This window comes from Trematomus bernacchii, unplaced genomic scaffold (assembly GCF_902827165.1).
Source record: "Trematomus bernacchii unplaced genomic scaffold, fTreBer1.1, whole genome shotgun sequence".
Taxonomy (NCBI): domain Eukaryota; kingdom Metazoa; phylum Chordata; class Actinopteri; order Perciformes; family Nototheniidae; genus Trematomus; species Trematomus bernacchii.
In genome coordinates, this window is record NW_022987942.1 from 4,015,326 (window position 1) to 4,087,137 (window position 71,812).

Genomic DNA, 71,812 nt, shown 5'->3' on the forward strand with positions numbered 1-71,812 from the left:
AAGTCTGAAGCCAATTTGTATGCAACTTAAGTTGGATCCGATAGTGAGCTTCCTAGCCAAAGCAGGAGTCGTCACTGGTGGGCGGACACCAGCTCACGGAGCATCTCACACTCATGACAAACATAACGTTCTTTCCTCAGGGCTGAAGCACGCTACAGCCATCCAATCTTGAGTTATATTAAGAAGCTCCAATGTACTTATTACACGAATGCCACACTGTGCCTGTCTCCTCTAAGCTGGGGAGGAATACAGTGTATATCAGTACAATCACACACCCACGGTGAGTTATATTAAACCAATGTGGTGAGTGTCAAATACAACTTTTCAGCAGCTTTGTGCCAACTGTTAATGCTGCCTGCACTTCGGAGGGGATCTTATATTAGCCTTCCATTTGGTAATGATGTCCATTATATTTCAATATTTCAATATACAGCAATACAATACAACCCACTCCACACTCACCAACTCTCTCAGAAATCAAATCCTGGATTTTGCACCGGACCTGGGGTGACAGAGCATTCTCCATAGATGCCCCCACCCTCTGGAACTCACTCCCACCACAAATCAGAGACTGTACTGACCCCCCCACCTTCAAAACACTAACCAAAAGTCACCTTTTTGGATTAGCTTTTAATGTGTGATCGACAACATGTACTTGTACATCTTATCATATTTTTTCTTACCTCTGTAAAGTGTCTTCAAGCACTTGATAAAGCGCTTGATAGATAAAATGTATTATTATTATTAATATAAAAAGTTTGCGATGGAAGGAAATGATGTGGCTCAATGGTTGAATGTGCTTTAGTTCATATGTGTATTGGAGTGGTGCATCACCAGCATAGCAGTTACATCATACTCTACAGTGAAATGAGAGCCAAGATATTGGATACACTGAGGGAGTCATTCAGAAAAGGATTGCATGGCTTTTGTGGCCGCTAATCCTGCACAAATAGGACCAAAATAAACCGTGTAATGCTCAACGCACCTCAAACAGTGAAATGCAGCTCTAACTGCGATGCCAAGCCAATGTAGTCTCGCTGCTCCTGTGCTAGGAATTTAAATGAGTTAATATGCATAAACACATTTGGTGCTATATTTGCCCATTTCCTTACAATGAGACTCATTGCAATAATAGTCAAATGACCAAATATCAACCCTAATAGTCAAATGCAATGAAATAATGACCGGCCTCAGAGGGTTGGTGGTAATTGAGCTGCATTAGCACAATTAGATGCTGGTAATGGCTAGTGATGTGCAAAAATAAACAAGTATTTCTAAATAAATCTTTTTAGTTTCCAGTATGTAACAGGTTAGCCTTTTAAACATCTAAGTGCACACTGTTACTTTAAATCTGTAACGTTTGTCTTCAAGTTTTTGTTGTTGTTGTTGACACAGATTTACACAATCCTGGTCTGTAAACCATTCTTGTTCAGTTTAAAAAATTGTTAAAAGTGTATATATTTCTTTCCTTTCCCTTCGCAAAAAAGGCTGAAAATGTCCCCTATATGCGTCACTAAGACATCACCATTAACAGAGCAGCAATAATAGGGGGAGAGGATGTAATTAGAGTGGTAGAATATGAATTATGACTCATAAATCATGTTGGTCGGCAAGCGATAGTGCATACTAGTTAAGTGCCAACAAACAATGGTCTAATTACCCGCCAATTACCTGGTTAATAATGCTTTTCCAGGGCCAGTCTGTTGACCTGTGGCTGAGATGACGCTGTCACGATCTGTCTGTGTTGTGTTTTGTCTTGTCTTTTTCTGGTTTCCTGTTTTGTTTTGAAATGTTTTCCTCGTGTCTTCTCTGTTCCTTCTTCCTGTGTTTGCCTTCCTGTCTTAGTTTCCCTGGTGTGTCTGATTGTTTGATTGTGTTCACCTGTTGCCCTTGTGTTTCTGCCTCCCTTACCCCAGCTGTGTCTCGTCTTGTGATTACCCCTCTCTGTATTTAGTCTTGTCTCTTCCTGTGTTCCCCTGTCGGTTCATTGTTTGTTTCTCCTGTCTCCCACCATGTTGGTCACGGTCAGTTTTCTATAGAACCTATGTGTTTCATGTAGTGATGACGAGATGAAGCCTCATGAAGCTTTGAAGCTTTCCAGCAAATCGGTTCGCTAAAAGGTTCATCTCATGAAGCTTCATCATGGGCTTCATGTGCTCACAAGACCCCCTGTTGGTGAACAGGTGTAAAACAGCCACATATTATTTGTAATCTTTGACATACTAAAAATACTGGAAATAATGATACAAAAAGGTAAAAGATGTCAAATGTATTTGTCATCCTGTATGAACAGAATTTTACACCAGTAAGTGTTTTAAAATGACTGTATATAATAATAAAAACAATGTGTCAATATAGTATCTTGTTGTTACATCTATACATAAATAAATGTAAATGTCTGCTGCCTTCTATAAAGACAAAAGAAGCAATATATGTTCGAAAACTGGAAAAGAACAAGGGTTTAACTTGCCAGAGGTCAAGCTCACTGCAACCACCTTCTGCATGTCAGCTATGGCCTTGCTCCTTTCTAGAGCATACTTGGCCTCCACCATAGCCTTAACAGCCTAAAAGAGGGGATGGTTAATTCACTGGTTAATTGTCAAATGCCATGAAAAAATAAACAATTTTGCTCTATACATGAAGTCTTACACACCTGTCGCTTGGGGATGACATAGTTTGGATCCAATAAGGCCACAAATGCCCTGAATCCCACATCCTCCACAACACTGAATGGCTGTGTATCCTTCACAATCAGGTTGACCAAGGCCTCATCCAGATCCTGTTTTCTGGTAGGCCTGGTACCTGGGGGGGGGGGGGTAAGCTGTGTTAAGAATGAGTATCTTGTAACTTTCTTTTATTTGCATGATAAAGTGAAGTTAACATGGTTAAATTATAGTATATTATAGTATATTATTCCAAAATATTAAATGACAAACCTTGAGCAGGTCCACCTGCATCACCTGCATGTCCCTCCTTCATCTCATGCATGGCACGATAATGCCTTAGCATGGATGAAGTATTGTTACTGTACCCCAGTTCCCTGGAGCACAATAAACACTTCACCTTTGAATGAAATAGAAAAAGTAAAAAAATGAACCATACAAAATCTAACATAATACATTGTTGTAATAAACCATGTATGCAAACCTTACCTTATTGTGTGAAATCTGATCAAAGTATTCCCACATAGGGGAAGTCTTTCTCTTCTTAGCTGGCTCCATTCTAACTTTGCAAGTAGCAAAAATATCGTACAACCAAAACTGGCAAAACGACAAGTGTTTTCCTCTCACAAGGATCACACATCTTGAATCGAATCCCATGGCTTTTTATCTGTCAGAAGCTCGCGCCAAGATCTGAATCGCTTCCTGAAGCAGTCACGTGGTATCGACAAACGAGGCTTCGTTTGTCATCGATGACGTCACTGGCCCCCAAATGATACAAGCCTCGACACAGGCTTCACAGAAAGCTTCGGCGATTACTCGACACACGCTCCGAAGCCTCGGCTTCATCTCGTCATCACTAGTTTCATGCCATGCTATTGTTAAGCTTTAAGAATAAAGCTCGTTTTTGTTTCAAGACCGTTTACCTTTTCTGATAGTCTGCATTTGGGTCCTACCCTTCCACGCATTCCTTACAGAATGAACCGACCAAATATGGACCCAGCGGATTTTGAAGATTTTAAGGTAGATCTGTTCGATCTAGACTTTACCCTTCAATGTTACTATGTCGAGTGGAGTGGAACCTCGTCAAGAAAGGACAAAGAGGCTATCCTCAAGAAGGCACAGATGGCGGTGTCTAACATGCCATGGCTGAGGAGCTCGTTGCCTGAATGGCTCAGAGTTTTTGCACGTAGCCCCGAGTGCCAGTCTCCATTCTCTGACCCTTTTTTGGGATCCCGTCTGGCGTTTGGAGGTCCACGGAGCCTCCAAAAGACCTCAAAGAAACGCAAGGTCAGGAAGCCAGCTCATAATCCAGTACCGGTCCACACAGCCATGGATCCGTGCACCAGTACTCGCCCACACAGCCATGCTTCCGTGTTCGATTACCTGGCTCACACAGTCAGGTTCCAGGCTTCTGTTCCATGCCCAGCAGCCAGGGTGCCTGCTCCAGTACCGGCCCACACAGTCATGGTTCCGTGCACCAGTACAGCCCCACACAGTCATGGTACCGTGCTCCAGTACCATCCCACACAGCCATGGTTCCGTGTTCCGGTTCCGTGCCCAGCAGCCAGGGTGCCTGCTCCAGTACCGGCCCACACAGCCATGGTTCCGGCCCCAGTTCTGGCCCCAGCAGCCATGGTTCCAGCCCCAGTTCTGGCCCCAGCAGCCATGGTTCCGGCCCCAGTTCCGGCCCCAGCAGCCATGGTTCCGGCCCCAGCAGCCATGGTTCCGGCCCCAGTTCCGGCCCCAGCAGCCATGGTTCCGGCCCCAGTTCCGGCCCCAGCAGCCATGGTTCCGGCTTCAGTTTCGGCTCCAGTACTGGCTCCCCGGCCGACGCCAGCCCCCCGTGTCCTGTCGGTGGTCCGGCCGACTCCAGCACCTCGTGTCCTGTCGGTGGTCCGGCCGACTCCAGCACCTCGTGTCCTGTCGGTGGTCCGGCCGACTCCAGCACCCCCGTCTCCTGTCGGTGGTCCGGCCGACTCCAGCACCTCGTGTCCTGTCGGTGGTCCGGCCGACTCCAGCACCTCGTGTCCTGTCGGTGGTCCGGCCGACTCCAGCACCCCGTGTCCTGTCGGTGGTCCGGCCGACTCCAGCACCCCATCTCCTGTCGGTGGTCCGGCCGACTCCAGCACCTCGTGTCCTGTCGGTGGTCCGGCCGACTCCAGCACCTCGTGTCCTGTCGGTGGTCCGGCCGACTCCAGCACCTCGTGTCCTGTCGGTGGTCCGGCCGACTCCAGCACCTCGTGTCCTGTCGGTGGTCCGGCCGCCTCCAGCACCTCGTGTCCTGTCGGTGGTCCGGCCGACTCCAGCACCTCGTGTCCTGTCGGTGGTCCGGCCGACTCCAGCACCCCGTGTCCTGTCGGTGGTCCGGCCGACTCCAGCACCTCGTGTCCTGTCGGTGGTCCGGCCGACTCCAGCACCTCGTGTCCTGTCGGTGGTCCGGCCGACTCCGGCCCCCCCGTGTTTTGTCAGTGGTTCGGCCCACTCCAGCCCCTCGTGTTCTGTCGGTGGTCCGGCCGACTCCAGCACCCCGTGTCCTGTTGGCTCTATGGCCGACGCCTACCCCATGTCCTGTGATGTTGGAGGTCCCGCCGACTACTCTTCTGCCGGGGGTCCTGCCAACCCTATGTCCTGTGATGTTGGAGGTCCCGCCGACTACTCTCCTGCCGGGGGTCCTGCCAACCCTATGTCCTGTGATGTTGGAGGTCCCGCCGACTACTCTCCTGCCGGGGGTCCTGCCAACCCTATGTCCTGTGATGTTGGAGGTCCCGCCGACTACTCTCCTGCCGGGGGTCCTGCCAACCCTATGTCCTGTGATGTTGGAGGTCCCGCCGACTACTCTCCTGCCGGGGGGTCCCTGCCAACCCTATGTCCTGTGATGTTGGAGGTCCCGCCGACTACTCTCCTGCCGGGGGTCCTGCCAACCCTATGTCCTGTGATGTTGGAGGTCCCGCCGACTACTCTCCTGCCGGGGGTCTTGCCAACTCCATGTCCTGTCCTGTTGGGGGTCCCGCCGACACCTGTCCTGCCAGGGGTCCTGCCAACCCTATGTCCTGTGATGTTGGAGGTCCGCCGACTACTCTCCTGCCGGGGGGTCTTGCCAACTCCATGTCCTGTCCTGTTGGGGGTCCCGCCGACACCTGTCCTGCCAGGGGTCCTGCCAAATCCATGTCCTGTCCTGTTGGGGGTCCCGCCGACACCTGTCCTGCCAGGGGTCCTGCCAACTCTGTGTCCTGTCCTGTTGGAGGTCCCGCCGACACCTGTTCCACCGGGGGTCCTGCCAACTCTGTGTCCTGTTCCGTTGGGGGTCCAGTCGACACCAGCCCATGTCATGTTCAGGACCCCGTCTACGCCTGTCCCATCGGCTCCGGTTCCTGTCCGGCCGATACTGGTTCCTGCTCGTCCTCCGGAGCTGTCCCGTCGGCGCCTTCCTGCCCGGCCTCCGGAGCTGTCCCGTCGGCGCCTTCCTGCCCGGCCTCCAGAGCTGTCCCGTCGGCGCCTTCCTGCCCGTCCTCCGGAGCTGTCCCGTCGGCGCCTTCCTGCCCGTCCTCCGGAGTTGTCCCGTCGGCGCCTTCCTGCCCGGCCTCCAGAGCTGTCCCGTCGGCGCCTTCCTGCCCGTCCTCCGGAGCTGTCCCGTCGGCGCCTTCCTGCCCGTCCTCCGGAGTTGTCCCGTCGGCGCCTTCCTGCCCGTCCTCCGGAGCTGTCTCGTCGCCGCCTTCTTGTTCGCCCTCGAGCCCGGCCTCCTGAGTTCTCCAGCCGCGGTCTTCGCCCTCGGGCTCGGCCTCCTGATTCTTCCAGCCGCTGCCTTCGCCCTCGAGCCCGGTCCCCTGAGAGCCGCTGCCTTTGCTCTCATGCCCGGCCCCCTGAGTTCGCCCGCTGTGGCCGTCGCCCCTTTTTGGACTCTGCCTTGCCCCCGGGCCGTCCGCCCGGGACCCCTTTTGGGCCCGTCCTCCGGACCCCCTCCACCCACCCTTTTTGAAGTGTTAGACTATGTTTTTTGGGACGTCTGGGATCCGTCCCTTGAGGAGGGGGTTATGTCACGATCTGTCTGTGTTGTGTTTTGTCTTGTCTTTTTCTGGTTTCCTGTTTTGTTTTGAAATGTTTTCCTCGTGTCTTCTCTGTTCCTTCTTCCTGTGTTTGCCTTCCTGTCTTAGTTTCCCTGGTGTGTCTGATTGTTTGATTGTGTTCACCTGTTGCCCTTGTGTTTCTGCCTCCCTTACCCCAGCTGTGTCTCGTCTTGTGATTACCCCTCTCTGTATTTAGTCTTGTCTCTTCCTGTGTTCCCCTGTCGGTTCATTGTTTGTTTCTCCTGTCTCCCACCATGTTGGTCACGGTCAGTTTTCTATAGAACCTATGTGTTTCATGCCATGCTATTGTTAAGCTTTAAGAATAAAGCTCGTTTTTGTTTCAAGACCGTTTACCTTTTCTGATAGTCTGCATTTGGGTCCTACCCTTCCACGCATTCCTTACAGACGCTTAGCATATTGGATCTGCAAACTAACATGGAGGAGAGCCACAGATGCCTGGGCTCTCTTAAAGAACAGAACCAATCCCTCTGCAATCATTGCATTGCTTTTTTTTTACGTCGTAGTTTAAAACATCTTATTTTTTACATCAGTACTTGCAAGCCATGGAAGTGCTCCTGAAACCTTAGTGATTTTAATCAAATAATGTTATATTTTAACTACAATTATGTAGGATATGTTACTATATACATTACAGATTACAATTTTGCAAAATGTATGATCATTTACAACTTCATGCATTATCATAGACAAAACCACCATCTACACCAGGGGTATTCAAATTCAACGAGGTCCAGTTAGAGAAAATCTCCCCATGCAAAGGTCCGGAACATCAAAATGTCTAAGTTGCTTTATGAATTAGTGTGATATATATTGAAGTAGCCTGTAGCTTTATCAACATCTGCATGTAATCAACAACTGACTGCCAATCAAATAAAGAAAGTACAATTCAAAAACAACAATATTTATTGTCAATTAACATTAAACTATACAGATATACAGTAACATACTGTGGATATGTGTAATGTTCCTCTCGGGCTGCATTTAAAAATAAAATAGAGAAAATAAATAAAATCACTTTTGAAAATATGTGCATCTTAAAAGTGCTTAATTTTAGATAAATAAAATAAAGTGTAGCAGCAGCTTGAGTTTCCCTTTTTCTTTGTTAACCGTTTCACATCATGACCTAACAGTTTCAGCCGATTATAGAACAATATCAGTCTTTACACATCATAACAATTGAACAGTTTTAAAGTTTCTCTTTCTTTCCCTCTTATATTGCAGTCCCTCACTCACTTTGTTTTGTTCAGTGCGAGAATTGAGCTGGAGCTTGTCCTGCCAGGAGTTTAAATCTGGGCTGAAATGGTGTCAGGGCCATTCTCATACACACATGCAGGTGCTCATTGGTTAGCCTGCCCTGGAACGATATTTAGTTTTAATTTTGATCCTGGTGGACTGATCATATTGGGCTCTGAGACTGCTTATTTTTTGTGACCTCAGTTCTGACTTGAGAGGAAATGTTTGTATAGTGGCATTTTGGCACTTTTAATGAGCGCCACGGTCTCTGAACAAATGAGACACACTGGTTCTGTGTTCCCAGTGGGCAGGATGAACATGAATGAGTCCACTCAGGGTTAAAAGCTCTGTTCTCACTGTCCACTTTCCTCTTCTTGGAGAGCGCCATGTGTAATTATTTGTCTCTCCCTGTCTGCCGCTAACACGCCTGTTCACTCTCCTCTCCGCTTCTCTCCCTGTATCGCTAATTATTCTCTTCACTCACTTTCCTCTCCGCTTCTCTCTGCCGCTCTCTCATCTCTTCTTCTGTGTTTCTCTCCCTGTATCGCTCACTCGTCTCTTTGGCCCCCTGTCGGCAGCGGTTAAAATAGAATCGCCCCGTCAAAATTGAAATCCCCTATTAATGTATTGATTATAGGTCCGGGTCCGTATAGGTCGGCGTCCGGATCCGGACCGCGGTCCGCCTGTTACTGAACTATGATCTACAATGTCAAAATATTGCTTAAATGTCAATACATCTATACGGTGGCCCTGAAGTGCAAGTCAAAACAACATTTCACAAAACACTACAGCATTTCATTAAACACAACGACATTTCAGAAAACACTTCAGCATTTCCAAAACACTACAGCATTTCAGAAAACGCTACAGCATTACAGCATACAAACACTTCAATATTTCAACTTTTACGGAAAGGGTATTCCTTTAGGGAGAACACTTCTTGTTTGTGATTGGACAGAGCCAGCCAGAGAAGCACTGCTGTGATTGGTTGTTTTTGCTGCCAGTCAAGAAATGACGCTTCGTGATTGGTCAGCACCCGACAGCGCAACATGTCCCAAACATCAGCCGTTAGCTGTTAGCACACAGAGCTCACAGCTCCTCATATCGGTTCAGAAACTGGACAAAAGATAAACAAGTACAAACCACAGACTGTCTATGTCATCGCGAATACAGCCGCTGCTTTATTTCTGTCTGTATGACGTTGTTGTGAGTGTGGACGGAGCAGCTACAGGTTAGTTTAGCCTAATCGATCCGATCTCCATTCAGAAAACACGCATTTTAAAAGGTTTTTTCGCCTGCCGTCTTGTCTGCAGACTTGTCAAAGCATTAATTCATGGTTTTTACTAACCGGTATCAGTATGTTGTTACTTCGGCATCATTTTGAAACGTGTATTACAATTAAATCACGGTAAAATATGTTCATTTTGTTGTAGTTGGTATCTACCATAGTATTTGCATGTATATAAGCCCCGCCCCCTCTCCAGCGTGTCTTGTTTGAATGACAGGAGTAAACACAGCTGACAGCCGCAGTGAAACTCGAGCGATTAGAGCGATGCGAATATTCGGGGCTTATCTCCATGTAAAGACTACAACAAAATGAACATATTTTACCGTGATTTAATTGTAATACACGTTTCAAAATGATGCCGAAGTAACAACATACTGGTTAGTAAAAACCATGAATTAATGCTTTGACAAGTGTGCAGACAAGACGGCAGGCGAAAAACCTTTTAAAATGCGTGTTTTCTGAATGGAGATCGGATCGATCAGGCTAAACTAACCTGGTCCACACTCACAACAACGTCATACAGACAGAAATAAAGCAGCGACTGTATTCGCCAGACAGTCTGTGTTTTGTACTTGTTTAACTTTTGTTAACAGATATGAGGGGCTGTGAGCTCTGAGTGTGTGCTAATAGCTAACGGCTGATGTTTTGGGACATGTTGCGTTGTCGGGTGCTGACCAATCACGAAGCGTCATTTCTTGACTGGCAACAAAAAAAAAAAAATCACAGCAGTGCTTCTCTGGCTGGCTCTGTCCAATCTCAAACAAGAAGTGTTCTCCCTAAAGGAATACCCTTTCCGTAAAAGTTTAAATGCTGTAGTGTTTTCTGAAATGCTGTAGTGTTTTATGAAAAGCTGTAGTGTTTTGTGAAATGTTGTTTTGACTTGCACTTCAGGGCCACCGTACATCTATAATCAATAATAGTAATAAAACACTCAGGGGACTTTCTTGCTGCATAGTGAGTACTTCTGCTTCTCACACTTTCAGAGAATGTTTGTAACAATGCCTTTGAACCAATAATAGAGTACATTTCAAATAGCATTTACATTTAACTTACAACAGGGAGGTTTAACTTTGTTTGATTGCAGCTACTTTTAATTAACCAGACACTGCTGTAAACTTAGGCAGACATCTCAAGAAGTTTGTCTAGGAGTGCTGAGGAAGGAGAGTTTGATACGATTGGTGGCTGGTTGTATTTCCCACAGGGTGATACTGTCAGTCAGTAGCACCAGGAAACGGGGTTAAACCAGGGTGCACTGTACTCCTAATGGTGTATTCTAACCAAAATTAGACAGCCAGCCAAACTTCCAAAATTATCTATATTATATTTATGTCAGGAAATAGCGTTAAAGCTCCTTGCACTTGTAGAACGTGATGATACAAAGGAGTAAAACTAGAATAAACATAAATATACATTGAATTACTTATACACAAATAGTAGATGTATGCTTGATTAAATGTTAAATATAAGTAAAAACTAAAATAACGAAATGATCCCAAAATATGCCAAATGTAACTTACATGCTACCAATATGCTAAATGTCTCACTTACTAATGATGTCATACATAGCGTGAGTGCGTAATAGCTAGCATTTTTACATCAATTGAATATGCATATAAAAACATCCTATCGACTTAAATATTCATCGGAACTGAAAGATATACTTGCAAACAAGAATTAACAATTTACAGGCAATGCGTACGATTGGCTGCATCGAAGGATTACAACGAATGATGAATAACCATGTGGATCTGCTGAGATCTCCTTTGCAACTGAGCATTGTGGTCTAATTCAGGGGTTCCCAACCCCCGGTCCGCGGACCGGTACCGGGCCGCGGAGGTGTTACTGCCGGGCCGCGAAATAGCTGTGAGTTTATCGTAATATTTGCAGAATTATAAATATATAAAAATATTTTATCATAATATTTTTTTCAAAAAGTGTTTAATTTTCGCACCTATGCCACCAGTCATATTATTTCATCCAGTAGCTAGTTAATCTTTCACCAGAAAACCGTTGAAAATGGCTTTTATGATGTTCCGAGGGATTCGGCGGCTCAGCCTAAGGTCTCAGCCTCTTGTGCGCACGAGCATGTTACCGGTGCGCCAAGTAGGAAGAGGAGCGCACAGGAGACAACCGTTTGATTGCAGACTGTTATGTTTATGTGGGGAAATGGTGGTGCATACATTATTTGAGATATATTTCAAACTCGGACTTCATTTTAAGGACATGTCGGCCAGGGGTGTAGAGGGAGCTATTTGTTTAATCACCGGATTGGCAAAACAGGAGAGTAAACCAGTCTGCCTTGATCTATGAATTAATGTCCGGGACTCTCACGGTATCTGCTGCCCGCAGCTGCTTTATAGAAGGAAACCCTCCTTAATGAAATGGCTGCAGCATCAGGAGGCAGCGGGACGTACTCGGTAAAGAGCTGTGCCTTTTTACGCACCGCCTTCTCTGTGTTTAACTTAATCAGAACAGTTTAAGAGTGACTGCAGGCTGCTACGTGTTAACCACACACACATCTACACACATCGAACTGCCCGATTACTCTCCCTTTTATTAGTTTTATGAAGGAGATGTCCAGTCAGTCACCAAGGCGCATGATGTGTGTGTGTATGTGCTCTGCTCAGCTCAGCTCTGTGTGTTCGGTGTGTTTGTGTCTGTCCGACACCGGCATATATGCGGCTGTTCCCAAAATAAATTAGTTTAATCTTAATCTCGATGTAGTGCTATGCTGTCGGGAGTGCACCGGAACGAACAACACTATCATAATATCTTCTGAAAACAAATGCCAGTGTCACACACACACACACACACACACACACACACACACACACACACACACACACACACACACACACACACACACACACACACACACACACACACACACACACACACACACACACACACACACACACACACACACACACACACACACACACACACACACACACACACACACACACACACACACCCTGGTGACCGGACATCTCCTTCATAATGCGCCTTCTCCTCGTTTTCCCAGCATTCACTGGATTATCCGGAAATCATACAGTACAAACAAAACCAAAATGTTGATTTATCTGTTTTCCCGTTTTGGTTTAAAAACTGAATAACGTCGGTTTTTTGGTTTTCCGAAAAACCAAAAAACAACACCGGTTCTTTTTTAAACTTTGTTAATATGTTTTGGATGCATATTGTTCTAGTATTTGTTCAGGCTGTTACATACAATTAGCCTCTGTTGCTACCTGCTGGTGGTGAGTAAATATTAAAATCAGTTAAAATTGACAACCGGTCCGCGATTTTTTTTTAATGTATCTACCGGTCCTTGGCACAATAAAGGTTGGGAACCCCTGGTCTAATTGACTTCCTGATTCCTGTCTACGGTATAATACCACATTCAACCACAGGGAGGTGCTAAAGAAACACAAGACAATCTGCCAGGAGGACGGGACACAGGGCTAACTGTGTACCCGAAGCCAGAGGATCAGGATCTCGACGTTGTCGAGATGGGCGAGTCGGGAGACGAGGAAACGCCGTTCCGGTTCTCCCTTCCGTGGGGCCAGACGACCCCAATCCCGGAGGAGGAGGACGACGAGGACGACGAGGACGCCTCGCTGTCCGGAGGTCCGACTCTCAGGTCTGCACGGATGGATTTCCCAGCAGTGATGACCCTGGCGGCGGAGCACGTAAGCCTACCGCTCCCCCCACCGCTGCCACCGAGGCCTGTAAGCCGCCTGAGACAGGGGTTTTACGGCCCGGTACATCCAGCGCAGCCGACCTTCGTTTCGCCCCAGCTCCCAGAAATATGGCAGTGTGTGGAGGCGACATGGCGGCAGCCATTTAAAACATAGGCCCCAGTAGCCGCTATGGCAGGCATCATCAAGGTGGAGGGCCGCTGGGACACGACATGTCCGGGTGTTCCCCCTCTTGATGATCTGCTTCCGCGGGCGGCTGGTTGGGCGGAGGGTAAACGACCCCTGCCCCGGGACCGAGACACCTTGGAATATCTAGACAAGATGTTCAAGCTCGGTACACAGATGGCGGCTGCGGCCAATAATCTTGGCGCAGATGAGAGTGATAAACTGCAGGCAGTACTATCATGGTGCTGTGCGGGTACAGAGACATTATGGCCGGCGTATTACTGTCAGAGAACGCACTACGCCTAGAGCAATGACTCCAGTTAATGCAGTTTACCGTAGTGGTAAGGGCTGCATTATGGCGGGGCCCGCACTCACTCGATAGCGCGCGGCGGTGCTTTCAGGGGCCTCGGTAAATAATCGGCCCTTTCTGTATCGACCCTCCATGGGCAAATCTTCCCTTCACGGGGAGTTTTGCGGCGGAACGGGTCGCCAGAGAGTATCACAGCTTCCTAGCTGCTGCCCCACAGCTGAGGGCTTGTCCATTAACACAATGTTATGGGGAATGGAAACTCAGCTGTGTACTAACAAAGTGGATGGACAGGCGAGAGGTGAATCTGTCCTCCCAGGAGGAGATGGGTTTCCTCTCAGCAGAGATTCAGGCTCTGGTGCAGAAACAGGCTGTGTCTGTTGTGCATCCTCAGCACAAGCAAAAGGGTCTTTATTCTATGTACTTCCTGGTTCTCAAGAAGACAGGGGAATTCAGACCTATTCTAGATCTCCGCGGCCTGAATCGCCACATTTCCTGCAGGAAATTCCGCATGTTAACTGTGAAACAGTTACTGGGGCTTGTGCAGCCAGGCGATTGGTTCACCACCATCGACCTGAAAGACGCGTACTTTCATGTAGAAATTGCTCCAGAGCACAGAAAGTATCTGCGTTTTGCCTTCCAGGGGGTAGCCTACGAGTACAACAGGCTGCCGTTCGGCTATTCCCTATCCCCACGCACATTCAGCAAATGTGTGGCCACAGCGCTTCAACCGCTGCACGCCCACGGCATGAGAGTTTTCTTTTACCTAGACGACCTCATAGTCATGGCTGGGTCACGGGAACAGGCAATGTTTTTGCACAGCACGATTGATCACACACCTAACCAAATTAGGCTTTGCGATCAATTGGAAAAAGAGCACCCCCATACCTCACCAACAGGCGTTGTATTTGGGAGTGGTGCTCGATGCAGACGCGCTGCGTGCCACCCTGTCAGAGAGCAGACGTGCGTCCCTTCTCAGGGCGGTGCACAGGCTGCGACAGGGGGCAACAGTGACAGCTTTAACTGTCATGCAGACTCTGGGTCTCATGGCGGCTGCTCACATGGTGGTCCCGTTGGGGTTACTACATATGCGCCACCTGCAGAGGTGGTTCTCCAGCCTGCGTTTGGATCCCAAGAGGCACAAACGGCGGCTGGTGACCACCCCCCCTCAGTGGAGGGCAACCTCCAGTTTTGGGGGTTCCCGGATCACCTCCGGAGGGGCTCCACTGGGACGGGTGACCTCCTACATCACAGTGTTCACGGACGCATCCAGAACAGGATGGGGAGGGACCTGCCTGAAGAGGGCTATATGTGGGCGCTGGGCTCTAACAGAGTCTCGACACAGCAACCTCCTAGAGCTACGGGCGGTAGTGTTAGTCCTCCGGCATTTCATGCCCCTAATTCAAGGGAGACATGTAATGGTCAGGAGCGACAACAGCACCACAGTGGCTTATATCAACAGGCAGGGCGGAGTTCGCTCCGCCGCCTTGTTGACCACAGCGGAGAAACTGTGGTTATGGGCTTCAGAGGTGGTGTTATCTCTGAGAGCCCTCCACATCCCGGGACTGGAGAACAGAGGGGCCGACCTCATGTCGAGGGGCGGCCCCCTGCCAGGTGAGTGGGTGCTTCACCCGAAGATGGTGAAGCAGATCTGGGCCCAGTTCGGGAGAGCGGAAGTGGACCTGTTCGCCAGCCGGCGCAACAGCCACTGTGCCCTGTGGTTCTCCATGGCCCTGAGCGACGACCCGCCCTTGGGGGTGGACGCGTTTGCACACGAGCCATGGCCAAGGAAGCTGCTCTACGCCTTTCCACCGCTGCGTCTCATTCTCCCTCTCCTGGGGAGAGTGAGGCGAGAACGTCTGTCAGTCATTCTAGTGGCTCCGGACCGCGTCGGGGCGCCGTGGTACTCAGAAATGACACAGATGAAGGTGGGCCAGCCCTGGGCGATGCCCCAGTTCTGGGGGGCGATGTCTCAAGGGGCAGGTGCAATCGGGGCGTTACCCACTCTCGGCCAACCTCTCCGGGCTTGGCTCCTGAGAGGGACAGGCTGAGACAGGGTGGATTGTCTGACAGTGTTATTCAGTCTATCCAGGCAGCTAGAGCTGGATCCACCACAGCCTGTTACAGGCCAAAGTGGCTAGGATTCCAGCGATGGTGTGAGGAGCGGAGAATAGAGCCCCTATCTTGTGAGCTAGGCTCTATTTTATCCTTCTTACAGTTACTGGTGGACAGAGGGCTTGCGCATTCCACAGTGAAAGTGTATGCAGCAGCCATCTCGTCCTGCCATGAGGGATTTGGCGGCAGGTCAGCCTTTAGTCAACCACTGATGTCGCGGTTTTTACAGGGGGTCAGGAGGCTGCGTCCAGTAGTGCACGCCTCCACCCCGCAGTGGGACCTGCCCCTGGTGCTCGAGGCTCTGGTCTCAGAACCATTTGAGCCTCTAGAGCTCTCCTCCCTGAAAGCACTGTCGTGGAAGACAGCTTTGCTTCTTGCCTTAACGTCAGCCAAAAGAGTGTCAGAGTTAACCGCTCTGTCGGTGCACCCGAGTTGTTTACTGATTCGGGGTGACCGGAGCGGCGCGACACTCAGACCGAACCCCTCCTTTGTGCCCAAGAGCCTAAGGAGTGCGTTCAGGTCGAGGGCTATTCAGTTAGGGGGTTTTAGTCTTCCCCCCCATGGTGGGGCCAGGGAAGCTAAACTGCACCTCCTCTGCCCGGTGCGTGCGCTAGCATGTTATGTGGAGCTCACGGCTGCCCTTAGACGCACCGAACAGCTGTTCGTGTGCTTCGGGGGCGGTGTGATCGGGAAAGCTCTGTCCAAGAAACGCCTGGCAGGCTGGCTCTGCGAGTGCATTGCACATGCCTACGGACAGGCGGGGAGAGCCTGCCCCACGGGGATTCGTGCGCACTCCACACGGGCTGTAGCTGTGTCAACAGCCTTATTCAACGGTGTGAGTGTGGAGGATATATGCACGGCGGCGTCTTGGTCAACGCCAGGCCCCTTTATAAGGTTTTATCTCTTGGACATGTCTGGCTCTTTCTCCTCGTCTGTGCTTGCTGGGGCAACACAGGACTGGTGAGGAAGGGGGGGGCTGTGGGTCAGCTGGCATCTGACCCCCTCCCCGGACGTAATGCGCCTTCGCCTTTCCCGGGCCCTCTGAGGGGTCCCGGGATGGGCGAGGTGCGCGCTGGGCCCTTACAGGGTAGCCCTCCACACTTTAGTCCACACACGCTCTGCACGGGGTCAGTGTTTGAGTGTGGGGCATGGGCACTGGCGCTCTCCCTGTGATCCTTAGGGACTCAGGGAGGTAGGTGCAGGTGCACAGTGAGCCCATACAGGGCTGAGGGTGCTCCCCATCTGCCTATGGGCGGAGGGGCCCCAGCACTGTTTTGTGAGCACACTTTCTGTGAGGTAAGCGCAGCAGAGTGTGCTCTGTCAGCCGCAGCCCAGACTTCTCCACGATCACAACCGGGTTAAAGGAGAATGTGGGGCAGCAGCTGCTGACCAGAAAAGCCGGTCAGGGGCAGTAGGGTGTAATGCTATTGTTGGACGACAGTGCGCATATACATCAGGGCTCCACCCACTGTACCCATAGAGTCCAGTAGAGGGCTCCACCTGTGTTAATATAACAAGGGTTGCTTTTATTTGTATTTAATTGTATTATGTTAATACTTGTTTTCCACACATTTCCCAATTTCCCAATCTGCCTGCCTGCCTGCCTGCATGCCTGAGGGAAAACGTGGAAAATAAGTATAAACATAATACAATTAAATACAAATAAAAGCAATACACAGGAAGTGTATATACACAGCAGTGGCGAGCCGTGACTTTTATACCTAGGCCCTCTGACCCCCACCCCTTCCCTCGAAAAAAAAAAAAAAAAGAGTTATTACGTCACAGCGTATACTTCAGCGGAATATCAAAACAATGGCCCGGGGTGCAAAACGCATCAATGAAAGCGACCCTCTACCTAGGGGTTTCACCAACTAATCGACTACCTCTACCACTAGTCGGCGCTGTAGGCCCTAGCCATCTAGTCGTGAACAAAATGGAGGCAAACGTGGGAGATGAGGATGCTGACATTGGCGCTGAGGTGCTGCAAAATGCTCCAGCAAAACACGTCCGACATTCAGGGGTCCTCATCTTGCGCAAATGCGCCGCACCTATGCACTCTACAGTTTCAGTTTTTGCTCCGGCGCTAAAAGTTCACGAGCGTGCTCCACTAGCACCCCCTCTTTGAACAGCTGTTTGGACCTCATTTCGAGAGCAACAAGAAAACACGGGTCAACAGTGGCGCGGATGAGCTACGGGATTACTGCCAGCAGACACCCCATATCCCCACAATGGATAACCCTCTGAATTGGTGGGCACAAAACGCAAACCGCTTACCCCGTTTAGCCAAGCTTTCCAGGAGCTACCTGGCTACACCAGCATCCCAAGTGAACGGATGTTTTCCCTGGCAGGCAACACTGTCACCCGACAGCGGTCAAGCCTCCTTCCCTCACATGTTGATGCTTTGGTCTTCCTTAACGCAAACCAAAAAACCTGGAAGGGTGGACATCGTTATCGAGCAGGACAGTGACAGCGAGTAAAGTGTTGCGCAATGCGCACTGGATTTACGTTGCATTTATGTTCTTAACAGAGTTTTTGCAGTAGATTTGGTGAGTCCAGTTACTGTTTTTTATTTAATCAGCCATGTAACCCATGTAACCCAAATTAAAATGCTGCTTTGTTACAGTGTTTAACGTAACTATGCATTGCAATACAAAATACAGTTTTACACCTCTCTTTTTGTGTCTTTATTATGACGTAACAACTAGTCGACTACTATTTTGAAAAACTTGTCAACTAGTAAATATTGGTAGTTGTGAAACCCCTACCTCTACCACACAAAACAACACCTGTAAATAACCCAATTTGTGTTCTTTGAAATTGAAAAGGATATTGCATTGTGTTTGTTACTTTCGTTGCAGTTGTATGTCTTAAGTGTAATTTGGCATGCTTTTATTTTAAAGGCGAGTTTACGCTGTTGACAGGAAGTTGTTGTTGCTATGGAAAAAAGAAAAGCTTCACAGCGGGCGGAACTTGTCATAAAGTCCGCGATAATAAAACCCACCCATTTAGAGGGAAGATATGATTGGTCAATTGTACTGTCATTTGACATTACTCTCTCATTGAGTTACTATAGCGGGCCCTCTGTGAATTTACAGCAGGACCACCAATCAGCTCCTATCTTCACCTCGCAGAGACGAGCTTCTTTCATTTAACCCTTCACATTCAAACAGAAACTGAACAGGCAGATTCGAAGGATTTATTTATTTGGAAATGTTATTTTAAATACAATTAAATCAAGTTATTTTGGTAAAACTAATTAAAAATATAACTAAAAAAATATTTAAAATAAATTAATATTTGTTTTAATGTTTTTAAATATTATTTTTTAGAATATCTTAGGCCCACACACACGCACACACACACACACACACAAGTATTTCCAGTTACTTTACATTCAGTATAAAATCACAGACACACATATAAATAAATCTATAACAAAGTCCCCTCTGTGCAAAACAGTATGATAAAATACATGTCTATAGCCACTGTAAATGTCTCCATTGTGGGACGAATAAACGATTATTTTTTCATCTACACATGTAACCTCACTTTTACACATCAAAAATAACTTTTACACATAAAAAACGTTTACACAGAGTAAAAGTTTACTATTTGAGAGTCTATTTTGTCCCAAGAAAAAGTTCAATAAACCTATTGTTCATTTTTGCGGTATTCCACACAAAGTAAAAGTACACTATTACTGTAATATTTACACTTACCCATGTCAAAATGGATCCTTGTTGTCCCTGTATTCTTCTTCTTCAGAAGAGTCGAAGCCTTCTGGTTCTGATGTTCCATTTTCACGAGTGCTAGCTAAAATAATCTCTAGCGCGTCCGTAACTGTTATGTTTTTTTTAGCCATTTTTTCAGTCTCTCTCTTGTTTTCTCACATACGTTAACTGATGGGAGACGTTTGTTTTTTTCTTGGTCGGTAGGTCCTTAGTGATTTCTTGAGTGCCCATTTGTCATTTCAGACCAACATAGCTGCAGCTGCCCCGGCCGAGATTTACTTGACCGACATACGATACAACCAAATCCCACACAGTGTACGCAAAGTCAAGCTGCTTTGAGCGGCCTTATTGGCTGCTGTGAGTCGTCGGGTAAAGTCTCACAATAGGTACCGCCGGAAAGCTACAGTTCCAGCGATTCGGTGGTTATCTGCATGATATTTGTACTCCTTATAATCGAAAAGATCTGATTAAATACGTAGAATATGCGCAATTCGACATGGCGCTGCGAGCGTCGACTCCAGAGGGAAGCCATCATGCTCTTAATTTGAAACCTTGAAATGCGGAAATGTCGTCATCAGCAGGCCATCACGTGATTTCCGAAAATAACCGAGTGACACGAGCAGATTTTGATCGAGACCGGCGGAAAGTTTGTCTCAAAACTCGTGTGTAAAAAGACGATCCACAAGCAGAGATTTGAGATCCACAAGCAGAGATTTAAGATCTACAAGCGCATTTTTGGTTGACAAATACAAAATGGATTCACAAATGCCTGATCGAAAGTTGTCAATGTTAAAGAGATATTCACACATTTTTTTAATTAATTTGTAAATTAATTATAGTATTAATTATATGGTAGTATATATTTTTTTTATTTGTGAAAATATTTAGCGTATTTGCAGATCCATTTGACATTTGCAAATTTATTTGTGAGTTTGCAAATCTTTTAAATGCATTTGTGGATGGTGTTTTACATTTACAAATCACATATTTACACACAAATTATTTTTCTGTTCACACAAATATTTATGAGACAAATCTAAGCCCATAGTCCCACCTCTGCTATTCCCTGCCTGAGTCTAATTACATACATTAAAAACATGCATACGTTAGGTTATTGTAAAAGTTGTCATCACATCACCGCAATGTTTCCTCACATTTGACATCACCAATAATGTCCCATCCAATGACAGACCATCCAGTGCGACCTGATCCCGCCCCCCGGCTGGTCCCTGAGGCCAGAGGAAAAACTCACTGCTTATTAATTTGTTTTTTAATTGAATTTCTCCCACCGTTTCTCCGCTTAGTTAATCCCTGCACTGGCCTGTGGGCAGATGATTGGCGTGTAATTACCGGCTGCTGACATGTGTGCTTTCTCTGCGCTTCTCTCATTCTGCTCACCGCTTAGTTTTTTTTGTTGATCTATCTCTACTCTCCGCTCTGTACCCCCTTCTCTCCTCCCGTCTGTTTCTCTTTCCTATCTCCTCACTCCTATCTCCTCCACGTTCCTCGCACTCCAACTCTCACTGTTCTTCCTTCTCAATCTTCCCACATATCTGAGGATACATCAAACCCCAGAAGGAATGTAAAGAGTGGGAGAAGTGCGGAGAGAAGAAATCGCTCTCAATTTTCTTTTCAGGATAAAATGAACGGGTCCTTTTTTCCCATTTTGTAATCATTTTCTGTGCCGGTCTATCGAGCATGGCATCATTCAGAGCAGGGGGCCAAGTTAAGCTTCTCCATTCTTTGAGGACACATGTTAATAAAACAAGCAGCAGATAACAGTAATTACCTCTCAGTGGCTTCTGCTCCTCACTGGGACACACTGTGAGAGAGAGGTCTGCCTCTTCTCGAGTCTGAACGTCCAAAAGATTAATTCAGTTTTTAATTAGAGCACACCCTGAGTGAAACACCAAATGTAGCCTTCTCTCCATCCTCCTCTGCTCCCCGTCATCGCCGTATTAGCATAAGTAATTAGAGACTCCTATTTGCCTGCTTGGCCTCGCAGTTTAAATTGAACGTGTTGATCTCCTTTGATTCTTCTGTAGTTTGAGGCTGCCTGTCTTGTACAATTAAGATAAGGTGCAGGCAGGGCGGTTGATGGTGGGGGTTGGAAGCCTGCAACCCTGCTCTCAAAGCGTTATCTCTGTTTTGTTGTAAACTCTCCAGAGCTCTGCGGAGATTTAAGAGGTGAGGAGTTGAGCTCATGCATGCTGAAGCTTGAGGGCCAACCCTTCACTGCAGGTTCAGGAGACTCCAGGATAGTATTTTATTGATTTCACAACAGAAGTTTACAAAAATGTGATAGATTTGTACTGACATAAACTAAAAAAAGTCTCTGAATAAAAGCACATGACAACAGCTCATTGTGTAATACTAGTTGTCCCAGCCCAACATAATATTCTGCATTTTGTAGTAATTTTTTTTTACTCTGTAATTTTAAGTGATAAGGGTTTCGTGAAAAGATGTGGAGTCTCTTCATGCTGAGGTTGCTATAACCCTCCTGTTATCCTCAAATGTATCCTTGGGAGTCATTTTGTCCTCAAGAAAATGTTCATATTCAAAATTGTTACCAACATGGATGTTTCAGGTGCTTTCTGTTTCTTTGTTGACTAACTAAATAAGCATTAAAATAAAACATTTCCCCCACCTTATTTCTGAGACCAATTTTGAAAATTTAAGAAAAAAAAACATTGATATTACTAAGGATCAATATTACCCCAAGAAAAACAAACACAATTTCAACCATTTACAACATTTTTATTTTTAAAACACAACATCATTATCATCATTGTCAATTTGAACATTGAGTCTGGGATTGTTCTATGTATGGAAATATGTATGTGTATTTTTGAGTTTGCCAGAATATGAACAACATTTTTCTTTCAGGTCACCAAAGTTAAATTCCAGCCTTATGTCGCAACATAATGTGTGTGCGCTCCTTGCAGGTGTATTTATTGCATTTCACACAGGTGTTGCCACGTTTCTTGAACTACTGGTGGATTTTGTCTTTCACAATTGTGGCAGCAGCTGTAGATGCTCTTGGAAGGCTCAGTCTTCTCTCGATATGGGGTTTCACCATTGCGTAGCCCAGCTCCTCCAGGAAATTCTCCTTCGATTGAGTTTTTTGCTATTTCAGTCCTCTTTTATTTTCCTCCATATTACAAAAGCATGTAGGCACTCACATCAATGGTGTTGAAAAAAATAGGGTCCAACGGGCAGTAATGTGTCTGTATGTAGCTGTGACCTTATCCAGGTTATCAACCCCTCCCTTTGTCCCATTGTAATCCAAGACCATTTGTGGTTTTCTGTCTTCTCTGGTGCTCAGGACAGTGTCTTTGTGCATGGTGCTCATCAGCAGGACATTTTTCTCTTTCTTGGGGCAATAGGAGATGACAGTGGCTCTGTCTGTGAAAGCAAAAACTGAAGATGGAAGCTCTGGCTTGTTTTTCTGACTGTCCCCAACATGGTTAACTTCATTTTTAGCAGTTCCACTCCCAGGGTATATGATGTAACAAAAATGGTCACACAAGATGTTATGACCATCCAGTCCCATCAGCCATGTCCAGTACCACCCTCATGCCCTATTTACAGGTGCTTCCCCAGGGGGCTTTACCAGTGTACACCGGTATATGCCAGACATAGCTGGACTTTGCATTGCATGCTGCCGATATTTGGATGCCATACTTTGCCGGTTTGCTTGGTATGTATTGTCTGAAGGGAATGCACCCACGAAACACAACCAGACAATTATCCACAGTCAGGTTGGGGCCTGGATTGTAAAGCAAGGGTAATTGCTGAACCCCCTTGTCCCATACATTCTGTATTACTGCGAGTTTCTCACACTCTCTTCGGCAGTGTCTCGTTGCTCTGTCATCAAAGTATGACACGAGAGATAACCTATAATGGCTTTGGAGACATGCTGGCTGGAAATATTGCCCTTCCAGTGTTAGCATTCCAAAGGCTTGCTGTTTCTTCTACTTTTTGATTTGTAAACTCCTGCCAAAATTAGCAACCCAATGTTGGCTTGCAAGTGGGTCCCATCATACTCCTTCTAACTGTCCCCATACCTTCGCCTCCCCTCGAACTTAGTAATTTCAAGCAGTGTTTCCCCTATATACATTCAGCAGCGGTGCGCATCCAGGTACCAAACTTTTTTTTTATACATTAAAATAATAATACGTGGCGCTCGCGTCATCGCCACGGAGGAGCACACAGCCTCTGTGAGCGAGCGAGACAGAGCTAGAGAGAGCACACCTTTATCTATTTAACCCTTAACGGCCCGTCCACACAGCGGCGTGCGTTGAAGCTTCAACGCTTCTTCTGCCCACTTTGAATGGGGTGACATCAAGCTTCGCCGAACTGCATTGTGGGAAGCGTAGCTTTGGAAGCGTAGCTTTGGAAGCGTTGCTCGCTGCAAAAGTTGAACAATGTTCAACTTTTGAAGCTTCGGTGGAAGCGTCAGCCAATCAAATCCCATTTATGCAAATCTGCCAGTTCAAGCGCTAGCCAATCAAACCGCGTGTATGCTGGGAGAGACATACCGCAGGTCATTTCCTCATATTCCAAAAAATGGAGGAGAAATTAATTATAGCGGTAGGGAATCACCCGGTGCTTTATGACCAGTCCCTATTTACCTACCGGGATACAAACCGGAGGAGCCAGGCATGGAGGGAGGTGGCAGAGACAGTGGTAGGTTTTCGCCTGTTTGGGGAGTTTATATCCAAGTTTACTTCTGGCTTTTTTGCTTTGTATGTCGGGGGCGGGAGATTCATGTGATTGGTTGTTGGTCGCGTTGCTCGCGAGAAATCCCCAAGCTTCACACACGCCCACCGCCAAGCTTCAACGCACGCCGCTGTGTGGACGGGCCGTAAGAGTCCCTTTTAAAAAAAAAAAAACGTATTTGTTCCTAAGGCCATAAAATGCCACCTTCACAAAAACTGCTATAAAAATATGATATATTAATATTTATTTCCACTTTAAAAGAGTCAATCTTTTAAAACTACTCCAGCCTGACATACACATATGAAATATGAATTATATTTTGGGGATTTTAACCCTTTAAATGCCAGTTTGTTGAAAAAACTCCAGTTTTTTTATTGAAAAGAACAAAAAACTAGAATAATTTTCAAAAAATACATTTCAATGAATATTTGATTATTGTTATTATTAGGTCCCTAGATTGGTCAATGATTGGCAGCAACATTGATTTGAATGCATTGTTATTTTTTTTGCAGTGTTAGATCTAAACAAAAACTCACACTCGTGTTCCTAAGGCCAAAAAATGCCACCTTCACAAAAACTGCCATAAGATTATGATATATTCCTATTTTTTCCCACTTTAAAAGAGTCAATCTTTTAAAACTACTCCAGCCTGACATACACATATGAATTATATTTTGGGGATTTTAACCCTTTAAATGCCAATTTGTTGAAATAATTTTCAAAAAATACATTTCAATGAATATTTGATTATTGTTATTATTAGGTCCCTAGATTGGTCAATGATTGAACCAGGGCCAGTTTTCTCCTGAGCAGCTCCTCAGCCAGTGCGAAGGACGTGAAAAAATTGTCACAGCTAATGATGTGTCCCTGGAGCCCCTCTGTCATCTCCAGGACCACCCTCATCCCCTGGTTGGCCAGCTGCTTTGCCTGTATACACCTGCAGTCTCCAGGCGTAGGATGATTTTACATCACAGTTTGCCCAAATGTTTATACCGTATTTGGACGGCTTTTTTGGCATGTACTGCTTGAAGCTGCACCTGCCTCTGAATGGGACGAGCTGTTCATCCACGCAGACGTCGCTGAATGGGCCAGTGTTGTAGTCAAGTCACCAATTCACGAGTCCAAGTCACTCTCGAGTCACCACTCTTCGAGTCCGAGTACAAGTCCGAGTCACCAAGGGAGAGTCGTAGTCGAGTCCGAGTCCAAGTCCGAGTCACCCAAGGAGTGTCCGAGTCGAGTCCGAGTCATCATTACCTGTGTTTGAGTCCGAGTCCAAATCCGAGTCACCCAACGAGTGTCCGAGTCGAGTCCGAGTCATCATTACCTGTGTTCTGAAGTAAAAAGATATGATTCTAAACTGTATTGAAGTAAACATGTATTATTTTGAATTGTATTTTAGTGAACATGTATTGTTTGAACTGTTTTAAGTAATCACATATATAGATATTATATTCTCACTTACAACTCACTGACCCAGAGATCCTGTTACACACACATACACCTCCTTCCTACTAAGCACACACACACATATTCTTTTCAAGGTTCTTTATGGGCTTCATTATATTTGTGTACAATGTTTAATTGTCTGAAAGGAATAGTTTATGTGAAAGATCCCATGGGAAAGTAAGGGAGTGGATATCGGGGCAGAGATAAGATTGACTTTGCCCTTGAGGAACTTCAGAATCTCACGTTCTGGTCAGAACTCTGATTCGCTGTATTGAACCCGACCAGAAGTGAATCCAACCAGTAAAAACACCTGGGGGAGTGAGCAGCTCACACAGCTCCTCCTCACGGACTCTCTAATTCGCTTCGGAAGAAGTCAACCCATCTCCGCCCCAAAATATGAATATGAATACTGTTGTTTTTGTATGTAAAATGCTTTCTTGTTTGATGAGTGGTTGGTCCCGATACCTGTGTCCGCATCGCATCACAAACCTGAAGTCCCTGCTTCTTGTTTGCTGAGTGGTTGGTCCCGATACCTGTATCCGCATCGCATCACAAACCTGAAGTCCGGAGTACTCTGTAAGACTTGTATACGTGTTTTGTTTCCTACCAGTAAACTCAGATAATTGTTATAACTTTTGATTCCGGTGTTTTCAATTCCTTTCTTTATTAAATAGAGATCAGCCTCATCTAACGAACGGCGCGTAGCGGAGGGGGGGGCTATCAGCCACCACCCTAGGTGTTCTGCTCCAACAGTTCGAGTCCGAGTCCAAGTCACCTCAGAAGAGTCCAAGTCAAGTCCGAGTCACAAGTCTTCATGTATTAATCTTCGTGGATATATGTGTTGAAATGTAGCTGCTCCTCTACATTGCTTTTATCCTGTCATGTTATACTAATCTGTTTATTGAACTGCTGTGAAGCGAGTTTGGCTACAATTCTTGTAATAGTACTATACAAATATAAAGCGTATTACTAATATTAATATTATTATTATTATTATTGTAAATGACCTATAATATGTCTAACTATATTTAAAATGAGTTACCTTTTAGAGAAGTGATTATATTTGTATGCCAATATTTTGCTATGGTAAAGTTTTTGTTTTGCACTTTTATTTTGATAGTAATAAGATCGGGACTCTTATTTTGAAGGAACTTTTACCGGTTAAATCGGTTTACTGATGAAGATTAATCCCCAGAAAGCACATGGCTACTTAGCATGCAAAATGACGTCATTCTGTATGTTAAGTAGCCATGTGCTTTCGTGTTATCGGCTGAATCACGTTACTCTGATGATAGTGTTCAAGACAGCCTATATGTCTGAACTCGATCCTTAGAGTAATGTGTTACGGAGCCTTCTCTTCAATATTTTTTCCACATAACGAGCATTTTGCGCTGCTCTTTTCCAATGTGGAAGCAGAATGTGTGAAAGCATACAGCACGATGCGGGGTGTGTCTCTAGACATCTTTAGACTGGAATAGCGGGCCCAGTACGTGAACTCGCCTCGCAGGTGCACACGCCAGGATAGAGGACATCAGACTCCAGAGAAAACTTGCTCGAGTCCGAGTCCAAGTCGGAGCGTCATTGTACAAGTCGAGTCCGAGTCATCGTGTTGGGGAAATTCACGAGTCCGAGTCCAAGTGTACGCCAGAACTCACGAGTCCGAGTCCAAGTCATCGTGCGCGAGAATTCACGAGTCCAAGTCCGAGTCACGTCAATCAGTGCGCGAGTCCGAGTCGAGTCACGAGTCCCGAAAATCGACACTGGAGTCCGACTCGAGTCCGAGTCCAGGACTCGAGTACTCCATCTCTGGAATGGGGTGAACAGCATCGGCAGGCGATGTGTCCACATATCCCAGACTTTGCGGAAGGCAGCCAGCTTGTCATCACGGCGCCGCGGTCGGGATAGCTTGTCGTCGAACCGCAGTGTTCGGCTGATTTGGTGAAACCTCTTGTGGGACATCGTGGCTCGGAAAATGCTCCGTTCCGATTTCTCACTCTAGAGGCTGAGGGTCGATTCATTTTTTGACCTATAAACACCGGCCAAAATGAGCAGCCCCACGTAAGCCTGCAGTTCCTCTGTGTCCATATCTCGCCACTCTGCAATTGACCGTCTCCCATGCAGGTTTGTCATGGACACAATATGCTGCAGGATGTCATGGTTCTCACAACTCATTGTTTTTATTATTGAATTAGATTATTACGCAGTGTGGCCTTCTAAGAGAAAAGTATTTTAAAGTTGGACACACACACACATGCATACATACATACAAACAAACAAACAAACACGCACACACATAACATTATCCAACATCAGAAGTGACACACACATCATTTCAGTAGCACCCTTGCAGAAAACAGTAAAAAGTGTGACATTTTGCTGCAAGCTTCAAAGGTATGGCGGCAAATCTCTGTCATAAATCGCGAGGGCATATGAGATCCACGCGAGCACAAGTCAAGCAGCCGCGGACGTATATTATTTTCGCGAGCACTAAAACGGCACTCGCGCGAGAGCAATATTGAAGCCTGCAGGGGAGAAACATGCCTTGAGCATGTGCAGCATCTACATGAGCTCTCCTTGGTCTCCTGCGCTCTCGCGAGCAATTCCTGCTCTTCTGCTCGTGAAACTCTGGCCTGCTCTCACTCGCGGAGAAATTTTAGGAAGTGGGCGTACCGTGTCCCAGTAACGCCAAATCTAATTGGTTACACCCCTCCTCTTTTATGATTGGCCGTTTTCAAATGACGAGAGATATCGGAGCGGGAAAGCCCCGCAGAAGAAGAATGGCTGACGACAAGGAGGTACGTACAAAAAAACTACCGGTACTTTTAGCTATGCATATAGAAAACTATGGTTTAACATAACTATAATTGTATCTGCTTGACGGGCATTTAAGATATTGACATTGCATTATTTACAAGCCACGGTATAAGAAGAAAGTGACACAGCTGTCTGCCCGCAATAATAAAAGTTAGCTAAAGTGAACTGTCAGCAGATCTGGATAAACAAGACGACATGTCTTTGCACTGTGATTGTGACAATCAATTTGACTATTTCTTGTTTGTGTCTGTTTTAACAGATAGAGTTACAAAATGCTACCAGGCGTGTTGTTGACTTGCTGAGAAGTGCCTTGGCTGAACCAACTTCTCAAAATCGTAAGTGAAACTAGGGGGAGATCACTTGTCTTCACAGATTCATCTAATGGTCAGCCGTTTACAAAAAATTACAGCTGCAGTCTTGGCCGGCGGAAGCACGCCGAGGTGTTTCAGTGACAGTTTTACCAACCTATATTAAAACCAGAGTGAAAAACTGAATTTCCCCATGGGGGATAATTAAAGGTTCATCTTCTTCTTGTTCTTCTTCTATTTATTTTCAGGGCTTGTGACTATCTGGGTAATGTTTAATTAATGAAGCCTTTATATATTCTAACTACTTTACGTATTTAGTACTCAGTTTATTTAGATTCTAGGGAATCATAGACATCTTTAAATTGTGTTCACAGATGAAGTACAGGTTCAGGGAGAGCAGGTGGAGGTGGGCAACAGACAGCCTACTATACAGGGACAGCAGCAGTCTGCTCTTGGCAACAGGCAGCAGGCTGGGAAAAGGCAGCGTCAGGCAGTCCAGGGGCAGCAGCAACAAAGGACCCCTGGCTTTCCTTCTACAGCAGGAAATACAGTGGATCAAAATATGGCCAGGTTTGGATCCGTTAGGAAATAAAGATAGTTCTGAACTGAATTGTCATTGTAATAACTCGGCAATTTACTATAATTCAGGGTATTTTTTAATAGAAATTAACGCTCTTCAGATTGTTTAGAATGAATATATTGTATAACAGCTTCTTAAATGCCTCTCTTACACATTGTTTTCAACTCCTCAGGGCTTTCCCCGGCCTATTCAAATCCGGTAAAAGCTATACCCCATCTCCCAAAAGAAGGGCTCTTAGGTCAACCCCAATCCAGTTCTTTCTGCTCAATCAGTGCACAGAAAGAACACCAAAGTCATCGGATGAAATGGTCCTTCTCCAGGCTGGACTTGGCAGGAGGACTCTCAATATCCCCGAAAATGCTGACCACTCCCAGGTAAGATAGAAAAAATAATAAGGAAAGGAGTCAAGATAATATAAGAAGCACTTTATTGATCCCAATTTGGGGACATTTTTTATGTATTACTGTAGTTTCCCAATCCACTGAAGTACTACTGGTCACAAATCAGCTTCAACAGAGGTGACATGTGTGGAGGGTTATAGTTCTAACTGCACACTTGTTTTGCTCTTCCCACATAGATATCATATATACTTATGCAATCATATTCCAAAATGGTACCATTGGAAGGGGCCTGGATGCTACATAAAGCTGCTGGTAAGATAAAATCTCCCTTATTAAATTCAACTGTGGTCTAGTATTTCTGCAGTTAAATCCTATGTATACCCTCTATCTTCTCCTACAATAGCTGCTCTTATAATAGCTCATCAATGCCCTTGATGGTTAGCATATTTACCTACCCTCTTGTTTTTAGCAATCCATGAGAAAGCCTAACACTGCAAGTGTGCATCTTGTTAAAATCAACTGCCTCCCCTAGAACATTCTGTGCATTAAATAACATCCACTTGTTTGTACACATTCCCACATAGGAGGATCAGGCCAGCGGAAATTAAGTGTTTTGGCACCTGAGGCAGAGGGTTACACGGGGGCCTACCTTGCTAAAGCTTTAGGTGGAAAAGGCTGTCTCTATATAATGCCCATCCAGGACACTTTAGACACCTCCCCCTTGCCCTACTCATCAGAGGAGTTCGAAAATATGCCAAAAGCCAGATGTGCCACATGTCATCTAAGCATGCCTGTCCAGCTGTTGGCTTTACACGCACAAGAGTGTGAACCAAGCAGCTGTTCTGACCGCATGGATCTGGAACCGGTAATGTTATTCCACAAATAACTATGCAGGATCATTGTCATACTGAATCGACAGCTTTTTTTAACTGGTTACGATTTTCAGGATCTGGACCCAGATTTAGATGAGTCTCCAGCTACAAGCAATCCTGGGAATGTAAGCTCACTAATATTGTAGGTGTTTGTTTCTAAACAATCTTCATTGTATGTGTCATTAATTGGAAGTCTTTCTACATTTTATTATAGGCTTCTCCAAGTGTGCTCCCGTGTAGGACCTCCTGTTCTAAAATCGATATTAAGGTAAAATCAGGGCATTATTTATCAATTACATTATTGCAGATGATGAAGGTTTCTGCGTCTCAGTAATTCACTTGAATATTTGCTCTGCTTTTCTGTATTTTTAAAGGTGGCCTGTCCATTGTGCTCAGAGTTATTTCCTGAGTATTTTGTTGAAATACATGCCAGCACTTGTAGAGAAAGGTTTTTTTTTCTCCTATTATGCACATTCTTTATATACTTTTTTCTTGCAGTGTTAGATATTGTAAACCATGATTAAGGCATGCCCCATTGAAATCTTTTTTCCCTCATCAGTACATTGCAGTCGACACAAATTATCGATTTGGAAGAACATGCCAGTGAAGAACTGACAGGGCGAGTGAAAAGGTAATATGCTTAAAATGTACCTGTAATTGCTTATTTTAAACAAAAACGTCCTGCAGTTATTGTGTTCACTATTTGTGTTAATTGTACCGTTCATCAGTTGCTCTGCATTGTTATTGTTATGCCTTGAATATCATTTAAAAGAGGCCACTTTACATCAGTCAGGGGTCGTCAGTTTACTCAATGATACAAAAGTGGTCTCTTAAGGGAAAACGTTTTTGATCCAGTTGTCTAATCAACTTCTAATTGTTTCCTTCAAGTCTTGCTGAAGCCATCGAAACACTTAGTGGACGAGTGGACACAACGACACTCTTTAATGTTAGTGTCACTAGGGAGGAAATCTTTGAAAGGGGTTTAGGGCAGTGGAGACGTCAGAAGAGGTCTTCTCCCAAAAAACCCCTCCGAGTGTCTTTCATTGGAGAGTCTGGAATTGACCATGGGGCTCTCAGGAAAGAATTCTTAACAGGTATATGTTTACCTCCCTTATAATAAATGAAAATATTCCTCAGTGTGTGGCGGTTCTCTGGTTGCATGCAATTTCTGAGCTTGCACAGGTTAAGGGTGACGCGTGCTGTTCTTTAACATATACAGTGGTCTAATTGAGATTATCAATGTATTGATCCACTTTTCCTTTCAATTATAGAAATGATGGCAGGTGTTGAAAGGAAGTTTTTTCAGGGAGGGAGTACAGGGAAAACCCCCAAGTACTCAATTACTGACTACCACAAAGAGCATTTCAAGTATGTAGAATTGTGTTCTGCAATATCTTTTCCATGTTTATTTTATTTATGAATAATGTCTATGCATGATTACACTTTGTTAATGCAGGACAGCTGGAGAGATTATGGCAGTCAGTATAGTACAAGGTGGTCCTCCACCTAACTTTTTCAGAGAGTGGTGCTATGGATACATATCCACTGGGGAGATGGATAGAGATTCCATTTCCAAGGAAGATGTGACTGATCCAGAGCTCAGCCAGCTTATGGAAGAGGTAATATTTTTCTTCTCCTCAGATACTCCTTCATATAACATGAAGTTTGTTTTAGTATGGTTGACACACACACACCTCTTTGTAGTGTGAATATTCTCTAATTCTTAAAATAAGCTAAGGCTCCCATGACTTACTGTGTGATGCTGTTTTTCCAATTGCAAAGGTTGAGATGGCTGAACCTGAAGCTATGTACGACCTTCTGGATCGGATAACAGCATGCGGGTACAGTGGTCCTGCAACGTGGGAGAGGAAGGAAGAAATAATAAAGTATGTGCATATGCTAAGTGATTTAACCCATAACAACCCATGTTTAAAACCAATCAATTATTCTTTTACACTCATATTGAGTGTGCAGTCACTCTTTCCCTTTTTTATGTATGATTTTATATTATTGCTGTTATCTGTTACTGAATTATAGGGCAATTATCTTGCACTCATCGGTCCGCATCCTACCAATGCTGCAGCAGATATGCTCAGGCATGAAGCTGTATGGCTTGTGCGGGATGATTGTACAACAACCACACAACTTCAGGGATCTGTTCGTCCCTGGCCTTCATGAAAAGGTCAGTATTATGTCTCTAGCTGATTTTACCACTGCATTTCAAACCTTAACCTTTTAACAGCCAGCGCCACCATTTGGTAGAGCACATTTTGTGTCTTGATATTTTGTTGACATTTTTTTTTTTAAAGTGTAACTCCATCTGATTCAGCCAGCTCTACCCTTTGGTTGACATGTTATGCACAAAACAACCTCTAGATGTCACTGTGGTTTGAACAGAAAGCCCTTCAGCTAGCTTCCACTGAGAAAGTTGGCATGCTAAAAAATCACTGCTGAAGAAATCACTCTTTTTGGTCAACTTTTGTAAGGTAACCATATAATCTTTGACATATTTTAGTGTCAGAGCACCGAGTGTACATATTTAGATAACTTGATGCACAAAAAAAGTTTTAACAAGGGTGTAATTATTTTTTTGAAAATATGCTCAACCAACCGGTCGAATTGGCCTTTTATGGTAAACTAGCAATATGACTTTTTCAGAGTTTCAGAGATGTTTTCCAATAAAATATGGTAAATAAATGGCTAGATTCATGGTAATATTACTAAATCTAGTACTGCCTTATGAGTCTCAGAGTGAAAGAGTGATAATAATTTATATAGCACCTTTCATGCATGGCATTCAGCCCAAAGTTGCACACAGATGAGCAAGTTAGGCCAACACAGGATATAGACATTTGCTGTTAGGCCAGTGGTTTCTTGTTAGGCCAATTCAGCATCTACAGTAAGATGAGCACGTCTTTTTTTTATTGTGAAAAACACTTTACATTACTTTTTATATCAATATCAATATTGATACCTTTTTAAAAAAATGTGTTTGGTTATGTGTGGCCCATTTGATAAAAAAATGCAAACTAATAATTTTTCCATAGCTTTTTTTCTTGGTCTGGCAATTAAAGGGTTAAGCTCATCCAACTTTGAGCATACACCATTTTATTTTTTCCTCTCTCCAAGCCGGATGCTGAATTCCTGATGGGAGCCATATCTCCAGTCTTCAGTGAGCTGGGCTCGCTGCGACGCCAGAGGGAATCGAGGATTGTAAACTTTTTGCAAGACTTCATCCAAAACATTGAAGATGAAGGTGATACTACTGCCCTGACATTTTATAAACGTATTTGTTCTTGAATTGTACCCCCGATTACGACAGGCAACTCAATGACAGCTTTGTATACCTGTTTTATTCATGTTTACATGTCTCAGTTTAAACACAACTTTGCATCATGATAGTTGCGATGAAACAATGATAACTAAAGCAGGACTGGCTAATGAGGTTTTCTTCTTCAAAATATCCACATAAAAAACAATTTAAAAACAATAGCCATATTTATTGACATTGCTTAGGTGAAGATATGCATTTCTTTGTATTAACTTTCAACTTGTTTTAAGAGGAAGAAAAGAGCTTCGTGGTTGAAGAGAGGGGGACCCCTGTGAAGATAACAACAGAGAGTGATCTTGATGATGGAGACTCAAGAGAGACAGAGTCTACAGTTGAACCGGCGAGAGATGAAGAGGAGATGAAGGAAAAACACAAGATCACTGTTGGCTGCTTCCTTCAATGGCTTACGGGGCAGGCACATGTCCCCATCACCTCAACAGAGAGAGAGAGATTTAAAATCCTAATTGAATTCGACCACGATTGCAGCGTGCGCTATGGTACACACACTGTATGCTTTCCAGTAGTTAATGCATGCTCCAACTCTATTACCTTTCCGACAAGGCACCTCGGCTCATATCCGGAGTTCCTGAGCATTATAACACAGGCTGTTATAAGTAGCAGGGAGTTTAGTCGTTCATAAGATTCATAGAATCGATGTTTTCTGTTAAAACAGTCTTTATTGCACTTTATTTGACAAGGTTTTCATTTGTTCAAGATGAGAATGTTACTATACAGTCAAACTTTCAAGTGACATCACATACTGTTCCAGTCAAAATGTTTTTGAAACAAATGGTGAAGTTGGGGAACCATTATACTTTTGAGCTGTATTTTGTGTCGATTGTTGTTTCAATTGTCACCAGTTGTGCCAAGTAACTTTACTCTTGGTACTTTTACTTAAGTAACACTTTGAACACAGGACTTTTACTTGGAACAGAGTATTGTTACATTTAGGTATTTCTACTTTTAGTTAAGTACTTCTTCCACCTCTTATAGTCACTGTAATACACATATAATACACCTTACTAACTTAAACTGTTTCCCCATTATATTCCTACTATGAGGCTTAAGGCTAGGTTTACCCTCATCTGTGTCATTCAAGGGAGCTGTATTTCTTAAGAGCCACATCTTTCAGCTACATACTCACGGCAGAGTAAGTACAGTTCCTTGACCGGAGTGTTTGGGTCAATTTGCTGAAATACTGATTGAAGTTCAGTTATGTCTTCTGGACTCAAAGGGCAGTCGAATTCGGGGACGACAATCCCTGCATCCTCTTCTCCATCGTGGTCAGCAGCAATTTCCCAGTCAACATCTGGCTCCTAATAACCATAACAGAGGTTTTGAACACTTGGGTGAAATAAATGTATGTCTTATAAACAAAGTGGAACAATGACATCAAGTAATAGTTCGTGTTATTTTTTACAAAGTTAAAATAACACAAACTGAATAAAATGCCCAGAAAATGGTCATGCCAAGAGTAGGGAAAGAAAGTAATCTTTTGACAATATATATTACACAAAGTAAATGGTAAGTAATTAATATCTTCAATGACAATCCAATAAACGTAACTAGGCTTCTAACAATGAGAGGTTAATGCTGAAACGAGATCAATACCTCAGGGCTCTCCGGCTGATCAATGTTTGTCTGCATCAGTCCAAGTTGCCATGACTGCTCTGGACATTGGTTCCGTTCAGTGCTGAGTGGATGATGGTTCCAGCCTTCTGTAAAAATCCCCAAGTCCATCTGAAGTCGGGGAAGAATAATGTAGTGCACACAGAAGAGGTCGTCTGTTGATGAGATGTCGAGCAGACCATCCTCTTCGAGGGAGAGCAGTATCGCAGAGTACTTGTTGGTGACAATGACTCGTACATCACGCCAAAGACGCTCAATCCTATGGATGAAAATACATGGTTTAGGGAAAACCAGTTCAAGTGATCTATTTTCATGCTGGCCTAGCATGGGTTAAGTGCAAGGTGCTTGGTCTACACATCAGATAATTCCACCTCACTAATTGAGTTACTAGAGATGCTGCAATTTACCTCTGGTTATGAACACTTTTACCAGAGATGAAGCTTCCACGGTCGGTGCCGCGAACCGAAAACATGAATCTCGCTATCTGTACGTTTTCTACTCCTTGGTCTCCTCTGACCCTGAAATGTACACAGTTGACCAAAGGACTGTCAAAGAAAATATTCATCCAAAAGTGTCACAGTATTGAGCTAGTTCTCCAAAGAGTGTGCTTTTTTCTGTGAATTCACCTTAAAGGCACTCCATGTCTTTGTGTTGCCTCTAGGAAGAAGCCATAGGCTGTTGACGCACGGTTGTTGGTCGAAGCACCCAAGTACATTACCTGCAGAGAATATTTAAGAATAGGGCAATTACACACAATAACTAGACAACATTCTGTTAAACTGTGTATTATAGGGGAAAAAATGCAGAGATTAAAGAATTCCTGTTGCAATAGAAATAAGCAAACAATACTGACATACAGTATACTGACTCATAATACTTGTGCAGCAAAAATAGGCAATGCACAAAATCTCCTTTATATCTACTTTGACTTTGCTGCTTCCTTTTTAGTCCATACACTTTCTCCATTTGGACCAAAGCCAGGACACAGCGTTGGGACCTCTTTTGTGGTTTTAAGTAGCTAGCAGTAAACTCGTACAAAAAATACATGTTTGTTTAATGTGTGTCTACTGAAGTGAAATGCAGTCTTACCTTTCTCGAATACCCGTCCACTCCACCAAATAAGACAATGTTATAACTGAAAAACCAAAGAACAAACTATTATAGCACTCTGGAATTGAAACACCGATTCTCCAAATCTGGGACATTACAAAGAGATTATTTCTTAATCACTTAGCGAAATATAAATACCACTACCGTATCAATTTGTGGTTGGTATCCACGTGCACAAGCGAGAGAGGCCCTCGCACTGAATATGTTCTCCTCACAACACAGCCCAGACTAGCCAGTCTGGAGAGGATGCCTATGGAATCCACTCGATGCATTGAGGCAGCCATTCTTGTCCATTGTACACGTAGACCAATAGATAACAACCGTCCTTTGACTATTCGGTATCCAGCAGTGGGCATGTCATTCTTGATAGATATGACCACGTTATCCAACTCCTCATCGCTGATGGAGCTATAAAGTTCTGAAACAGATAAGCCAAACTCTCTCATCCTTCTAAAGATTGTACTGGAAGAAACACCTAGCAGTTTTGCAATGCAAGGCACCGATAGGTTTGTCCCCAACATCTCAACCAACTGCTGCCTCTCAATTTCAAACTTAGGACGTCCTCTTAGACCAATAACTGATCCCACTGCTGTATTTGGGGCATCTGAATCGAAATATTGCCTAAGTAGTCCAAACAGCTCTTGAAGAGCTTGGATTATTCCTTGCGGTATGTCAACATGTCTCGAAAGTGCTTGCAGGAGGTACAGCTCCTGGCGACATGCAAACTCCAGGAAATCCAGGTCAAGTGGTGCTCGAATGAGTGCAAGCTCAAACTTCGACAGGAGTCTCTCCAGGATCTGCCGTTTCAGAATATGCTGTGAAGAAAAATAAAGTACACTTTAATTAACTAAATTAATACTTGAGGAAGATTCCTTGAATATATGTGTTTGTAAACCCTAACTAAGGTGTAACAGTCCTTTTTTCAGGTGGAGCTAATATTTCCTTCTGGTCAGAGTTTGTTAATTCAGTTATGACGCTATACCACAATTATCTATTCACTATTTTATTTGTATTTAATTATATTTTTAAGAAATGTGGTCAATCTTTATTGAAACAATTATGTTAAATACAGAATAAGGCACATAAACATCAATGTTCATCATAAACATTCCAAAAAATAAGCTGAGGGCATTTGAACAGAAAAAAAAGTGGTCATTCAGAAATTAAAGTGCCAAGAAACTTGAAAAATTCTTGGGCTTTTTTACATTTGCATCATTTTATACTTTTTTTGTGTAGTATTATTTCTTTGAGAAAGGCAATAAAAACTGGGGACATTTTGAAAAAGCGACATTTGTGAAAATATTTTGCCAAAGTAATCAAAATTATTAATTCCAAATTCAGTTTTTGAAAGCTACATTTTATATTATCATATGTCAAGACCGAAAAGGTAATTGGTTCTTATCTTTAAAAATATGTATACAAATGTATTATCTAAAAAAACTCAATCCATTTATAAGTAAGGACGGCTCTTGTGGAATAACCACAGAATACAAAAGCATGCCTTTAATTAAAACAATCATTAGTAAAGTAAAGTAACTTACGTGAGACGTTTCCACAGCCATATTTCATCACGTTTGGAGCAGGTTTGGAGCTCTTATTATACATCCATGGTTTGGAGAGGGACAAACAGTACTTCCTGGTTTAAATCCAGACAACGGCCAATCATAAAAGAGGAGGGGTGTAACCAATTAGATTTGGCGTTACTGGGACACGGTACGCCCACTTCCTAAAATTTCTCCGCGAGTGAGAGCAGGCCAGAGTTTCACGAGCAGAAGAGCAGGAATTGCTCGCGAGAGCGCAGGAGAGCTCATGTAGATGCTGTACATGCTCAAGGCATGTTTCTCCCCTGCAGGCTTCAATATTGCTCTCGCGCGAGTGCCGTTTTAGTGCTCGCGAAAATAATATACGTCCGCGGCTGCTTGACTTGTGCTCGCGTGGATCTCATATGCCCTCGCGATTTATGACAGAGATTTGCCGCCATACAAAGGGCTAATACTTATAACCTTGGCTGCAGTGCACCTGCATCTGCATAAACAATCTGAGCAAGAACCAAAACAAAGTCCAATTTTGTTGTGATTCTCACAACTCATTGTTTTTATTATTGAATTAGATTATTACGCAGTGTGGCCTTCTAAGAGAAAAGTATTTTGAAGTTGGACACACACACACACACAAACACACATGCACCACACCACACCACACCACACCACACACACACACACACACACACAACATCAAAAGCGACACACACATATCATTTCAGTAGCAAGTGAACCTTGCAGAAAATAGTAAAAAGTGTGACATTTTGCTGCAGGCTTCAAAGGGTTAAAATTATCGCCATCTTGTAGACAAATGTAAAAATTAAAAATTGAAAGCTACAGATGTAGCAGCTCATTTAGGACAGTTTGAAACGCGAGGGCCGTGGTCGGCCCGTGATCTGCCCGTGATCGAAGAGACAGCCTCCAGTCTGACTTAAGACCGCCCCCGTGATAAATACATTTAATTATTGTGAAGCCAGCTGCAATGGATCATTGATCCACCAGGGGGTGCAGTGGGGTTCCACACTGGAGCTCATGTGAAATCAACTTCGATACAGTACGCTGGATGTACAGTATGTCTGGTACTACTGTATAGCGGATCTTTGTTAAGATCCATATGTCACGGATAGGATCATAGTCTGTGCTAAATAAGAGACATGTAATCATTTACAAAACATCACCATGTTTTTATTTAACAAAATAATGTTGTTTAGTCGAAAAAAACGAACGAGAGGAAATGCAGCCGGCTCTCGATTTTTAATCCTAATTTAATCATCATCTTCACCACGATCATTTATGTTTATGTTCGCCGAATTGACATGAAATCACTGACAAATATGAATATACTGTATTCAACTTCATTAAAACGTTATTAACGTGCCTAAACTCAGTAATTCACTAAAAATATTTATATTTTAATGGAGCCTTGTCAGGCAGATCAGGATCTTGATCCCTGGGTGTTATTTTTCCCCATAATGACCAAGTCGCTGCAAATTATCCCGCTTATTACATGGCCACATTCTCAACAAAGTAACGACATGACTCCCAATATTAATTGAAATGCTTTTATGGATTTAGAAAATGTTTTTATTGATTTAAACAATAGTTGTATATATTGATTTAAATTGACATGCATCCGCTAAGAGAAATAGTCACTAGACACTTGACACAGTGGCTTTTGGCAAAGCAGAAAAAGAACACTCAAACCGAGAGATGAGTTATTGTTATTACAACGTGACTTCACTATTATTTAACAACTGTTTTTATTGGGTTCTTTTATTCGGGGTTAAGTAGGGTGAATTGCCCTAATGTGGGAAATTTTTTGCATTTCAGACTTCTGGAATATATTGCGATATGAACAGGGTTGGGAGGGTTACTTTGTAAATGTAATCAGTTACTGATTACTGAATACATGGCTCTGAAAGTAATCCGATTACAGTTACAGTTACGTGTCTTAAAAAGTAACGTAATCAGATTACTTTTAGATTACTTTTGGATTACTTTCTTTTTCCATCACAGATGGGTATGTTTTGGTGAACAGGAGACACAAAAAGCAAAAGGAAACTTTACGTGTTTTTACTGTTTTAATGGCTTATCAAGAGCACAACTGAAACATAACATCTGAAACGATGTAACAACATAATACACTTTTTGGGGATGCAGCTTGGGATGTGAGGAGTGAGGGACACGGCTTAGAACGGGCGTGTCGCCTTCTGTCCTGCCAGTGTTGGCAGGACATGAATTAAAATGTCGAACTCGGACTTCATTTTAAGGACATTTCGGCCAGGGGTGTAGAGCTATATTTGTTTAAGCACCGGATTGGGAAAACAGGAGAATGTGTGCACTGTGCACCAGTCTGCCTTGATCTATGAATTCATGTCCGTGACACTCACAGTATCTGCTGCCCACAGCTGTTTTATAGAAGTAACTGTAATCAGATTACTCGTTTTTCAAATGTAACGCGAGCTGAATACATTTACTTGATTTTTGTATTCTGATTACGTAACGCCGTTACATGTATTCCGTTACAACCCAACCCTGGATATGAAGCCAATAGAATAAATCAACACCCAGTAGTTCATTCTTATCTAAAAACAGCGGGACGATAGCTCATATATGACATTTCAAAGGTCTTTTATCTTGAAATGTTACATCAGAATGTCCTGATATTCGCTGACTGACTTTCTCAGTCTGAAGTGGAATGACTCTTTGATTATGGACAGTTCCCATTGAACAATAATCAAAATATAGATGGACAATAGATCTAATTTGAGATTTTAAACAGCATACACTAGTTATAAATGTTTATTTTTACTGTCGGCCGGGTCACTCATTACTGGATCAGCTGCTGAATGAGACAGACACTGACGCTGTCAGAAGAGAGGGAGGACAAAGAGAGGCCAGGCTCCGTGTATTTTATTATTATATATAGTCGTTATTCATTTGTTTTAAAGCTCAATAAATAACAAAGTAGACCTTTGACCGGCACTTTTATAATTTTGTTCGGAAGAATTAAACTTTAACACACGTTGACCGGCGAAAAACTCTGCCCGGTTCCCTCGGCCCCCACCGCGTTTAATAAACAGAAGGCTGCTTTTGTGGAGGAAGTTACAGCGCTACGTACAGGCTCGGCATATGTACTGCAGCTTTTTCCAGCGGTATCCATAAATCTCTTAATTTTGCCCTCAAAGTGCACCAGATTGATGCATTTAACTTCAATATAAAGAAAAACATCTTCTGTTGTAACAACAATAACATTATAAATAGTAACATAGCTGAACATGGTATTGCACATTTAGCTTTCAGTGTTACTGACCTGAGATGTTTTTATTACATGAATTAAGGTGACAGGCTTTTTAACATAGACTTTTCCAATGTCTGAGTGTAATATCTGCATTTTCTATTTTGGTTTGATAAGGACACATCCTGGGGATTGTGTTTACAAACATTGACCATACTGTTCACTGTTCACCATCCCCCACCCCCCTACTGTATGTTGATTTTTGACTTTGTTTGCCTACATGTAAATGGGTGGCATTTAGTACCTACCCCCCTCTGAGTGAATACCTGTTGTACCTGTCCGGGGCTAAGCCCATAGGACGATGCTCTGATGTCATCACCCTCGCACATTTGTCATATGTTTACAAAAAAACGATGTTAACACTTTCTCGTTCTTAATATATGCTATATTTAGGGTCGATATGTGTTGAATTTACTTTAAAATAGCAGATCACTGTGACCGGATATAGTTTTTTCGGCTTCGTGAACGTGTGTCTCTTCCTCCGCGGCTCCTCCGTGCAGAGAGTTTGCAGCGGTGTGTGTCAGCAACGTGCAGCCAGGGGAGGCACGGATTGGCCGTCGGGAGAGTCGGGACTTATCCCTGGCCAGCTGTGAGTTCTGGAGAATCACAGAACGGGCCGGACGCCAACGGCCCGGTTCGCTTACGGCCGACAACACCCCCCCGTTGACAATTCACGAGCGTCTAACTCTCTCCCCCTTCCCCCGTCGCACCTTCTAACAGAGCCCCCCCACATATCAAATCCCAATTTATCCCCTGGCCTCTGGAGCAGAAATGAAAGAGTTTTAAAAATGTTTACGTTTTGGTAAGTTTTTAGGGAAATGTTGTAATATTGCAACGTTGGAACAACTAAGGGTTAATTTGCAGGATTGATTGCTTACTTAGCCCTATATCAGTATATAGCATGAATAATAATCACACATCACTCATATTTGTTATGAATAATCATTTATCATTTATTAAATAGTAAGTCGCTTTGGATAAAAGCGTCAGCTAAATGCAATTTATGAAAGCCTCACTCAGGATTTTTTTACCAAGTGTTTTTATTGCTCTTGGGGCATTAACCTGTTCCACTCTGAGCCTGTTTTTCAGGTCTCAGGCTCGAAAATGACATTCCCAGAACAAATGACCATATCTTCCCTTCTAAAAGGGTTACATTAATAATCTTTGTTCTCAAAGTAATGATAAACCTGTGAGTTGGATGTAGAAGTGTCAGAATCAATATAAATGTTTTTTATTTTAAAGAAAATTCAGATTTTACATAGTAAAAAACTGTAAATTATAGTGTCCGTCCAAAAATTATTTTTTACAGATAGTGAAAACTACCCTTGGATGATGGGTTAGTAGACTAAAAGCTTTAGGAATCCAAAGTACAACATATAATAAGTACCCTGTATCAAGATTGATGCAAAACAAGTGACATTTTACCTTTTTAGAGAGGTTTAGCCAAAACCACCCCACCTCTGAGGTGATTTGGGTGAAAATGTTTTTTTTTCCATATCTCTGGCTTCCCTTGCTCGATTTGGATGGTTGACACACCTTTCTGACCGTTAGAGCCAATAGAATCGAAGGGGGAGGCCCACACACACACTCATTGTAAAGAGAAAAGGTGGGGGCTTCGCGTGTAGAAATCGAAAGCATATTGGATTAATCTCTCCTTCTGGAATTTATAAACTAAAAAGCAGTTGTATTGCTTATGGATTATCAGAAATAATTTCAAAGAAGGCACAGATACATAGGATGAACCTATGGATTAACTGCAGCATCGTTTTTTTATCGTTTTAATGCCATTGAAGACCAGTTTTGACCAAGGTAAGCCATGTTAGCGTTTCTAGCTACTTAGCTCCACATGTTATGATGTACGCTTTCGTTTATAGCGTCGCAAATGTTTATCACTGTGTGTTGAGGAGGGCACCATTAGATTCAGTGTCTCCAGGAGAACAAAAACGAGTGGTTGGCTGTGCATCTAGGATAAGTAATAAGGGAGTTATGAGTGAGTTTAAGTGCCGTTTTAGGTTAAATTTTTTCGCTCGTGGCTAATTCAGAGGCTGAGTGCTAGCATTGTGGGTTTTTTTTTGAAAAAAAAAATTAAAAAGATCAGTTAGCTGAGTTTCTTCCCGTTACATGGATATAACACATTCATAGTTTTATTCAATATTAAGATTCCTTAGACGTTGTTTCCTGCAAATGACGCGTTTATCCGCCCGGTACCGGGCGGGCCGTGCGTAACAGGTTAAAAACAAGATTTTAACTTTAGTTTTTTATATAATATCTGCATTTTCTCTTGTGAAAAACTAAGTCTTAGTTTGGCCATAGTTATTTAATATATAAAGACTATATATTATTGAATTACAAGATTAGATATACTTTATTTGATCTAAAATATTGATGTGTTCAAATGCTCTTCTAAACAAAACTGAAAGTCCATGAAAAGCTGTCTTCCTGTTTCTGTGAAGGAAGCGCCATCTCCTGGTTAAATCCTGAAATTGAACATCTGGCAACGCCCTCTTGGAAAATAGTGGGAGGGCTTAACATTCCCAGATACTGGTCTTTGGCAGGTAACTGGCAGGTAACTGGCAGGTAGTAGGCAGGAAGCAGTAAGCTGGAGTCTGAAATAAGATGCTCCATCTGTAAGCTGACTTCCATACTTTTGGAATTGCATTTGTGCTGAGGGAGAGGTTAAAAAGAGAAGTAAGAGGTGGAGCAATAAAATCTGCAGCTATCTTTAAAAAGAAAGGTTCTACGTTGTTCGGGCCAGCCGGTTTCTTAGGATCTAACTTAGATAATGCTTAATGAACAACATTTACAGTAAAAGGAGTAAAACTGAAAGGGTTTTCCAGACCACATTGTTCAGAGTCACGGATTGGGGTGTTCACAGAAGCAGAGTTAGTCACAGAATCAAACATAGAACCGCAGAACACAAAATGCTCATTAAAACAATTTAACATGGTGGCCCTGTCCGATATAGAGCCAGATGCTGTGGTAAGGCACGGAGGTAGCTCATTTCGGATCTCACCGGTGGATATCGGTAATGAAGCAAACAGAAGGAGTGAGGAGAGAGCAGCTGCAGCTGCTGTCTGGAGGCGGACCGGGCAAGAAGAAGTGCCTGAGATCGCGTTGTACTCCGTCTGTATCAATCCAGCGCTCCTCCTTCAATGGCGGCTGGTGACGTCGTTCTCCCACCTCTTTCTCCAATGTCCGATATCGCACATAACAGAGGATTTAAACGTTGTGTGGTCATTGTATAACTTCCACACGCCTTTTCTCCTCATACACTCTTTCATGACTTTTTATTTCATGCATTTTAACGGCTGTAATCGATCCTAACGTGAAAGGGTTAGGGTTAGGGTTGTTGTCGTCTCTCAATACAGCTTTTCAAAGTAAACTTTAACCGGAACTGTTTTCAGAATAAAACAGTTTTGAACTTACCGTTTGTTTAAAGCTCCCATGTCATGCTTTTCCGGTTATTACCCGTCCCCTTGTGTGTTATGAAGGTTTTTATGCATGTAAACGGTGTGCAGAGTCAAAACCCTCAAAGTACACCCTGTAGCGATTAAAACTCTAACACAGAAAATACCTCCCCGCCTTGTTGGAGATACGTCACTGTCCATTTGATTCTTCCGGTACCGCATGATACCCGGAACAAAATGGACCAATCCGGAAGAGCTATGGCCACACCCAGCGGCGCTGGCCGCACCCTCTGCCAGCCTAACATTTACTGTTGGAAGCTCTGGTTCAGTTCACAATTGATCCAGTCATGCCAATGCCAAGGACCTGTTTCCTGAAATGTGAGGAGAAATCTGAGCTGTTTGTCCTACCGACGGAAGAACCACGACGAAGTCAGTGGTTGAAATTTCTTTTTAACACTGTTCCTTCAGAGGTTCGAAGAACGTTACTGTGTGCGCGGCATTTCACAGACGAAAGCTTCCAAAACATTGCCCAGTTTGAGGCCGGATATGCACAGCATTTGAAACTGAAGGACAATGCTATTCCTAGTTTGTTTGGACCGTTTGGAGCAGGGGAAGATTCGGGTACACAACCTGTAAGTTTGCATTGTTATTTGTGTATTTATCAAACAAGACTGTTTAAATGTGTAAACTGTGTCGGACTGCTAAGCCATTGACACAGTGCTAACTGTGCAAACTAAGTTGCTAGCGTTTCCATATATCAACTCTAATATCAGCAGATGGCCTTACATACATGTATCTCATAGCAGGAGAATGTCTGCATTCACACACGAAATACTCATAGACAGTATACTCCGGGTGATTTGCCGTACGGTCAGTCGCGAAACGTAATTACATTATAGCTGGCGTAGCGTGTATGCTACCGAGCTAACCAACGGAGCTAGACATGGGTTTGCTCGGGAAAACATTTTTGTTATGCCAGCTACAATGAATGTAGCAGACTACCCGTATAAGATTGCAATTGTAAACACGTTCTTGCTAGCCTAATATGAATCACTAGCTTTTGTTCATAGTGGTTTTATTACACTAAACAAGCCCAGCTTACTGGGCTAACGACGTTGCTAGCGTTTAAATATATCAACTACAATGTCAGCAGATGGCCTTACATGTTTGTCATGGCAGGAGAATGTCTGCAGTCACACACGGAATACTCATACAGTATACTCCGGGTGATTTACCGTACATTGTGACAGTACATGTACATACTGCATGTATAGCTAACGAGGCTAGCTATACCTGCTAGCGGAAAACAATGTATTCATGCCAGTTACAATGAATGACCGAACGTAGCAGACTACCCGTATAAGATTGCAATTATAAACACGTTATTGCTAGCCTAATATGAACCACTAGCTTTTTTTCATAGTAGTTTTATTACACTACATTATAGTTGCCGTTCCTCCGAGCTAGCGTTCATATCGTGTTAGCTACCAAAGTAAACAAGAAAGCTAGGTTAGCATATTAGCTGGCAAGCTTACTGTGTTGATTAGATAGATGGATTAGATAGATCCACACTCCTACCACAACTACTACTAACACATCTAAAACAACTAAGTTTCTCTAATATTTTGTGATTTGCATTTGATTGCGACCAGCCAGATCCTGCCGGACAATACATAACGGTGACGGGACTACCACACTGATGCATCGTCCTAAAAAGCCCCGGCTGCGATAGGCAAGATGCCGACAACGGGGAGGAATTGATGATATACCGTATATATATGTATATTTATGTTCATTTTGTACATTTCTAAAAATAAAGTTTAATGGAAATACTTAGTAGGCCTATCCTTTCTTCCCTGAATTATTTGCTCCTATCATTCATATATAGCAAACCATGATTTGATTTCTCATCAAACAGTAGTAGTTTATTACAGGTAAAAATAACTTACTCTTTGTTATGACCGGCTCGTAGGCCACAACGGAAAGACAAGGAGACATACACGAGTTTACAAAACCACGGCACATTTATTGTGGTAAATGCAGAGATAGGTGGTCGAGGGGAGAGGATCGCCGAGTTCGTCCTTCTGCAGCCGCTTTGGAGAGAGACAGGGGCCGCCGTGTGACTCCGGGCAGCTGGGCTTAATAGCACCTCGGCTCCGGCCAGGTGTCCGTGATCGCGCTGATTAGCCTCTTCAGCTCCACCCCATCGTAAGACCTGCAACACACCTGCACAAAGGCCCTGGGGCCGTCACACTCTTCTATAACAACAGTTGTAGGTACAGTTCGGTTAGTTAGCGTATAAAATATATGGCTGTACCGACGCCATTATAAGACTGATGTTCCGCTGAGAGCGAGCCGAAAAAAGCACTGTTAGACATGGGCGGAGCCTCTCTGGTGGTTGACTAATCAGAACAGAGTGGCCGAGCTGACCAATCGGAGCACACTAGGCTCACAGGGAGGGGGGGGCAAGAGCTCCAACGAGTCGTTTAGTGGAGAGAGTGAATACTGCTGAATACACATACTTTACAGAGATGCTGTATGCGAAACCAATGTGAGTTTGGAAAATTGCACAGTATAAATCTATTTTAGTATACCTCAACAATGTAATTATGATCAGTGGAAATGGCCATGACATGGGCCCTTTAAACTAAATTACGTCATTCAATATTGATTTTAATTTCTAACAATCCCTCCTTACATACCCTTTAAGGTATGTAAATAATACTGAAATCAATGAGTTCTTCATCTGAACTTTGCATAGTACATAACTCATATCAAAACATACAATCAAAATGGAATGGTTCAATAACCGTCATCAAAAATACAAAAAATTACTTTGGTTGGTCTTCAACATAAAAGTTTTTCTTTGTGCATAACTTATAGTTCACTCTTCAATATAGCAACAATTAGGTATCAGAACATTTCTTACTCCCTCCTTTCACAGAAATCGTTCCGATACCACATTCAGTGTTAAGGCACTTGTTTTTACAAAGTATAAAAAGAAACAAAATATTTTAGAATAGCACAAAGTAATACTACTCCTTTGTAGCTGGTTCGTCATTCTAATGATTTCATCATTTGAAGTATCACATCATTTGGACATTCTTTGAACAATCTCATCATTGAACATCCATATCATTTAACATCATTTAACCCTTTGGAGTCGACCGTCACGCCGGCGTGATTAGATCACATGACCTGTTCAAGCCGGTGCCGCATAAAAACAACAGTCCGGACAACATTGCCGTGTGTTTCTGTCGAAAGTACTGGCTTGAAACTATATGCCAGTCTTTGTTTCATGCAAAAAGACCCAGTAAACACTGAGATACGATGATATAAATGTAATACAAATATATTTCAAAAGTATGAAAAATGGAAGCAAATATTTTAATATCTTCGCCGTATTTTATAATTTTACGAAACGGAAAATACTGGAAACTGTAGATCCTGCTCAACAGGATGTATTTACCAGGGAGGGGGTGAGGTAATCAGGTAAACGGAGTGATACGAGACGAAAAGAGACGAAGAGGGACAGCGGGAACCGAAGAGAGACGGCAGGAAATGGAGAGAGACGAAGATATACGAGGACAGGCGGCGGGCGGCGGGAGACAAAGAGAGACGGCGGGAGACGAAGAGAGACGGCGATTGAAGTAAAGTGACAGACAAACATCGAGAATTTAGATATAGTTAGATAGATTTAGAGTTTTGAAGATTCAACTATGATGAAGAGAACTCTGAACGTGAGTCAAGCTATAAGCTTGTTTTTTGACATGGAGGAGGAGGAGCCTGTGATGTTGCCCTCTGTTGACAGAAACTGCTGTGAAGCGTGGCACAGATAAAGACAGAAAAAACTGATTTTTGTACATAATGTGTATATATATATATTTGTATTATATTTATAATAACACTTTTGCCTTATCAGAATGAAATCCAATGTACATTATTTAAGCTTTTAAATGTTTTGTTGTGCCTACTGTGTCACTGTTGACAGAACTTGAGAAATGAGGAAAAAACACCTATGGATACACCTGTTATTTGTTCATAAAATGTGTATATAGGTTCATGCTACCTCAATCAAACTTTCACATTATCATAGTGACATCCCATGTATATATTTCCAGCTTTCAAATTGTTTCGTTGTGCATGTTTGTGTTACCTATATAAAAAATAATATCATTTTCAAAATCCGTTTTTAAATTTTTTTGTGATTTTGGGTCCAAAATGTTCATATAGTATCTCAAAATGAAAAAAATAACTATCAGGTTATATAGGTGAGGTTGTCCTTAAAAAAAAGATACCAAACATTGACATGCCAAACATTTCTTAATGGGGTTTAGTAAGACAAATCAAAAGTATGTGAAAACGGCCAAATTAGCCCAGGACTCCAAAGGGTTAAACAATCTCATCATTTACATCAATATCTGTACGTGTGAAATGAATAAACTGTGCTAGGTGTGTCGTATGCACACTAAATAGGCTCAGCAGCTAACACACCTTTATTATATATCCTCCTGAGAGCAACTGCATCCGTCTGCCATGAACCCTACAGAAACCTACGTGTTAGTTTTGGCCCATAGTGGCCTCCATTTGTGTAAAATGGGGGAAATAAAAAGTTAGCAAATCCCCATGATCATAAAAACATTTAGTTTTAGGTCAAATAATGATTACACTGCTCTGAAACTCACTACACTAACTCCTAAGATGTTCCCTTACTATAATTAATAGTAACCCTGGTAATAACAAACTTAACAATTTCTCTTTCTATAAATAAATAGTGCTTGTGTTGGACGCCATTTTGAAATACAATGAAATTATCTTTTTGAAAGCCACAACAAATAAAGCTTCGCCAGTTTATAACCGATGAAACATGATGGTATCAGAATAATAAGCAAGCTTAGTTACATGAAATGTAATGAAAAATGTAAGATACAGGCTCTGTTTAATCGCCATGTAGGTTCTCTTTTATTGCACACTCAAGACAATATCAATAACAGCATCACGCTGTCCCAGAGGCCTGTACTACGAAGCCGGATTTTCGCTTAGCCGGCTGACTTCAGGGAAAACTCGGGCTTTCCGGTCCTACGACGCTGGTTCTCTTTTTAGCGGGCTAGATCTCCATGGTAACTTATGCTGAGCGGCTAACCTCCTCGGGAGGAGGTTAGGTTGCAGGCAGAGTTGGGTGTAACGCGTTACTAAGTAACGCGTTACTAAGTAACGCGTTACTGTAATAATATTACTTTTGTCTGTAACGGAGTAGTGTAACGCGTTACTTTTATAATTCAGTAATCACACTACAGTTACTAACATTGCCCCGACACGCGTTACTTCGTTACTTTTATAAAATCAGTCATAATCACACTGACAGACAAGAGGGGTTTCCGCCGCAGGTTTATATGTACGTAATCTGCGCGACTTGCGCGTCCACATCTCCACGTGCAGTGCTGCATAAACATGGCTGAGTCAGCGATAACTTTCGAGGGGTGGAGGTATGCCCATTATTTTGAGTTCGTCCGAAGAATAGACAGGAATGTGACGGTGAGGTGCAAACTGTGTCCAGGCCAGAAGCTGTTATCCACTGCTGTAAACACCATGTCAAACCTCAACAAACACCTGCAAAGAACACATGCTAAAGTGAAGCTAATAGCTAAGGACCCCCGAACCCAGAGTGAGGATGTTGTGAGTGCGGCGCCACCGACTCCGAAGCAGCAAAAATTACCGGTAACCAAAGCAGAGATGGACAGGCTTGTAGCATCCTTCATAGTAGATAAAATGTTGCCCATTTGCACAGTGGAATCACCATCGTATCGTTCAGAGATATACTGCGCAAAATACAGATAGCAGGAGACAGAGGACAGCCATGGTCAGAGCTATCTGGATCAGTCTTATGCGACAATGGAAACTGAACTAAAGAGAACATTTGAAACTTTAGCAGTCTGCGTGATCTGCCTGTAGGGAGGGGCGGGCCGGCCCTGCGAGTAAAGTAACGAGTAAAGTAACGAGTTACTTTATGTAGAGAGTAACGAAGTAGTGTAATATATTACTTTTTTTTAAAGTAATATGTAATATGTAATATATTACTTTTTTTTAGTAACGACCCCATCTCTGGTTGCAGGCTAAGAGATCAACTCAGTGAAAGCACCGCCTGCTGACCAATCAGAGCTCCGTGTGCGGAGTTTAAAGCTATCGAGTCATATTACAGGATAGAGGAAATACAGAAAAACTGCCGTTGCAGGAAAGACGGCCGGCAAAATGTGTCCCATTATCATTCATATCATATCACATCATAATGTATCATATATGTCCTTATCTGAGTCAGCTTCTTGAGCCGTATCTGGCCGTGCAACACTCACAGTGTCACATACTGTATGCAGAAGTATTATTTTAAGCAACACATTAAGTTGACGAAACACTCGAGTCAAATTCTCCTAATTAAAGTCAGATCGTGTCTTAGACGGGGCAGTGATTTCATAAACCTGTTAATGTACGCATTCAAACGCTTTTTCTTTTACCAGCTGTATTCACCTTGCAGGTGCAGCTATGTGGCTTTTATCCTGGATAAAGTGTTTAAGTCATGGATGTTTAAAGTTTAACTTCTTCATATTTGACTAATATTAAAGTTCACTTTTCATTCAGGAAGTATGACGCTGCGCTGTCAGTACGCTTGTCCATGTTTGAGATTGGTCGAATGCTCCAAATACCACCCCTTTCATGTGAACGCGCACCTAACTAGATAGGACACGGCTGGCTTAAGCGATCCACTTGATAACCAGCGTCGTAGTACAGTTTAGCCAGAGCACGTATGTTTTGGATTGGGCCAACCGGCTAACTCAAACATATCCAGGTTAGGAAAATCCGGCTTCGTAGTACAGGCCTAAGGTGTGTCGTATGCATGTAAATAGAAGTTAACATTTTCAATATCAAATAAAGTGTCAGTAGTATCAAAACATATATATATATATATATATATATATATATATATATATATATATATATATATATATATATATATATATATATATATATATAATAACAATATATAGGCTCAGCAGCAGACACACCTTAGTGCAAAGTGAAGTGTCAGTATTAATAACAGTGGCATATATATATATAATCACAATAATACAAAATTAACTGTCCCAGGTGTAGGCAATTTGGGGTGAAGTGTCTTGCCCAGGGACACAACGACATGCTGACTGCAGTGGGGTTTGAACCTGTGCTCCCCTGATCCGAACACTAACGCACCAGACCACTGCACCACACGCCTCCCAACAAGTCATTGTACAGTTTATCAACGACGACAAGTTTTCTTTATTTTTTTATTGAAGGCCTGTTGGATTTAATCAGCTCGCTTTGCACTGCCAGAAGCCCAGCCTGAAAGGTATTTTGTTGCTCCACCTGGCGCGCCGCCGAGTCAGCATGGCGCTGCATCACCATGAGCAGCTGGTCGTCCGATTCCTGGGCCTTGTGTGAATGCAGCAGCCGTTCGTCGTGCATCTCCTTGGCACGCAGGTCCTCATTCTCCTTGCTGACCATGGCACGGCGGTCCATCGCCATGATGGTGTCAAGGAAGCTGTCATCGCGTGCCCGCTTTCCTAAGGTGAAATAAGCAAGATACAAGATCAGTTTAATCGCAACAACGAGACAACATTGTTCAACATTGGACATGGTGCAGGCAGGGACAGTGTACAAAATGCAGGTGTAAAGTAGAAGATAAGATAGGATCAAATAATATCAAATAATATCAAATAAAAAATAAATATCAAAGTGCCCTTATTTATTGTTTTGTGCTTAATGTATGCTTGAACTTTGTTTTATAGGGATTAGTGGACATCAGTTAGATGTGTAACCTTCTGTCAAGGCCAGAGTAGTTACAGTGTAAGTGGATTGACATCTAACATAACATGGCTGAGTACAATTATAACAATCAATAAAAAAAAGGAAAAATAAATTGAATTTCAATTACATTTCTACTTAAATGTGCAAAAATATTAGAACATCAGTCTTTGTGGCATGCAGGTAATCAACTGTTTAAGCTTTTACCATTAACATGTAGAATGAATGTTGCAAATGACTTGAAATTATAGCAACTACAATGTATTGTTAGAGGTAGCATTATGTCCAGCTAGCATGCTAATTGCTAACGTTATATTTATCGGAAAACTAGTTTCTAATCCAGATAGAAACACCTCACCTGAAACACACGATTAGTGCCATGAGTTAGTGAAGCAAATTACAGAACATTGCACACTTATTCACAAGTCAAAACGTGTTCATAGCGGGCACGGCTGAGAATAGCTAGCTAGATGTTGTTAGCCAGCTTGGACCTATGATAGTAAGTTCTAGCATGGCTAGCTCGATCTACTGAGCAAATAAAAGTACATCTAAGACCAGTATTGTGCAGATTAAAACAGTGCAGTGCATGTATTTTATTTTACCTTCGTAGTCGTCCCGACATGACTTTGCCAGGTCTGCTAACTTTGCTGAGCCAAGGAAACTGCATTAAGTAGAAGCTTCTGAATGCGGCGCTTCGCGTCCTCCGAGTAAATCGCCAGAAGCACCGACACATCCTCATCACTCCACCGCTCCGATGATTTATTTAGTGTTGCTATAATAACTGCTTTCACAAAAGTAATCTCTTCGGGTGCGCTGGCCGAAGCGAGCAAATACAATGTCCGCTTACAAAAAAAAATTCAGAGTCAAACGGGCGTGGTTTGCATTCCGCACAGCCAATCAGACGTATGAACTATTTTCTCCCACGACGAAAAGCGGGTCAGATGAACTAATTTGAACTACTTTTTGGTGTGAACGCAAATATATCGTAGTTCTGATGAACTATTGTGGGAAAAGTACTCCAAAGTACTCCGGTGTGAACGCGCCTATTGGTATTGCATAAAAAACATCTCTGGCTGTACAAGTGCACAGGTCCCAGTCCAATCCTGTGGCAAGACTGGGTACAAGGTTTTAGTTCCACGATACCACCAAACATCTACTCTGGGATACTGCATTTTGGACATAGTTATTTCTGGGAGAATTTTTTAGTTACAGCAGTTGTAGAATTGCATCACTTAAAAGTTCCTATTTCAGTACCTTTTGGGTGGTCTTTTATAATGCAGTGATAAAGTCCCTGAAATGGTGTGAAAACCGGTGGAATATCAATAACTCATTATACTAATTTCTCTTCAGTTCTGGTCTACTTAAAGAACCATGGAAAAAGCCCCTTTAACAGTGTGTGGAACCTTGGGTGTCCGAGCATGTGATAATTACTCCCTCCTTTATCAAGGATTTTTAAAAACAGAAGTCATTTCATCAATGGTTTGTAGTTCAATTTAGGAATTTTCACTTATGGCAGATATGTTTCTACTTTAAATAACATCTCTAAATTTCAGGTCATCACTGATTGAATGGATGACCATTAGGAGGTGGTGGCGCTTGTCTTTTGTCATAATCTGGTGCCGTGCGCTCCCTGTGAAGCTGCAAGTAAGATTTAAAACATCTGCAGGGTGGGTTGAGTGACCCCTTCTCCCTAAACGATATTGGTTGTCAAAAATATGCACCATTACAATGAGTGATCCAAGGCCCCGCATGTATTACTCCCAATTATATTGCTTTTTCCAAAATTAAATTTGCAATCGCTCTTTGCCCAGTGTATTTTTTTTTAAAACTCTACATCTTGGACGACAAACAAATGTTATTTCCACCTTAACAGTTCTCCTATGGTAATAACGATGCTACAATGGCGAAAGCAATACTTTAGATTGGAATAAGGGCCGTATCTAGGATTTCCTAAATACCGAGGTCCAAACCTTCTAGGGGGGTTTGGGGGGGTATACCCCCCGAGATTTTGGGAATTTTCATGATCTAGTTAGGTGGGGGTCCCAAATTGGATAATATATAATAATATATATATATAATAGATTTCAAACCAAGTCAGTGGGCTGCAATATAAATTATTTTTGAAAGTGTAATGCATAAGAATCAGTTGATTGTTACTATTAATGATCTGGACATGCAGAAGAGGCTAAAATGATCACAAAACATTGTCAACATTCATTTTCCAATGTTTAATTCAATTGTTCAAGTAAACAAAATTATTTAAGAAACTATTTAAATCAATATTGTATGTTTTTGTGTACATGTGTTTGTGTGTGTTTTTCTCATGGTGAGGGCAGTGGCATCATTTGAAGAGAGGACAATGTTTTGGGTTCAATTAAGACTTCTTGAAGTGCCACATTTTTAAGCATTATCACGTTATTTTCTATCAAATGCCAAAACTATACATCTGTGTCCAGAGGCATCCCAGCGTTTGAGGACTTTTTCAGGATCCAGTGCTCTGTTCCTATGCATCATTGCAAGTCCTGATAGCCTGTCATTACCAATGCTGGATCGCAGCCAGGTCTTCAGCCGCCTCAAGGCAGAGAATGACCTCTCACATGAACAGGTGGTCACTGGAAGTGTGAGGTAGATGGAGAGGATACAGTGGATGTTGGGGTAGTATTGAACATTTATCATATTCAATGTGTCTTTTGCCGTCGATACCAGGAGTGTTGGAGGTTGGTTCTTTACCTTCCATCTGTGAATCTCCTGGTCAATGGAGTCTGGCTGAGGTAGGTCTTCTCTGTACCATGACACCATCATTTCTTGCTTGTCTTTTGTGAGTCTGGACAAAGCTGAAGGAATTAGGTATGTAGCAAGCATGGCTGGCTCAGAGTTTTCCACAAACCTGGTGTTCAGTTGGCTTGTCACATGGTCAATAAAAGGGTAGAACAGATTGAGTCTGTAGTGTTCTTCGATTGACTGTGAGGGTATGTTCGCTCTGTTTTGCTGCCTATTGGTAACTCACTTTTTTGATGGAACCACATCTGTGGTGCTGGCCAGTTCTATTGACTGTGCATAAATATCACAGAATCCTTCCTCATTCCTTAGAGTAGAAATGACCTGAGCCACCTCTCTGGCCTCTTTGTATGCGGTCATAAGGTCAATATTAGGTGACTGTAACTCTTTAGTCAACGGCTGGATGTAGCCTAGAATTTTGTTAGTTGTGACAGCCGTGACAATTGTGTCAAAGGACTCCATACTATGTCGTAGGTTGTTAGCCTTGTTTGAGTTTGATGATGTTCTTGATTCCAAATCTGTGAGTGCAGAGTGGGCTGATTTGAAGTGATCCAGGAAAGCACCCACCGTCTTCCCTCTGGAGCCCCAGCGTGTGTCCGACATGAGTGGTATACCTCCTGTTTTCCTTTTGACACTTTCCTTTTGTGTTTCCTTGCTTCCTTTTGGTTCTTCTTGTAACATGTGTTTTCTGACAGCAGATGCTGAGAAAAACACTGCTATATTCTCAATGGTAGCCATGGTGTTCCTAATAAGGGGGATGTCAGAACATCCATGGACTACCACAAGATTGAGTGCATGGCTTCGACAATGTGTGAAAAGGGCCCGGGGTTGAAGCTCTTTCATGCGTTGCTGTACTCCACTCACATGCCCACTCATTGCGCTGGCGCCATCATAACCCTGTCCTCTGAGATAGTCAATCTCGAGACCCCACTTCTCCAACTGAGAGAGAATTGCTTCTGTAATTGAAGCAGCATCTTGTTTGGCAAGAGGACAGAAACCAAAGAACTCCTCACATATTTCGGCTCCATTAACATGGTTAATGTAGCGAATGCAGATAGACAGCTGTTCTATCCCGCTCACATCCATTGATTCATCTGCAAGGACTGTGAAAAACCTGGCTTTTTGAATTTCTTTTACTATGTCCTCCCGAATCTCAGATTCACAACATGCAATTAATTCATTCTGAATCCCTGGACAAATGTATTTGGCATTTTTTGCTCCTGTCTCAAGGTGATGTTTCAGTGTGGGATCAAATGCAGACTTCCAGGTGAGGAAATGATTAAAGTTGCCATCTTCACTTTCTCCTGTCCAGTTACCACGCAGTGCTATGTTCCTCTTTGACCGATTAATGACAACATCAAGAATGGAAAGTAGAGCTTTGCGATTCATTTCAACCTTCTCTGCATATGCATCACTCAGAACAGAATTAATACTTTTCTGTTGCCCTTGGGCTACTGACAGAAAATTCTCAGCCAGCTCCGAGGCATAGGTGTGCTGGACTACAACTGTGGTTAGAAATGATGCCCCGCTTCTCTCCAATGGCATTTTTCCAGTCTCGAAATCCGTCATTTATGAAGATTGTGTTTGTTTGTTTTTTACTAAATGACATACAAATGGAACAATAGGTGGAATCTTCTGAAACAGAATATCTTAGCCAAGGATATTTCTCCTCCCACTTCATGTTATAGCGTAATTGCTTTTCACCGAACTTTGTTTTGGGGTAATTATGTTCATGTTTGAACCACTTATTTTTGAGAAGGCAGTACTTTTCTTCATCAGTTAGTGCTTTATTTGTATACTTGGCTGGATCAAATTCATGTAGAATTGTCTCTCTTTGACCGTTATCAGCTCTCTCACCCCTCATCTCTCTCTCTTCTATTCCTGCCACCTCTCTTCCGGCCTGGTCTACTCTAGTATTGGTATTTGGCCTCTCTTGTCCCCTTGTGTCTCCTGTGCTATTTCCCTCAGTCTCCATTTCCATGTCTCTCTCCTTTCCATAACCTGTACCCTCTCTTCCATCTCTTCCATTACTCTCTCTGTCCTCTACTCTGTCTCTTTGTTCAATCTCTCCCTCGTTGTTACATTTGTGCTCCTCCTCACTTGTCGCTCCTGCCAGTGAATTAAAAGCAATTCAGCATTTTTGTTAATTTCACTTATTTGTTTGCATTATTTTTTTTTATTTAAATCTGTTTTGTTTGATTCTCAAAAGAGAACAAAGATGTAAGCAAATTGTGTTTTATACAATTGTATGTTATTATGACATCATAACTGCAATAGATGTATGTTGTTTTAAAATTATGCCTATTGTCTATATTGTAAATGAAGACTATTGTCATAGATAAATAGATAGATAGATAGATAGATAGATAGATAGATGGGGTTATTAAACCTACATTCTTTTGTGTGACTGTACCTGCAGTTCCTCCCTGACTTCCATCACTCTCTCTCTCTCTGCCTGTCCTGTCTCTTCCTTGCCAAAGCTGAGCTTCGATTGGCGTAGTCTTTTCATTATATCTGAGTCAGTGTAAAAAGAAAACAATACAATATTATATCTTCAATGTTTTACTCAAATTGAAATGAAAGAAAACCATTAAAACGTTTGTTAAAAGGTAATCCTTCTGACATTGGATGAATGTAATTAACTTTAGCTCTCTAGCTAGTTTATTCACGCAATTTAAACCAAAGTATAGCCTATAGCTGCAATATAAGTTAGTGTGCATGTTGTCGGACGTCCACTGACTAACGTAGAGCGTTCACACAGGATCTGCTGATAATATGATGTCCTGATGAACAGAAACACAAGCAGCCCACTGGACTCAGATCTCTAGATACCTCATCACTCCTCCGCTGCTCCGATACAAGTCCGGGCTGCGGTGGTTTGTTGATACCACGTTGATACATGTCATCTTCTTCTGTTTGCTTTAATCGAGGCTACGTAGTTATGCAGCGCCCCCATCGGCAGTTAATGGAAGTACTACAAAGAACCCCGTTTAGTGCAGTTATTTCACACGTTTTGTTATATACACAGCTCGGAAATTATTACCGAGGTCCGGACCTCAGTGACCTCAATGGTGGATACGGCCCTGATTGGAATACTATATTTGGCTTGGTACTAGCTCTCCCTTTAACATTTTCCATACAAATAAAGATGTGTCTGCTCTTATAGAGTGGTTACTAAAACTATCCCTTTATCCCACAGTACCCTCAGTGTGTTTTAGGATTATTTCCTCATTTTACTTTAATAGTTTCCTCTTTATTACTATTTTAATTTACCAATTTATTAATTTATGGCTAATAAATCTTTTTGTCTTTACGTATTTATCAAGTCAATTCAAGTTTGTTTGTGAATAAGTGTGTTTATGTGTAAACTCACTCATTCCCGTTTTCCTTTTCTCCTCCTCTCGTTGTCTCAAGCCACAACCCCCCTCACATTCTGCTAGACCATGCCAACTCCTCTGGTTCTGTCTTCTCCTCAGGGTCTGTCTTCTCCTCAGTCCATCAGCTCTTGAATCCTTCCGCTGGTACTCTTTTCAGTGGCCCAACTGCTTTACATTTCATCTCCTCTTTTACAGTCTCTTCGCTGTTGTATGGAGGGCGTATTCTGCTCTCATGTCCCACACTCTGCTCTTGTGCCAAATCTCGTGGCTCAGCTTGGAACTTCATGTCCTGTCTGAGGGACTGATGAGAGTATGCCTCTTTATGTCAGCATGCTGTTTGGTTCTGGATGCCTCAGGTGGAGATGGTTCTGGATGCAGTCTTGTTGTTGTTGTTGGTTCAGTTCTGGTTCGATGGAGAAGGAGGAGGAGTCTCCTGTAGTGAGGTCTTTTGTCTGCTTGGAAGATGGGGTCGTAGCATTCTGACAGGCAGAGAGAGAGAGTCCAGGTCTCGGGACGCATTACCTAGAAATTCTAGCACACTGAGGTAGAATGAATCCAACCTTTTCCACTCTGTTTTTCTAATCATACTATCTGTTTTAGTTGTTAAATGTCATCTAAACACAATTAATGTCTACTAATAATTTTACCATATCCCTAAACATTGTTTTCACCCACTGTAACATGTTTACTCCAAATAACTCTTTCAGGAAACCATTTTCTTCTATAAATTGAAATACATGTTTCAAGCATCACATATTTCACACACTATAAAAGGACGTCCCCATATATTCTCCAATATCTTAAATCTCACTGTTATTTAGAGCATTAGTAACTTTTGTGACTGGATATATCTGTGCAATGTCGCCACAATCTGCTGGGGAATTTTGTTCATAGAGTTTGTACCTACACAGCTGTCCTCGTGGGTTAGTACCCCGTTTCTACTGTAATAACTTTTCAATAATTGTGCTCAGGTCACCAGTCGGTTGTCCATAGTCTTAACGGGGGTGTTTCTGGTACAGACTAAAACATGGATCCGGTGTATTTTGAGATTCCCCTAATTTGTAAATCCCCATCACTTAAATATCTCGATCACTTAAACCCATCTCATCATTTGATACAAGAACTGCAAATAGGGGGGGTGAATCATCTTGATCATAACCTCCTCACCTTTGGGAATGAGTATTTCTAACTCCTCCTCTTGTTGCTCAGCTGATCTTTTGGCTCTGGGGATAAGTGAAAGTCTCTGAAACACAGCTGGTGTTTTGTTAGTGATGTGGGCATTTTCTATGAGTGAACTCATGGATCCATGTCTTTCATGATATTGTACTCCCCATCCAACCAGAATGGCGCCAAATGTAATGAACACAATCAACAATGCTATTCTGACTCTTATCCCTAGGTGACCACACAATTGCTTTGGCTTTGTTCTTGACATAATCTCTATTTTGTCCATGGTTGTGTCAGTTACAGAATTTAAATGATGAGTACAAAAATAACGTATACAAATGGTGACAAACGTTGGACTCTTTTTCAGGTGTAAAACAAAAAATAGATTTTCACTTTAGTGTATAATCTATAAAAATCTTTTGAGCTGTTTCTATCTCAATGTTTCTTGATCTTATTTATATTTATTGTTTTGTTCCAGCTCTGCCAAATCAGTCCTAACTTCCAATAATTTTCTGGAAGTTGCCAGTGAAGGGTGACAATGTGTGAGGTGGTGCCAATTTGCTCCTTTTTTCTTTACCTTTAAACCGGAGCGCGTGTGAAGTTTGTTACAACTTCTCACGGTTCCGACCACCGGGGATCAGCCCACTTTCTTTTGTGAACCTTCACCCTCACCCAATCACCTGGCCGAACAGGAGTCTCTTCTGGTGTCTTGTCTGGTATCTCTGTCATTTTTTCGAGTCTGTGTAGACAAAACTTGGATAATATTACTCAGAGCTCTGACACATTCATCCACTTCTATTTGTCTAATATCCAAAACTGGACCACTCCCTCCTTGGAGGAGGCCCGAGCTTTGGCATATCTTTCGTTGTTATGAGACCTATTGTTGACAACATTTTATTATTTATTAACTACAACGTCACCGTAATCAATTATCTGATTAATCATGACATTCCCTCCTTTGAGCATTAAATGCTCAATTAATATTACAATGATTACCGTATTATGAATAGGACATGGAAAACCCATAATCTTACATGGCGTAAATATAAATTGGTCGTGGACCCACAGGGCGTACCACAATGTTGTGTGATGTATCGTTTTCCGAGGGTATAAATGCATATGTACTAAAAATCTTCCATTAGCACAAAAATAGTTTACATGTTGCTCAGCTCACAATTAGTCTTATTTTATGTAGTAGGCAGTTCATGCCTTAAAACAGAGGCTTCAGACTGATTATAAAATGTGTTTATGAGAAAATGTAATCTGACTCCATATATCATAAAATTGTTTTACTGCAAAAAACTATACTTCAACTAATAATAAATGAAGTTCCCCTTTAAACACAGCCCCGGTCTTCTGACGGGGTCTATCTATATACTGGCTGGAAAATGTTGTGCCAGTTTCTGTCCCTCTGTCACTGTTCTCCCGCTAACAGTCACTCTCTAGTTCTGCTGGATTCTTGTTGAGTTCTTCACTGGTTTGAGACAAGCGACCCTATCGGAACACCTCCCTTTGTAGCCAGACTTCACCACAGCAGAGTCGAGTTTCTGTTTTCAGGTCTCAACAGCTCCAGGTCAGGTGTGCCCCTTGAACTGCAGTCGATGTAAACAGGAGGACTTGGTACGGACCCTCCGTCTTGGGCGAGTAATAGGTTTTCGTCTCCATATTTTTTGTGAAAACCCATCGTCTTGACCTCACTAGCTGTGTTGACACAATCGTTTTCTGTGTGGGGGAACAACATCACTCGTAATCTCTATCCTTCTCATAATTACAAAAATAGTCTGCTAAATGTTCTACTATGTTTTAATCTTCTTCTACTAATCTGTGGATGCTTTATTTTTAAATGCAATATGCTACTCACGATTTTTAAATAACATTCAACCTCTCCCTCCTGTGGTGACAGATATGGCTGTATATAGTTGGATTTCAAAATATGGATGATACCAGGCTGTCAGTGGCATTTGATTCATGTTTGGAAATCCTGTTCCTCTTTGACATCCCTGAGACCCCCTTTTTTATTTATTTTTTTTATTTTTTTTTATTTAGCCTTTATTTATACAGGTTTAAAATCTCATTGAGACACAAGGTCTCATTTCCAAGAGAGACCTGTCAGTGGTAACACTACCACACAAAGTTACAGACAGACAGGACACCAAACACAGAGGCAACAACAAAATACAACATCGTAAAAAAAGCAGTCACCGAAATCCACACAGCAGTCAGTTAAAGCAGGTGCAAACACCCACAGATGATTTCTCCAGCTTTTTTAAAATTAGTTTAAAATCCGTGATGGGTATCAAACTGGTCAGCTTAAGTTCCTGCTGAAGTGTGTTCCAGGTCGAGGGGCCAGAGTATGATATGGCTTTTTTTCCAAGCACCGTGCGAACTGAGGGGACGGACAGAGTGATGTAATGTTGAGATCGTAGGCTATAGCTGTACTGTTTGTGTGATATGTAAGTGGATATGTAGAGGGGCAGCAGTCCAAGCATAGCGGTATAGATGAATTTGTACCAGTGCAGTGATCTGCGCATTGATAATGATGTCCAGTTGACTAAAGAGTACAGCGTGCAATGGTGTGTGAGGGGTTTACAGTTTGTTATGAACCTCAGAGCCCCATGGTAGACAGCGTCCAGCAGATGAAGTGAGTGAGCTGAGGCGTTCATGTACACAACATCCCCGTAGTCCAAGAGCGGCAAAAATGTGGCAGCTACAAGCCGTTTCCTCGCACTTGTGGAGAAGCAGGCCTTATTTCTAAAAAAGAATCCCAGTTTTAATTTCAATTTCCTTAAGAGATTGTCAATATGCTGTTTGAAGCAGAGATTTTCATCTATAGTGATGCCTAAGTATCTGTAGGTGTTAACAGCTTCAATGGGGTTATGCTGTGCAGACATGATGCAGGGAAGAACAGTTGGTAACCTTTTCTTATTGGAAAACAACATGACTTTTGTCTTATCTGAGTTTAACACCAACCTAAGGTGGAACAGATGTGACTGAAAAGTGTCAAAAGCAGACTGCAGACGTTCAAATGCAAGGGCAACAGTGCTAGCACAACAGTACACAACAGTATCATCTGCATATAGATGTACAGAGGCATCAATACTTTGACCCACATCATTTATATAAATAGTAAAAAGGGTCGGTCCCAAGACCGAACCTTGAGGAACACCTCTGGGCACATTAAGAAAGCTTGAGGAGAGACCGCTGAATTTTACACATTGCTTGCGATTCGAAAGGTAGTTTTCAAACCAACCAACAGCTTGGTCAGACAGGCCTATATGAGATAACTTCTGGCATAGAATGCCATGGTCCACAGTATCAAAAGCCTTGGATAAGTCTATAAAAAGGGCAGCACAGTAGCTCTTTGCGTCCAAGCTTTCGACAATGTCATTCACTACTTTCAAAGCAGCTGTTACTGTACTGTGCTGCTTCCTAAAGCCTGACTGGTGAGGAGATAGAATGTTGTTCAAGCTTAAATATTCTTTGATTTGATCATTCACCAGCCTTTCAAGTACTTTAGCTAAAATAGAGAGCTTGGAAATTGGTCTGTAATTATTCATCACCATGGGATCACCACCTTTCAATAAGGGGAGAACATTTGCAGTTTTCCAAACATCTGGAATGACATTGTTTGTTATAGAAAGATACCCCCTGCCTCTGTTGTAGTCATGGAAACCTCCCCTGGGGTAACTGTGTGGAGGGCCGTTGTTTGGTGCTTGTTGCTGATATTGTGGCGGGTGCTGCGGACATTCTGTCCACATGTGAAGCATCCTTCACCTTGGAAACCTTGTCCTGTTGATCGATTACTCCCTTGGAAAAGTCCTCTTCCTCTGCCACTTTGTCTTCCTCGGAAACCCCCTCCACGTCTTTGTTGATTCTGCACCTGAATCTCTGGCACTACCTGAGTTTGAACTGTTGGAGGTGTCTGCCCTGCCTTCTCTGGATCTTCCTAAGCTTGAATTGTTGGAGGTGTCTGCCCTGCCTGCTCTGGTTCTATGGCCATCTGCGTCGTAGCTGCCATCTGCTTTGTTGACGTCTTGTTGTTATTAGCTTCGGTATCTTTCTCAGCTACCTTTATCTTCAAGAGTCGTAGGTTTAGTGCTTCCACTGCGTTCCCTTCTTTTATAATTAATCTGTATGTTTCTTCTTCACTTCGCCTTTCAACTCCTCGTTCTTCTGCCATGTTCCCCTATTCTTCTGTCTATCACTTGGATTTGTTGTAGCATCTGATCTGATGTTTACCCAAGGATATGGTCTCCGACTTGGCTGAGAAGATCCTGCATATTGGGGCTGAACATCCGACTGTGAAGAATGTGGTACTACATATTGGAACAAATGATGTTGTGAAACAACAGTCAGAAGCGCTGAAAGAAGACTTTAAATGTCTGTTGGAAACTGTCAGCTCTCTAAATGCGGAGGTGTTCATCAGTGGCCCTCTACCGCCAGTCAGAAGAGGAGTGGAGAGATTCAGCAGACTGTTTGCATTGAACATGTGGCTTTCAGCTGCCTGCACTGACCATTCTGTCCATTTTATTGACAATTTTAACTTTTTCTGGGATCGCAGACATCTTTTTAAGGCAGATGGAGTTTGCCTGAACAAGTCAGGAGTGAAATTGTTTATCTCCAACATATTCAACTGCCTGCGTCAGCAATCTGTTCCCTCTGCCAAGGACAAGCGGCAAGAGGAATCAAAACAGGAGAAAGACACAACACATTGCGCAGAAAACCCTGAAGAGGTATCACTGCACCCGCCTGAGGAATGTTCTGATTATGGGAGACCTATGACACAAATGGAGGAGTCTCCACTGCCCGTCACCCCCCCTGTCAACACCTTGGAGGATACTCTTCATTCATCTCCCAGCTCTCTCTACTCTCCGCTCACCCTTTCACCCTCGCCCTCCCCCCTGGAGTTCGATGACCGCATGAAGGCGAGATGCAGGGTTGGCAGCATGTCCTTTACCCCCGCCCCTCAACGACGCCCACCAAAATCACCGAAGCAGAGACGCGCACCATCTCCCCCGTCTTCATCACTGTGCCTATGTCAACCACCTCCCATCCCTTCAAGAAAGCATCTGCAGTCTCCGAAGCCTGATAAGGATGTGTGTGTACAAAACGCAACAAACTTTTACTGATATGTGCTGGGTCCAGGCTCAAGGGCATATGGCACTCTCAACTCTTTCCAGCACATGCCGGGGCCCTGCCTGCCAGTAGCTTTGCCGATATCTGTGTTGATAGGTAATAGATTAAGAGCGGTAAATCAGCTTAGAAACAGGAAGTGCTCAAACGTTTGTGTGAGGTTATCAAATTTAGCAGTGATTCCATGTCAGCCACAGCTTGTCACAAAATGTTTTACTGATAGTGTATTTAACAAACTTAAACTAGCTTTATTAAATGTCAGGTCTTTGGCAGGAAAAACATTTTTAATCAATGATTTTATCACTGAGCACAATCTCGATTTTATGTTTTTAACGGAAACTTGGATTGAACAAAATAACAGTGCAGCTGTTCTTATCGAATCAACCCCTCCCAACTTTAGTTTTATGAGTCAGGAAAGAATGCATAAGAAAGGGGGTGGAGTTGCTATTTTGTTCAATGATTCCATTCAATGCAGGAAGACATCTTATGGGGACTTTGCTTCTTTTGAATATGTGGCCCTTCAGCTGAAATGCTCCTCTCGAGCTCTGTTCCTAAATATCTATAGACCACCCAAATACTGTGCAAGCTTTTTTGATGATTTTACTGAACTGCTGTCTATAGTGTGTATTGACTTTGACCGTTTAGTCATTGTTGGTGATTTTAACATCCATGTTGACAACCCCCAGGACAGAGGGGCTAAAGAACTGTTTTGTGTTCTTGATAACTATGGACTGACTCAGCATGTGGCGGAGCCCACGCACAATAAGGGGCACACTCTGGACTTAATTATCTCAAAGGGTCTGAATATCTCAAAGGTTGTGGTGACTGATGTTGCACTCTCTGATCATTCCTGTGTTTTCTTTGAGAGCTCTATTTCTGTTCACAAAAATGTTCAGAAAGAGGTAACCACAAAGCGATATTTAACTGAAAATACTAGGGAAATATTTACTCATAATTTCTCATCCACACTTGCCCCTGCTAACATCTCAGTAAATGAGCTAGTAGATCATTTTAATTCAAAAATTAAAAATTTTATAGATACCATTGCTCCAACTAAGGTAAAGGAAGTGATTAGCAAGAAAATATCTCCATGGAGAAAGGCCATGACCGTGAGAACAGAAAAAAGAGAGTGTCGAAAAGCTGAACGTAGGTGGCGAAAAACAAATCTCCAGGTTCACTTTGAAATCTATAAAGAGAGACTTGGCCTTTATAATTTGGAATTGAAAAACGCACGACAGTCTTTCTTCTCTGACATCATTACCAAAAACAAAAACAACGCACGTGCCTTGTTTGCTACCGTCGACAGACTAACTAACCCCCCAGTGTCAGTAGCCTCTGAATTTCTATCCACCAGGGCGTGCAATGATTTTGCCTTCTTCTTCACTGACAAAATTCAGAAAATTAGACAAGCAGTCAGTGCCTCTACATCAGGTACAGCAAATGTTTTGTCCCTATGTCCACCTAATATCAATTCAAACACCATGACACAATTCCATCAGATTAATGGTAAAAACTTAGAGGACATTATTCAACTTCTGAAATCCTCCTCCTGCTGCCTTGATATTATTCCAACAGGATTTTTCAAAGATGTTTTTCCTTGCATGGCCTCAGATCTACTTCATATAGTAAACACATCTCTTCACTCAGGTATTTTTCCAGAGGCCCTGAAAACTGCAGTCATTAAACCGCTCTTAAAAAAGAATAATCTAGATGCCTCAGTAATGAACAATTACAGGCCAATATCAAACCTGCCATTTCTAGGTAAAATCATTGAAAAAGTAGTATTTCAACAGTTGAGTAACTTCTTGCATTTAAATAACTGTTTGGATGTGTTCCAGTCAGGATTTCGTCCAAACCACAGCACTGAGACTGCTCTTGTAAAGGTCTTCAATGACATCCACTTAAACACAGACAGTGGCAGAACTTCAGTGTTAGTATTATTAGATCTCAGTGCTGCATTTGACACTGTTGACCACAACATATTACTAGACCGACTAGAAAACTGGGTGGGACTTTCGGCAACAGTTCTAAATTGGTTTGAGTCCTACTTAAAGGACAGAAAAAACTTTATTTCTATAGGTAAATACACATCTGAGTTGACAAATATGACATGTGGGGTACCTCAAGGCTCCATCTTGGGGCCTCTTCTCTTTAACATCTACATGCTACCACTGGCTCAGATAATGAAAAACAACAAAATAAGTTACCATAGCTATGCGGATGACACACAAATTTACGTAACAATTTCACCAGGAGATTATGCTCCAATTCAAACACTGAGTAAGTGCATTGAACAAATCAATGACTGGATGTGTCAGAACTTTCTCCAATTAAACAAAGATAAAACTGAGGTAATGGTTTTTGGAGCCAAGGCAGAACGTATAAAAGTTAGCGCTGAGCTTCAGTCTGCAATGTTCAAAACAACAGATAAAGCCAGAAATCTAGGTGTAGTCATGGACTCTGACCTGAGTTTCAACAGTCACATTAAAACAGTTACTAAATCAGCCTACTATCACCTAAAGAACATATCTAGGATTAAAGGACTAATGTCACAGCAGGATTTGGAAAAACTTGTCCATGCTTTTATCTTCAGTAGACTCGACTACTGCAATGGTGTCTTTACAGGCCTCACTAAAAAATCTATTAGAAAGCTGCAGCTAATTCAGAACGCCGCTGCTCGAGTCCTCACTAACACTAAGAAAGTGGATCACATCACTCCTGTTCTGAAGTCCTTACACTGGCTTCCTGTGTGTCAAAGAATAGATTTCAAAATATTGTTGCTGGTTTATAAAGCTTTGAATGGTTTAGGCCCAAAATACATGTCTGACCTACTGCTAAATTATGAACCATCCAGAACCCTCAGGTCTTCAGGGACTGGTCAACTTTCTGTCCCCAGAGTCAGAACTAAACATGGTAAAGCAGCATTCAGTTATTATGCTCCGAATATCTGGAACAAACTCCCAGAAACCTGCAGGTCCGCTGCAACTCTTACTACTTTTAAATCCAGGCTGAAGACTTTTCTTTTTGCCGCTGCTTTTAATTGAACTATTCACATCTTAAACTGCACTGTAACTTTTAACTTTTATCCATGTATTTTTTCTTTTAATGTTTATTTTATTATCTTTCCTTTTTAATGACTGATTTTAAATGCCATTTTTAAAATGTCTTCCATTTTTGTAAAGCACTTTGAATTACCTTGTGTTGAAAGGTGCTATATAAATAAACTTGCCTTGCCTTGCCTTGCCTTGCCTTACCCTTTCCTTGATATCTGCAGTTGAGCCTGGCACTGCGAGTTCTCTTAACTTTTGGTGACATGTTTCTTAAATACTTGGATAAAATTACTAAGCTATCAAAAAAGAATTACTAATCCACTGAATAGTACCTTTGTATTCTTTATAAAAGTATCCTAGGTCGTCTGAACTTAACTTGAAATCTGGTAATTGTTTAAAGCTCCCATGTCATGCTTTTCCGGTTATTACCCGTCCCCTTGTGTGTTATGAAGGTTTTTATGCATGTAAACGGTGTGCAGAGTCAAAACCCTCAAAGTACACCCTGTAGCGAGTAAAACTAACACAGAAAATACCTCCCCAAAACGCCTCGTTGGAGATACGTCACTGTCCATTTGAGTCTTCCATTTAGTTCCGGGTACGGCATGATGTCATGCGGTACCCGGAACAAAATGGACCAATCCGAAAGAGCTATGGTCACACCCAGCGGCGCTGGCCGCACCCTCTGCCAGCCTAACATTTACTGTTGGAAGCTCTGGTTCAGTTCACAATCGATCCAGTCATGCCAATGCCAAGGACCTGTTTCCTGAAATGTGAGGAGAAATCTGAGCTGTTTGTCCTACCGACGGAAGAACCACGACGAAGTCAGTGGTTGAAATGTCTTTTTAACACTGTTCCTTCAGAGGTTCGAAGAACGTTACTATGTGCGCGGCATTTCACAGACGAAAGCTTCCAAAACATTGCCCAGTTTGAGGCCGGATATGCACAGCATTTGAAACTGAAGGACGATGCTATTCCTAGTTTGTTTGGACCGTTAGGAGCAGGGGAAGATTCGGGTACACAACCTGTAAGTTTGCATTGTTATTTGTGTATTTATCAAACAAGACTGTTTAAATGTATAAACTGTGTCGGACTGCTAAGCCATTGACACAGTGCTAACTGTGCTAACTAAGTTGCTAGCGTTTCCATATATCAACTCTAATATCAGCAGATGGCCTTGCATACAGTACATGTATCTCATAGCAGGAGAATGTCAGCATTCACACACGAAATACTCATAGACAGTATACTCCGGGCGATTTGCCGTACGGTCAGTCGCGAAACGTAATTACATTATAGCTGGCGTAGCGTGTATGCTAACCAACGGAGCTAGACATGGGTTTGCTCTGGATTTTTGTTTTGTTATGCCAGCTACAATGAATGTAGCAGACTACCCGTATAAGATTGCAATTGTAAACACGTTCTTGCTAGCCTAATATGAATCACTAGCTTTTGTTCATAGTGGTTTTATTACACTAAACAAGCCCAGCTTACTGGGCTAACGACGTTGCTAGCGTTTAAATATATCAACTACAATGTCAGCAGATGGCCTTACATGTTTGTCATGGCAGGAGAATGTCTGCAGTCACACACGGAATACTCATACAGTATACTCCGGGTGATTTACCGTACATTGTGACAGTACATGTACATACTGCAGGGTTGCCAACTCTCACGCATCTGGCGTGTGACACACGCTTTCACTCTCAATCTCACGCTCTCACGCTGCCCAAACTATTCTCACGCCAAAAACAAGAATACCGAAGACTAGAAACGGGTTTGAAAACTTTTGTCACGTAGTGATCGTCTTCTCAATAGAACATCTTTGATAATGTCTTCTGGCCAATCAGAATCACGATAACGGCGTGGTGTTGTTGCAGGAAGTCCCGACGGAGAATACTTTTGCTGTAGTACATCTCTATACATCGATACAACATTACGTGTTGATAGAAATCAACACGTAATGAAATAAGACCCCACGGTTTGATGATTGATAGGTGTGTGGGCTGTCTTTCATTTTGACACACAGAACAATGGGGGCTATCCACCCTTATCCACAATGTAAAGTAATTCACACAGCCTCTTCCCTCTTCTCTCTGTGAGGAGCAGCAGGTTCAGCTTTCAGAACAAAGTAACAAAAAACTAAAATGGCATTCATTTTTTTAAATATGTCGTGTAGTAATAGATTTATTTATTTTTCTTCTCAAGAGAGTACCAGAATGTGTATTTTATGTTAGTATTTTTTAAAAATCTCCTGGGGGAGAATCCCCCAGACCCCCCTGCAGGGCTTGGGTTTTCAGCATGTCAACTCTTTCACTTGTGGGGAAATTGCAGAATTGGCTCCAGGTCGCCCTTTTTATTTACTACAAGACAAATGTGCCTTTTTATTTCATACAGTTCAATTTGGATTGAGAGAGACAGGGAAATCATCTAAACCTCACACGTGGCCTTTCACTGTCGGGGGGAGTGTGTATGTAATTACATTGCAAATACTGACTTGAGCCCCACCACTGTATGGGTTAGCCCTACCATAGATTACGCAACAAAAATACTCTGGAGCCGCAACTGCCGACCCGTATTGCGCATGCGCAGATCTAAGATCCAGTAGAAATGATAAAAAAGTAAAAGTCTGCTGCTTATTGTTCTACTAGGCCAAAATAGAGTCAAAGAGTATATGAGAGTGAGAGTGTGTTAATTAATATATTTGGCAGTTTGGAGTAAGTCTGTAGATTTGTTTGTGTGTGTGTGTTTCATGTATAGGCCTCTCACGATAATTAATTTTGTTGGATACATTTTCCCGGAAATTATTGCGATAAACGATAATATTGTCGGCACCATTGTATGACCATTTTAGACCACTGACATAATGATAATAATTCAAGTACATCCTTTCAAACTGCTAGTCACATCCTCATGTAAATGGCAATTTATCGAGGTCAGAAAAGTTATCGAGTTCATTTTTATTTATCGTACGATAAGTCAATGAATTGCTTATCGCGACAGGCACACAATAAAACAGTGGAAACAAACATGTTTGACTTTCATTAGTGAATGAAACTGTGTGCCCTTTATAGTCTGTGTCCATTATTGTGTATTTGTATATATTGTATATATATCCTATATATATATATATATATATATATATATATATGCTAAGGTCCCGCTGCTGACACGATAGCAGTCATTTCGTGCGCATATGTGTAATTAAACCGAATTAAACCCATGATATACATATATATATCTCACTCCAGGTAGGTACCCAAAGTTGGCAACCCTGCATACTGCATGTATAGCTAACGAGGCTAGCTATACATGCTAGCGCAAAAACAATGTATTCATGCCAGTTACAATGAATGACCGAACGTAGCAGACTACCCGTATAAGATTGCAATTATAAACACGTTATTGCTAGCCTAATATGAACCACTAGCTTTTGTTCATAGTAGTTTTATTACACTACATTATAGTTGCCGTTCCTCCGAGCTAGCGTTCATATCGTGTTAGCTACCAAAGTAAACAAAGCTAGGTTAGAATATTAGCTGGCAAGCTTACTGTGTTCATTAGATAGACTCCTACCACAACTACTACTAACGAATCTAAAACAACTAAGTTTCTCTAATATTTTGTGATTTGCATTTGATTTCGTCCAGCCAGATCCTGCCGGACAATACATGACGGGACTACCACACTGATGCATCGTCCTAAAAAGCCCCGGCTGCTATAGGCAAGATGCCGATAACGGGGAGGAATTGATGATATACCGTGTATATATGTATATTTATGTTCATTTTGT

The 71,812-nt window shown here is 42.7% G+C and overlaps 3 protein-coding genes across 7 annotated transcripts; 1 reads left to right on the forward strand and 2 right to left on the reverse strand.

Moving 5' to 3' along the window:
• Positions 1-2,062: 2,062 nt before the first annotated feature.
• Positions 2,063-3,519, reverse strand: LOC117470775 (zinc finger BED domain-containing protein 4-like). The gene is made up of 4 exons (XM_034115648.1): positions 3,153-3,519; positions 2,937-3,063; positions 2,654-2,802; positions 2,063-2,564 (listed from the first exon to the last, which is right to left on the reverse strand). Exons 1-4 carry the CDS (start codon positions 3,318-3,320, stop codon positions 2,409-2,411), a joined length of 600 nt encoding a protein of 199 aa, XP_033971539.1. The 5' UTR covers positions 3,321-3,519; the 3' UTR covers positions 2,063-2,408.
• Positions 3,520-27,856: 24,337 nt separating this feature from the next.
• Positions 27,857-35,095, forward strand: LOC117470705. Of its 4 annotated transcripts, XM_034115547.1 has the most exons (17): positions 28,236-28,248; positions 28,344-28,417; positions 28,531-28,602; positions 29,328-29,529; positions 29,733-29,808; positions 30,081-30,361; positions 30,443-30,493; positions 30,583-30,636; positions 30,743-30,816; positions 30,928-30,999; positions 31,257-31,462; positions 31,640-31,736; positions 31,825-31,987; positions 32,151-32,254; positions 32,406-32,550; positions 33,498-33,624; positions 33,930-35,095. In XM_034115547.1, the coding sequence occupies exons 4-17, from the start codon at positions 29,461-29,463 to the stop codon at positions 34,337-34,339; spliced, it is 1,929 nt and encodes a 642-aa protein (XP_033971438.1). In that variant the 5' UTR covers positions 28,236-28,248; positions 28,344-28,417; positions 28,531-28,602; positions 29,328-29,460; the 3' UTR covers positions 34,340-35,095. The 4 variants fall into 4 exon arrangements, with proteins under 4 accessions (XP_033971439.1, XP_033971438.1, XP_033971436.1 ...); XM_034115548.1 differs by lacking the exon at positions 28,344-28,417 and having other exon boundaries at positions 27,857-28,248; positions 28,527-28,602; XM_034115545.1 differs by lacking the exons at positions 28,236-28,248; positions 28,344-28,417; positions 28,531-28,602 and having other exon boundaries at positions 29,264-29,529.
• On the reverse strand, positions 34,794-36,805 carry LOC117470706. 2 transcript variants are annotated; one of them, XM_034115550.1, is made up of 6 exons: positions 36,583-36,805; positions 36,418-36,463; positions 35,955-36,046; positions 35,736-35,846; positions 35,311-35,587; positions 34,794-35,015 (listed from the first exon to the last, which is right to left on the reverse strand). In XM_034115550.1, exons 1-6 carry the CDS (start codon positions 36,792-36,794, stop codon positions 34,812-34,814), a joined length of 942 nt encoding a protein of 313 aa, XP_033971441.1. In that variant the 5' UTR covers positions 36,795-36,805; the 3' UTR covers positions 34,794-34,811. The 2 variants fall into 2 exon arrangements, with proteins under 2 accessions (XP_033971441.1, XP_033971442.1); XM_034115551.1 differs by lacking the exon at positions 35,736-35,846.
• Between the last annotated feature and the right edge of the window lie 35,007 nt (positions 36,806-71,812).

What these genes read in the sequence shown, in the direction of transcription:
- LOC117470775 (XM_034115648.1), bottom strand. Translation starts at nt 3,320, where the DNA reads ATGGGATTCGATTCAAGATGTGTGATCCTTGTGAGAGGAAAACACTTG. An exon ending in ATCAGATTTCACACAATAAG is followed by an intron (nt 3,064 to 3,152) that starts GTAAGGTTTGCA and finishes TTTCATTCAAAG; the next exon opens with GTGAAGTGTTTATTGTGCTC. An exon ending in ATGTCATCCCCAAGCGACAG is followed by an intron (nt 2,565 to 2,653) that starts GTGTGTAAGACT and finishes CCCCTCTTTTAG; the next exon opens with GCTGTTAAGGCTATGGTGGA.
- LOC117470705 (XM_034115545.1), top strand. Translation starts at nt 29,266, where the DNA reads ATGAATATATTGTATAACAGCTTCTTAAATGCCTCTCTTACACATTGT. An exon ending in AAAATGCTGACCACTCCCAG is followed by an intron (nt 29,530 to 29,732) that starts GTAAGATAGAAA and finishes CTTCCCACATAG; the next exon opens with ATATCATATATACTTATGCA. An exon ending in TCCCTGGCCTTCATGAAAAG is followed by an intron (nt 32,551 to 33,497) that starts GTCAGTATTATG and finishes CCTCTCTCCAAG; the next exon opens with CCGGATGCTGAATTCCTGAT.
- LOC117470706 (XM_034115550.1), bottom strand. Translation starts at nt 36,794, where the DNA reads ATGCCCACTGCTGGATACCGAATAGTCAAAGGACGGTTGTTATCTATT. An exon ending in TGGACGGGTATTCGAGAAAG is followed by an intron (nt 36,047 to 36,417) that starts GTAAGACTGCAT and finishes TATTCTCTGCAG; the next exon opens with GTAATGTACTTGGGTGCTTC. An exon ending in AGACATGGAGTGCCTTTAAG is followed by an intron (nt 35,847 to 35,954) that starts GTGAATTCACAG and finishes TGTACATTTCAG; the next exon opens with GGTCAGAGGAGACCAAGGAG.